Source organism: Ylistrum balloti, unplaced genomic scaffold (genome assembly GCF_031769215.1).
Source record: "Ylistrum balloti isolate Yb309-2 unplaced genomic scaffold, AGI_CSIRO_Ybal_v1 Utg370970, whole genome shotgun sequence".
NCBI classification, from domain to species: Eukaryota; Metazoa; Mollusca; class Bivalvia; order Pectinida; family Pectinidae; genus Ylistrum; species Ylistrum balloti.
This window is the reverse complement of record NW_026782544.1, coordinates 1-55,314: the sequence shown is the minus strand read 5'-3', so window position 1 is coordinate 55,314 and position 55,314 is coordinate 1. Positions and strand designations below refer to the sequence as shown.

General features: G+C 36.6%; 2 protein-coding genes across 2 annotated transcripts; one reads left to right on the top strand and one right to left on the bottom strand.

Moving 5' to 3' along the window:
• Window positions 1–3,626: 3,626 nt before the first annotated feature.
• On the bottom strand, window positions 3,627–28,202 carry LOC132559811 (uncharacterized). The gene is made up of 17 exons (XM_060224436.1): window positions 28,135–28,202; window positions 25,439–25,652; window positions 22,542–23,056; window positions 21,274–21,385; window positions 18,827–19,001; window positions 18,082–18,142; window positions 16,888–17,023; window positions 15,424–15,612; window positions 13,829–13,957; window positions 13,656–13,729; window positions 13,319–13,412; window positions 12,709–12,770; window positions 10,222–10,348; window positions 8,500–8,633; window positions 6,562–6,732; window positions 5,778–5,900; window positions 3,627–3,848 (listed from the first exon to the last, which is right to left on the bottom strand). The coding sequence occupies exons 2-17, from the start codon at window positions 25,611–25,613 to the stop codon at window positions 3,639–3,641; spliced, it is 2,487 nt and encodes an 828-aa protein (XP_060080419.1). The 5' UTR covers window positions 25,614–25,652; window positions 28,135–28,202; the 3' UTR covers window positions 3,627–3,638.
• Window positions 28,203–39,620: 11,418 nt separating this feature from the next.
• On the top strand, window positions 39,621–43,423 carry LOC132559809 (uncharacterized). The gene is made up of 3 exons (XM_060224435.1): window positions 39,621–39,678; window positions 41,224–41,281; window positions 41,603–43,423. The coding sequence occupies exons 2-3, from the start codon at window positions 41,242–41,244 to the stop codon at window positions 42,817–42,819; spliced, it is 1,257 nt and encodes a 418-aa protein (XP_060080418.1). The 5' UTR covers window positions 39,621–39,678; window positions 41,224–41,241; the 3' UTR covers window positions 42,820–43,423.
• The last annotated feature ends 11,891 nt before the right edge of the window (window positions 43,424–55,314 follow it).

Sequence of the window (55,314 nt, the reverse complement as noted above, 5' to 3'; positions counted from 1 at the left end):
TGTTTATGTCTTTCAATACCAGAAATCAACTGTTCAACTCAATTAGGATTCTTTATAGCATTTCCAAACACTATACTAAAGTAGTATTTCAACATCACAATGCTATCTTCATGTACCTTGGCAAAAAAGATTTATTGTCCTACAAGTTGAAAAAAATTCACCCAAGGACAATCATGAATGTTGGAGAATAATGTTTTTTCTAAAGATAAAATCGTAAAACCAAGTATTAACCAAATTCAAAAGATTATAAATGTATTGGTTCTCATTACCTATATATTTACCTATATCACTTTTTTAAACAAGAGGCCCAGATGGCCTGAATTGCTCACCTGGCTATTTAAGTCGATAATACAAAACATTACATTTCTTTAGAAGGAATACATTTCCCCTGATGAGCCTCGCCCCACAGATACAGCTTCAAATTCCCTAGGGGTGGGGACAGAGATCAGTTGTTAATCTCTTGTCTGTCCAGCAATGTTATTAAGTTATGGGATGGTAACTTCAATCACTTCTAATATGTAATCTGTCCTGAGGTGGGACCAGACTCCAGGACAAATTATCAGTTATGATTGTGTTTATCTCTTGATGCACAGCGATGCTGTATTTATTCACAATTGCTTCAAAGAACCAGAAATTCAAATGCATTGTTGATGGTGCAAAGGAATGATGTGAAAATGAACTAAATCTACTTGGGGGTTAGATTCTCCCGGTCGGGCCCCGATCTATCTGACCCCAGATTTACCTCCACCCAAGCATGCTTCAGACCAGATATGGACAATTTCCTGCAGTTTCTAAAGAAAAGTTACATTTTACAGAAATCAATAGATTTCTTTTATTGGACCCAGTCCCTCTAGCCCCATGGGGATGAGACCCACCATTTATACAAAACTGATTTCACTTCATCTAAGCATGCTTCAGAACAATTTTGGACAATATCCTGCAATTTCTAAAGAACAGGATAGATTTATAAAAAAAAAAAAAAAAAGACAGACAGATTTTCTCTATTGGGGCTTACCAATTACCAAAAATTTGTTCCCCATTCCCCAAAGATGCTTCAGACCAAATTTGATTAAAATCTGCTTAGTCGTCCTTGAAAAATTGCAATATATATCAAAAGTTGACAGACACCGGACACCAGACAGATGCCTGACACCGCAATATTCCTAAAAATTTGATAAAAGGTATTTCTAGAAGAATTTCACATGTCTCTGGTTGTGGTGCTTTGTTTTTTAGATTGCCTCTTCACAATGGAGTATCATTTTTTCTCTCTCTCTGTCTGCCATTTTCAACATAAGGTTGTTTTCATGCAGGTTAACAGCCATTGTAACACTTGTTTGTAAAATCAATACACTCTGTTAATAAGCAGTTGTTGATAGTTCTTTTTGTGTTTTTTTAACATTACCTGTCAACTTCTTGATATCTCTAAATCATGTGCTGCTGTGTAACTATAAAGTGAGGAAAAACATCATTTCACAACCATATACACACAAACATATATAAAATATAACAAGAGGCCCACAGGCCTTAAGAGTCAAATGACTTTAAATACCTATACATGTATATGAAAAAGGCCAAATAGGCCTAAAATAAATCACTCAACAACACTACAGCTTACATCGAAGACATTGGTTGGCTTATAAAGACGTTTTCTGCAAACTTGAAATCATATTCTTTATACATGTACTACACAAATGTCATTACTCCGGACATACTGCTCGTTGAAAAAAACATGCTACTGACCCTAATATCAAGACCCTTGGCCTTTTGGTTATTGAGAAGGAGTTGTTTACATATGCTACAGGCCCACTATCAGCACCATAGCACTTTAAGTAATTGAGAAGAAGTTATTTAAAGATTTTGACATATTTGACAACTTTGACCTCGAAAATAGGTCAAGGTCAATCATATAATAAAACTTGGTAGCTCTTCATCCAAGCATGCTACAAGCCCAATATCAGCACACTGGGCCTATAGTTTATTGAGAAAAGTAATTTGAACATTTTAACAGATTTAACCCCTGTGACCTTCAAAGCGGGTCATAGTCATTCATATCAACAAATTTGGTAGCCCTTTATCCCATCATGCTACGGGCACAATATCAGCACCCTGGGCCTTTTAGTTATTGAAAAGAAATTGTGTAAACATTTTACCATATTTGAATCCTGTGACTTTGAATGAAAGTAAGTCAAGATCATTCCTATTAACAAACTTGGTAGCCCTTCATTCTATCATGCTACAGGCACAATATCAGCATTCTTTGCCATTTGGTTATTGAGAAGAAGTTGTTCAAACATTTTAACATATTTTACCCTTGTGACATTGAAAGAAAGTCTTCTGACTACAAAACTGTCAGCAGAGAGAAGACTTAATCTTTTTTCTACTTTGAATGAAATCTTACTGAGAAGCAGTTTTCTATGATAAAGATAATAGTTTTGGCCAGGAGTAGGTAGCTGTGACAAGTGTTACCATTTTTTTTGACAGTGAAATTGGAGCTCAATCCAACTGGTGAAACTTGAAAAGAAATTTGAAGTAGGTGTTGCACAGGAAAACATGATTGAGCAATCACGTTACAAAATGACCTCTCTAGCTGCCGTATCAAAGTTTTGAAAATGTCAAAAAATAACACTTTGGACATCGCCCACGGTGCACAGCGCAAGAGGGATGACGATGGACGAAGCACAATGACTGTAGGTCATCATGACTTTTCGGGTCATAATATGAATAATATTCACCCCAGACAGAATGACATGGTATGTACACACAGCCAGATAATGTATTAAGTGAATAGTATTCACCCCAGACAGAATGACACGGTATGTACACACAGCCAGATAATGTATTAAGTGAATAGTATTCACCCCAGACAGAATGACACGGTATGTACACACAGCCAGATAATGTATTAAGTGAATAGTATTCACCCCAGACAGAATGACACGGTATGTACACACAGCCAGATAATGTATTAAGTGAATAGTATTCACCCCAGACAGAATGACACGGTATGTACACACAGCCAGATAATGTATTAAGTGAATAGTATTCACCCCAGACAGAATGACACGGTATGTACACACAGCCAGATAATGTATTAAGTGAATAGTATTCACCCCAGACAGAATGACACGGTATATACACACAGCCAGATAATGTATTAAGTGAATAGTATTCACCCCAGACAGAATGACACGGTATGTACACACAGCCAGATAATGTATTAAGTGAATAGTATTCACCCCAGACAGAATGACACGGTATGTACACATAATTATGTTTGAAGGCTACTGACTGGCTAACGTCTATACTGTGTTGGTCAAGAGATCTTAGATATCAACAAAGATATGTGCTCTCTTTTGAAAAAAGTTATTTTACATTCTTTGACGAATATTGTCACCTGTGCACTAAACTATAGCTGAAGCACAGTTTTGAAAAAAAAAACACTGCAAAGAAAAAAAAAATGAGTAAAAGATTTTGCATAAAAAATGAGCACTTGTTTTGTGTTTTTTGTATCTAGTAACACTGCTATCAGGGCATATGCAACATTTATTATCACAGTAAAATAAATAACTGTTTGACAGTTACAATTCAATAAAACAAAACATCAGTATGATCAAACTAAGGTTTAAAAATGCCTGGTGCTACTGTTGAGGTGTTGCGTCATTCTCTCCAACAGTAAAAATAGCTGATGTTTTGCCATTTGTTTCATCTTCCTCTGTGGGCAGCCCATTCATCGAGGCTGTGCCGGCCATCAGTTGACGTAGGACGAGACGTTTGTATACTCCATCTTTAGCGATAAGTTGGTCATGCATCCCACTCTCAGCTACAACGCCTTTGTCAATTACAATTACCTGAAAATATGGACAAACAATTATACGTAAATTATAGACAACATGAAATACTTGGATATAGGATATCTTAATGTCATATTTACAGTTCTGTCTAGGATTTTGTGTGAACAATTTGAAACATTAATATATTCATGATTCAGTTTTGAAATCTATGTTGGTGTCATCAGGAATTCATCGATAAATATTCTAGTGCAATATTAAGTAAGCTCTGTTTGGTTCTCATCAGTTTGCTTGTGCTTGTTCTGACTTGACTTACTTCCTCCTTCCATACAAAGGAGTATATTTACAAGTACAAGAATGGATACAGGGACAATGTCCTCAGAAGCCGGATGACTGTGATGGGCTGCCCTCTGCCCCCTGCCCCCCAATAGTTGCTGAAAATCATTCAGTGTAATTGACTTGTCTGCCCTACTAGCTGCTCAGAATGTTGAGGCATTAGCTGTCCTGATTCCATTCTACTTGAAGACAACGACAAAGAATCCTTATCAATAATTTAACCAGAAAATGATTTACAACTACCAGCTGTTTCGTGGTTATTCCTATTGATACACAGGCCTTTACGGAGCATTCCCATTTCGTTGGTATTATTGAGTGATGTTTAAAATCCAACAGCTTTTATGCAAAGGGGTGTATTTGTGACATTCTACTTGTACATAGTGTATCTCATCAGATCAACTTGGTGACAATGATATACTCATGACTAGAATTTTCATTTGTTAATGGTTAGACAATGCTCATAATACCATCCGTGTTGAAACATTATGAAATGTATTAACACAAAATATATATCATGTTTAGGACAATATTTCAATTTTTTACATACATTTAATTTCTTCATTTATTTGGGAAACACTTGCCTAAAAAGCTGGCCCTTCATATTATAACTAAATATTTTGGGGCACTTTATGAGACACTTTATTTGTAGGTAAGCCTTTAACTATCTAGAATATTTACTATTAGTTAACATACATGTATAGCTACACAGGAAACAAGTATTATACCGCACACAGCATTTTGATATTGGACATTTTCATCATTGTGAAGAGTCTGTGCCAAATGTTAATGGATGTTGTATGTAAAATAGGAGTTGTTTGTGTAGAGAAGTGCAGGTGAGGTCTATGGAAAGAACTGTAGTTGAGTTCTGCAGAGAGAACTCTAGTTGAGTTCTGCAGAGAGAACTCTAGTTGGTCTAAAAGAACTGTAGTTGAGTTCTTGAGAGAACTCAGAGAGAAAGAACTGTAGTTGAGTTCTAGAGAGAACTTGCTGTCTATGGAAAGAACTGTAGTTGAGTTCTGCAGAGAGAACTCTAGTTGCTGTCTATGGAAAGAACTGTAGTTGAGTTCTGCAGAGAGAACTCTAGTTGAAGTCTATGGAAAGAACTGTAGTTGAGTTCTGCAGAGAGAACTCTAGTTGCTGTCTATGGAAAGAACTGTAGTTGAGTTCTGCAGAGTCTCTTGAAAGAACTGTCTAGTTGCAGAGTCTAGTTGCTGTCTATGAAAGAACTGTAGTTGAGTTCTGCAGAGAGAACTCTAGTTGCTGTCTATGGAAAGAACTGTAGTTGAGTTCTGCAGAGAGAATTCTAGTTGAAGTCTCTTGAAAGAACTGTAGTTGAGTTCTGCAGAGAGAACTCTAGTTGCTGTCTATGGAAAGAACTGTAGTTGAGTTCTGCAGAGAGAACTCTAGTTGCTGTCTATGGAAAGAACTGTAGTTGAGTTCTGCAGAGAGAACTCTAGTTGAAGTCTCTGGAAAGAACTGTAGTTGGGATCTGCAGACAGAAATGTAGGTGAACGTTCTGAAGAGAAATGTAGGGGTTTTCAGCGGAGAGAGCTGTTGGTGAGGTTATTGGAAAGAGCTGTAGTGGAGATCGGTTAAGAGAATTGCTGGTAAGGTTTTTCCAAAGAACTGTAGGATAGGTCTGTGTTGATTTACCTGTGAAGCATTTCTAACTGTGGACAATCTATGTGCGATCACAATGACAGTACGACCCTTCATGGCTCTTTCTACTGCTTCTTGGACAAGATGCTCACTTTCGGCATCTAACGCACTGGTAGCCTGTTAGAAAACAAACGAAAACATTTACCCGAAGTCTGTGAAATACTCAATACATGTTTTTATTGCAAACTTGATAGTGTCATTCCCCTAGCTTGAATCTATTGTAAGAATTATTTGACACAGGAAGTAAACTTCAAAAGTTCGTTTCAAGATTTCAAAAAATAAAAGTTCACTGGACTGGGTCCCATCACATAATAGCAGTAAACCTATAAAATAATTTCCAGATTAATTGGAAATCATTTTTTGAAAATGAAGAATGCATATTTTCAAAAGCCACAGAAATGTTCCTTTCCAATATACCAGGACTATGTGAAAGCTGGTACCTTGCACAATATGCTAAGTGCAAAGTGCAAAAACTCCACCTAAATAGGGATTTTTCACTGGAATTCAAAGTAAGTATATTTGTACTCCCTGAAGTACTGAAGTCGAACACCAAATTAAAATGCTGTGGAAATCTGTCACTTTGTACAAGATTTTCATTCAACTGTAACCAACTCCACCTAAACCTCCATAGGTGGAAACGGCACACCCGATTTAGTAATTACCTTCAAATCTAACGGAAAAACTCATAGTAGGTACAAAAATCAAGCATTATGTTACATTTAAAAATCATATTGTACCAATTATACATATGAAATACACTAAATTAGAAAAAACAAACCTCGTCCAGTAGAAGAAGTACTGGGTCCATTATCAGGGCACGGGCGATGGCTATGCGTTGTTTCTGTCCCCCAGACAGACGAATGCCCCTCTCACCAACAAGTGTCTCGTAACCTTTCTCAAACTCACAGATAAACCCATGAGCATTTGCCTGCTTTGCTGCCTCTTCAATCTGTAATTAGTTTTTAGTTCTGTGAAAGCATTCAAGACATGGTTGATTGATCATTCTTCAGAATATTTGGGGCTACTTTCCAAATTATTTTGAAAGTTGAAAATACAAATTATTTAAGAAGATCTAATGCTGAAGTTTAATATCAATTCTTCAAAGTCTGTAATATCAGTAATTAAACTCTCCCATGCTACGGAAGCAAATTTATAACACTGCTAGCTGTGTCCAGTAATCACCGATATCTGAGACAATAACAAACCCAAACAACAGGATGCCAAAGTGGTACAGAATTTGAGATATTTTTGACATTCCATCATAATGACAAACTAGTATTTTACCAAGACTAGGATATGTTTCTAACAGTTCCATCATAATGACAAACTAGGATTTTTACCAAGACTAGGAAATGTTTCTGACAGTAATAATATTCAGTCTCAATGTATTTGTACATTGAACAAAACTGAATAAAAACAAGATGCCTAAGACATTTAACTACAAGCAAGGAGAAGCAGTATTTATTTTACTTTGAATGAAATCTTACTAAGAAGCTATTTTCGATGATGCAGATGGTAGTTTTGGTTAGGAGTAGGTAACTGTAACAAGTGTTACATATCTTTCAACAGTAAAGTTTTTCAGACAGCATTCAACCCTAAATCAGAGTCACTTTCCTTTCTGAAGGCACAGCCCTTTTGTCAAAACGGGTTAATCCTGCCTATATATTAGAAATGTGTCCTACCCAATGACATTTAAGGAGGAGTAACATTTGGGGCCCTGACCTTCTGTCTGCCTCAAAAACTTCAGAAATAATTGTGTTTTCACAATGATGTTTACAAAGATCTGTGGCCTGAATCTTTGTCACTCCATGTTACAAAATGGCTGCCACAGCTGGCTGCTATGTAAATGCGAGACAGCAAAAGCATTTTAGGCTCAGTGGCATCAGTGACACTAGAGAAGAAGTTTAAAAAGATGGTGACTATCACGGCCATGGTGGCCATCTTGGATCTTAGATTGACCTGAAAAATAACAACACTAGGTCAACTTGGAACTGGAGAATAAGTTTAAAATGTCAAAAGTTTAGGCACGCCAGACGACGACAGATGTAGCACTATGGCTAAAGGTCATCATGACCCTCCGGGTCAGATGACTTAAAAAGTGGCAGTTACATTAACCTTGAACTCGTCCAGAGTATTATAATCCTCTGTATCAGCATACAACACATAACATAGTTAACTTAACTAGAACTCCTGAAACCTTGCGTTAAACATCAAGTAAAGGTGTTACAGTTAACTTAACTAGAACTCCTGAAACCTTGCGTTAAACATCAAGTAAAGGTGTTACAGTTAACTTAACTAGAACTCCTGAAACCTTGAGTTAAACATCAAGTAAAGGTGTTACAGTTAACTTAACTAGAACTCCTGAAACCTTGCGTTAAACATCAAGTAAAGGTGTTACAGTTAACTTAACTAGAACTCCAAAACCTTGAGTTAAACTTCAAGTAAAGGTGTTACAGTTAACTTAAGTAGAACTCCTGAAACCTTGCATTAAACATCAAGTAAAGGTGTTACAGTTAACTTAACTAGAACTCCAAAACCTTGAGTTAAACATCAAGTAAAGGTGTTACAGTTAACTTAACTAGAACTCCTGAAACCTTGAGTTAAACTTCAAGTAAAGGTGTTACAGTTAACTTAACTAGAACTCCAAAACCTTGAGTTAAACATCAAGAAAAGGTTATATTTTTAACAGTAAATGAAGTCCCTAGCACTTACTGACCTCTTCGTCTGTTGCAGTCTTTCCATAGGCTATGTTTTCTTTAATGCTGCATGCAAACAATGTGGGTTCCTGACTAACCATTGAGATTTTCTGGCGAAACCAACGAGGTTCCAGTTCACGCAGGTTGTTGCCTCCTGGATAATAAATGTTTATTTAGGGTTATAACACTTCATCAAAGGTGAAACCATTTCCACTTACTAAATGCAATAAGCTTAGAGCCAGTACAAGAAAAATCTCACTCATTGTAAAGGGGTGGACTTATCACAGGACAATGATATAGCATATGTTGTCATTTCTGCTGACCTGGCAATAAATATATATACAGGTGGGCTTATTACCAGGCATGGGCTTATCACTGGATAAATGCTAAAAGACAACAAGAGACATAATAGCACATGTTGTTCAGTTTTTTTTCCAGTTTATCTTACTGTACAACAATTATCTTGCTGTACAACTATCTTGCAGTACAACTGTCTTGCTGTACAACTGTCTAGCTGTGTATCTTACTGTACAACTGTCTTGCTGTGTATCTTACTGTACAACTATCTTTCTGTACAACTGTCTTACTGTACAACTATCTTTCTGTACAACTATCTTGCTGTACAACTGTCTTACTGTGTATCTTACTGTACAACTATCTTTCTGTACAACTGTCTTGCTGTACAACTGTCTAGCTGTGTATCTTACTGTACAACTATCTAGCTGTGTATCTCACTGTACAACTGTCTTACTGTGCATCTTGCTGTACAACTGTCTTGCTGTACAACTATTTTGCTGTTCAACTGTCTTGCTGTGTAACTGTCTTACTTGTATCTTACTGTACAACTATCTTGCTGTTCAACTGTCTTACTGTACAACTGTCTTGCTGTACAACTGTCTTGCTGTGTATCTTACTGTACAACTGTCTTGCTGTGTATCGTACTGAACAACTATCTTGCTGTGTATCTTGCTGTACAACTGTCTTGCTGTGTATCTTACTGAACAACTATCTTGCTGTACAACTGTCTTGCTGTGCATCTTGCTGTACAACTGTCTTGCTGTGTATCTTACTGTACAACTATCTTTCTGTACAACTATCTTGCTGTACAACTGTCTTACTGTGTATCTTACTGTACAACTATCTTGCTGTACAACTGTCTTGCTGTGTATCTTACTGTACAACTGTCTTGCTGTGTATCTTACTGTACAACTATCTTTCTGTACAACTGTCTTGCTGTACAACTGTCTAGCTGTGTATCTTACTGTACAACTATCTTTCTGTACAACTGTCTTACTGCACAACTGTCTTGCTGTGTATCTTACTGTACAACTATTTTACTGTACAACTGTCTTGCTGTACAACTATCTTGCTGTATAACTGTCTTGTTGTGTATCTTACTGTACAACTATCTTGCTGTACAACTATCTAGCTGTGTATCTCACTGTACAACTGTCTTACTGTGTATCTTGCTGTACAACTATTTTGCTGTTCAACTGTCTTGCTGTGTAACTGTCTTACTGTGTAACTGTCTAATTATCAACTGATTTGACATAAGTATGTCAGTTACAAAATATTGATATAAAACCAACATTTAAAACTGTTATTGGAACACCCTGTACATGTACAACATCTTTGCAAACAGTAATAAAAATGTTAAAATTATTGTTAAGAAATTAACTTAAACTACATCTATTGGGAAATTAATCAAAAATTCAATTCTATATTTTAAGTCTTCAACAAACCTAAATATACCACTCCTGAATTGGGATCGTATAATCTTTCTATTAGATTGACGATGGTCGATTTTCCACCACCAGAGGGCCCCACGAGTGCCAGTACCTTACCAGGCTCCAAAGTGAAAGATATACCCTGCCAACAAGTAATATGATAGAATAAGCATTTGATGATCATTTGTAAAAAAACAAAAAGCAAAAAAAGAAGGTGTCAGTCTAAATCAAAACATGTATACATCTAACATTGTCGATTTACAGAGGTGTCTGTTGTATAGGGGTTGGTAGATCTGACTGGTTTACAGAGGTGTCTGTTTTATAGGGGTTGGTAGACCTGACTGGTTTACAGAGGTGTCTGTTGTATAGGGGTTGGTAGACCTGACTGGTTTACAGAGGTGTCTGTTTTATAGGGGTTGGTAGATCTGACTGGTTTACAGAGGTGTCTGTTGTATAGGGGTTGGTAGATCTGACCGGTTTACAGAGGTGTCTTTTTAATAGGGGTTGGTAGATATGACCGGTTAACAGAGGTGTCTGTTGTATAGGGGTTGGTAGATCTGACTGGTTTACAGAGGTGTCTGTTTTATAGGGGTTGGTAGATCTGACTGGTTTACAGAGGTGTCTGTTGTATAGGGGTTGGTAGATCTGACCTGTTTACAGAGGTGTCTGTTGTATATGGGTTGGTAGATCTGACTGGTTTACAGAGGTGTCTGTTGTATAGGGGTTGGTAGATCTGACTGGTTAACAGAGGTTTCTGTTTTATAGGGGTTGGTAGATCTGACTGGTTTACAGAGGGTTCTGTTGTATAGGGGTTGGTAGATCTGACCTGTTTACAGAGTTGTCTTTTTTATAGGTGTTGGTAGATCTGACCCGTTTACAGAGGTATCTGTTGTATAGGGGTTGGTAGATCTGACTGGTTTACAGAGGTGTCTGTTGTATAGAGGTTGGTAGACCTGACTGGTTTACAGAGGGTTCTGTTGTATAGGGGTTGGTAGATCTGACCTGTTTACAGAGGTGTCTGTTGTACAGGGGTTGGTAGATCTGACCTGTTTACAGAGGTGTCCGGTGTATAGAGGTTGGTAGATCTGACCTGTTTACAGAGGTGTCTGTTGTATAGGGGTTGGTAGATCTGACTGGTTTACAGAGGTGTCTGTTGTATAGAGGTTGGTAGACCTGACTGGTTTACAGAGGTGTCTGTTGTATAGGGGTTGGTAGATCTGACCTGTTTACAGAGGTGTCTGTTGTATAGGGGTTGGTAGATCTGACTGGTTTACAGAGGTGTCTGTTGTGTAGGGGTTGGTAGACCTGACCGGTTTACAGAGGTGTCTGTTGTATAGGGGTTGGTAGATCTGACTGGTTTACAGAGGTGTCTGTTGTATAGGGGTTGGTAGATCTGACTGGTTTACAGAGGTGTCTGTTGTATAGAGGTTGGTAGACCTGACTGGTTTACAGAGGTGTCTGTTGTATAGGGGTTGGTAGATCTGACTGGTTTACAGAGGTGTCTGTTGTATAGGGGTTGGTAGATCTGACTGGTTTACAGAGGTGTCTGTTGTATAGGGGTTGGTAGATCTGACCTGTTTACAGAGGTGTCTGTTGTATAGGGGTTGGTAGATCTGACTGGTTTACAGAAATGTCAGCTGATCTAGATAAGAGGGGATATGGATTAGAGAGGATCTTAACTAGAACTGTTGTCTGGGGTCAACTCATTACTCCCCCCCCCTCACCCTCCTGGTATATTCTTGAGTTCCAAAAGGGACGTAAGTTTCTAAAAAAGGGGAGATAACTCATTTCGAAAGCTGCATGTGTCAGGATTATAGCCAAGGACTATTGTTGAAATCACTTAAGTTGTTTAGGAGGAGTAGTTGGTACAATGTTGTGTGTACGTAAAATGGATAGACTAATCTGATTCCAGTATACCTATTCTGGTTGTAGGGTTGGGGTGGTGGGTAATAAAACATTGTATCTACTGAAGGGAGGCAGTATATTGAATATAAAATGGTAATGCTATCCAGACTCAGAGGGATTTATGCACAGTCAAAGGCCTATAGTTTCATTCTAATGAAACTTTAAACAATAAATGCATCACGTAGAAATACATGTTCATTTAGCAGGTAAATGAACTGAAACAAGATATCTCGTCCATCATCGACAGATTAATGATCATTCTTTATGTGATGATTCTTATAAAGGTACAATGCACAACTAGGTGCCTAGGGAACCCTACATATGAAATTTGAGAAAGCTCCATCACGCAGTTGTGTAGAAATAGTGCCAAAGTCCATAATGGCTGCCTGTTCTTTTCAGAACGATGCATAACAGATACACTGGACAGACAGACGGTTGGATGTTCAGACCACACAGAGTGATGCAAATATACCTCCCCCCATCCAAAACTTCAGGGGGGTATGATAAGACACCATTTGATTTGGATAAGACAGGGCCTTGATAAGACAGGTTCTACAAAGGACATTTACTTACATATGTACAAAAGTAGATACCAACCTTAAGAACTTCTGTTTCTGGTCGTGATGGATATGTAAACTTGACATTGTCAAACTCCACTTCTGTAATTTGAAAGAAAAACATATACAACAGTCACTGATTTTCAATGTTCACTATGAAGATGAGTGATAAGGAAAATGAACAAGGCACCAGATGCTTGATGGACCATACAGCATCCAGACCTAGTCAGTATTGGCCTTTGACCTTTAACTTTGACTGCTAAAAATAATTCTACATCTTGGTAGGTGAAGCAATAGGGTGAATATGAACTAAATATGATTAAGAGATATGTTGAACGTATAGACACGCAGAATGTCTTTATGTATCCCCTCCTTTAGTTACACATAACCAAATCTTTTCCATCACAAAGAAAGAGCCTTTTCCACAAATACATTTGCAAAATATTTCCATCCCTTGATAGCTTTTGAAACACATCAGCCTCACAAGATTCAGAATTGCTAATGACAAATTCTGATATCATATCTGAAGGTTTCAAACCTCTTCTGGCCTATATTAGTAAATGAGAATTTGGGTTCAACACAACCAGATATTGGGTAATAAAAACACATTTTTTTTTTAGTTCCAGGTGATAGAAGTGACCTCAACTTACTGCCATCTATAAATCCAAGAACAACGCCGTTTTCATTGGAGACTTTAGTCTGTCTGTCTAGTAACTCAAATACTCGGATAGATGCTCCAACAGCCTGCAGGACAAAAATGTTGCATAAATATCTAACTTGTCACTTTGTCTCTGTTGGGAAAGTTCTTAATGACGGCTTAGTATGAGGTATAGGACATTCAACTGAAAGGCAATATATCAAAGGTGTAGGTGAACAAAGGTGGAATAGTTGAGTGAAAGGTCATTAGGACTGCTTGTGCTTATCTGTAAGTACAAAGATCATAATTTCTTTGAAGGAATTGTAAGAAATGTTAAAGTAAAAGTTTACCTGCATGAATTCTCCGTAGAGAGCTGTTGTAAAAGTAAAAGCCAAAGCCACCTGCAGTGTGTACAGTAAAAATGCTGAAAAGAAAAAAAAACAGAAATATTTCATGAAGATAAAGCCTGTTTTGAAGTGACAGGAATAACCAAACTATGATTGAGTTATCTGCCCCTACTTACAGGTGAGGACACCAGGAGTCAGTCCAGTCGGTTTCCCATGTTCATTATCATACACCAACTTTCCTCCGTACCACAGAACAACAGTTATAGCACCGTAAGCGACAGTACCAATCAGGCCTGTGAAACCACCTATAGCAAGAGATAACACAATTATCAATCATCATACATAATCTAAACAGAAAGCAGCAAAACACTGGAAATTCTCAGGGAATTCCGAGGGGAAATCCAGGGAGCTAGAAAGTGTTCCCATGTGGAACAGAATATATAGGTTTAGCAGAAAATATCTGAACTATATGTGTTTGAGATGGATATATCTCAGTCTGGGCAGATATTAACTGTAACAAAATTTCATTTAAGGCTGAGAATTGAAAGTTACTGGAGACAAGAACGAGATACCAGTCATCTCAAATCTATACAGCTGATTCTGTTTCTTGTACGTTAGGCATTGAAATCACAAAAAACTTATTCAACTATTTCTCATTTTTTCCATCATAGTTCATTATTTCTCTTTTCTCTGATCATCAGAAATACATTTGTATATCACACCATTTCAATCCTGAGATCACATTACATCAATACGGGACCTGGTGAGACTAGAAAACCTAACACAGGGCAGCATGAGATATAGGATGACTACATCCAGAGCTTCACGAAGTAAACTGTAGGAGGAATGGTCCGGAGAATATCTTGTACACAGTCAGATGGACAGACAATCTGATTTCAGTATATCCTGTCCCTGTTACAGAGATATACTACAGATGGACGGACAATCTGTTTTCATTATATCCTGTCCCTGTTACAGAGATATACTACAGATGGACGGACAATCTGTTTTCATTATATCCTGTCCCTGTTACAGAGATATACTACAGATGGACGGACAATCTGTTTTCATTATATCCTGTCCCTGTTACAGAGATATACTACAGATGGACGGACAATCTGTTTTCATTATATCCTGCCCCTGTTACAGAGACATATTTTGAAGGACCCCAACAGAAATAAGCGTATATTATTACCCCTTTTGGGCTATCCTTGGATAGATTTGTTTAACATATATCAGCTGTCTTTATTGTGATTTTATGTTCCGGTGTTGCATGTTTTATTTATGTCAATTTTTCACCTTATGTACTATGTAACATGTATTTTATTTATCATGCTTTGTATACATTTGTGCAAATCTTTCCTGAATAAATTTATTATTATCATTATTATTACAGATGGATGGACAATCTGATTTCAGTATATCCTGCCCCTGTTACGGAAATATACTACAGCTGGTGTTGTCACAATGAAAAGCGGTGTGAAGCAGTGTTTGATCATTGTAGCTTACATACCTCCTCAACTTAACAATAGATATCAAACAAGGCTGTTTGCCTTGTTCTGTGATTTTAGATCAAGCTCTACTAATCTTTCCAAATACAGTTACATTTGGTATTTCAATTTGCTATTATGAGGTTGGTTATTACCAAATATGTATTACCAAACATTTGGTCCAAAGTGAGAGAAAAATACTCAGTTACCACACGGTGATATGTACAAGTTATTCTACCATTAAAGACTTTACATTTATATGAATATATTAATAACCTAACCTGTGATAAACGCCAGTTTTTTTCCAATGTTGTAACTCCCATCTATCTCAACTCCATACAAGTGTCCAGCCTTTCCTTCGGCTGAAAATGTTCGTACAGTGCGTATACTGGATAAACTCTCCTCTGCCATGGTTCCAGCATCAGCTAACTTGTCTTGGAACTTCTTCCGAAGGTTTTTCAATAGCTTTCCTGTTACACATGGAATATCATTCTCATAAACTCTTTCCTATTAAACACAGAACACCACTATAATAAACTATGTATTCCAGAGGTTTTTCAATGACTTTCCTGTTACACACAGTACAATATATATTAACTTCCTGTTACACACAGTACAATATGTATTAACTTCCTGTTACACACAGTACAATATATATTAACTTCCTGTTACACACAGTACAATATATATTAACTTCCTGTTACACACAGTACAATATGTATTAACTTCCTGTTACACACAGTACAATATATATTAACTTCCTGTTTCACACAGTACAATATATATTAACTTCCTGTTACACACAGTACAATATAAATTAACTTCCTGTTACACACAGTACAATATATATTAACTTCCTGTTACATACAGTACAATATAAATTAACTTCCTGTTTCACACAGTACAATATATATTAACTTCCAGTTTCACACAGTACAATATATATTAACTTCCTGTTACACACAGTACAATATATATTAACTTCTTGTTACACACAGTACAATATATATAAACTTCCTGTTTCACAAAGTTCAATATATATTAACTTCCTGTTACTCACAGTACAATATATATTAACTTCTTGTTACACACAGTACAATATATATAAACTTCCTGTTTCACAAAGTACAATATATATTAACTTCCTGTTACACACAGTACAATATATATTAACTTCCTGTTTCACACAGTACAATATATATTAACTTCCTGTTTCACACAGTACAATATATATTAATTTCCTGTTAAACACAGTACAATATATATTAACTTCCTGTTACTCACAGTACAAAATATATAAACTTCCTGTTTCACACAGTACAATATATATTAACTTCCTGTTTCACACACTACAATATATATTAACTTCCTGTTTCACACAGTACAATATATATTAATTTCCTGTTACACACAGTACAATATATATTAACTTCCTGTTACTCACAGTATAATATATATTAACTTCCTGTTTCACACAGTACAATATATATTAACTTCCTGTTTCACACAGTACAATACATATTAATTTCCTGTTACACACAGTACAATGTCAACTAAGTGAAAAACCTTATAAACATTCTATCATATCACTCTACATAGCTAACTGTCCAATAGTCATGACAGGTACAACTGATGCGAGCACACCTGTTAACGAGGGGGTTTTACTTACCATACTGGACAGCTCCCAGTGACACGATAGGTACAACTGATGTGAGCACACCTGTTAACGAGGGGGTTTTACTTACCATACTGGACAGCTCCCAGTGACACGATAGGTACAACTGATAAGAGCACACCTGTTAACGAGGGATTCAGGTAGAACATGAAACCAAGGGAACCAATCAGCTGAAGTATGTTCCTCACCAACATTGACACATTCACCTGTGGATAAACAGATCAGTGTTTATTTAGTGATCATGTTGGAGAAACTGAAAATTGAAAGCGTAAACATGATTATGATTATCTCTTTCCAAGACTTGTCTGTCCTTAGTAATTTGGATTTGATGTTATTTGCACTGCAATGCTACTTTTGTTGATCTTCTAGCATTCTCTCGACATATTCTCTACATATTTCTCACATAATCCCCAAATATCTCCAACATATTTCTCACATAATCCCCTAATATCTCCAACATTTTTCCCACATATCCCCGACCTATTCCCTACATATTTCCCACATATTTCCCACATTCCCAAATATACCCCACATATTTCCCACATTCCCACATACCCCCACATTCCCACATACCCCCCACATATTTCCCACATTCCCATATACCCCCCACATATTTCCCACATTCCCATATACCCCCCACATATTTCCCACATTCCCACATACCCCCCACATATTTCCCACATTCCCACATACCCCCGGATATACCCCATATCTATAACACAGTAAGAGTTTTAAGAGTTGTGCAAACATTTTTTCATAACATTAATTCATGTATACATTCCAGAAAAAAATCCACCATGATATTTGAAAGAGGTTATTGAGGTTGTCCCCTAAGTGTGTTGATGAGATGTGATGTTGATAGGGCAACCTTAGCAATATCTGTAGATTGAAATTCTATTGAAGATGAACACAGATGACACTTTTGTCAAGGCAAATTCTGGCAATAGGTGGAGTCACAAAGACAATAAAATGGACTGAGGTGACCTCTGCTAAAGTAATCTCTTGACTTTTCGAACCACCTGAAACTACTGGTCCCTTTACAGATGTAAATAGATAAAATCATTAAATCACTGGATTCTCTGGATCCCATAGCAACAATAGTCCTTTTATAGAGGTAGAGAGTTGAAGTCTATTGACTTATTGATCTCCTGACACCAGTGGTCCCTTTATAGAGGTAAACATGTGAGGTCTCTAGACTGACTGGATTTCCAGTCAGTCTATATACCTCACATAGATGTGGTCTTGTTTGATTGTATATACTCACTGTGATAGCATTTTGTAGCACTGATGTGTCTGATGCTAACCGATTACAGAGTTCACCAGTCCTGAAGATCAAAAAATAGAATTGATGATTGAAATCCTGAAAAATCAGAGACATACCAGTCTTTTGGACAGGTTAAATTAAATAATCACTTTTAACTGCTGTCTTAGTACAAGTTTGACTGAACAGCCTACTACTTTTATCTACAACCTTTGTACGGGTTTGACTGAATAGCCTACTACTTTTATCTACAACCTTTGTACGGGTTTGACTGAATAGCCTACTACTTTTATCTACAACCTTTGTACGGGTTTGACTGAACAGCCTACTATTTTTATCTACAACCTTTGTACGGGTTTGACTGAATAGCCTACTACTTTTATCTACAACCTTTGTACGGGTTTGACTGAATAGCCTACTACTTTTATCTACAACCTTTGTACGGGTTTGACTGAACAGCCTACTACTTTTATCTACAACATTTAAAATGAAATATGTGACTTCTTAACAATGGATTAACATGGATTGCAGTAGTTTCCTGCCCTGTAATGACACATTTAAACACTTTGACATGATTTTGTGCAATGTCGACCCTGAACTCGAACTCTAACTTATCTTCAAGAGCATCATTTGTATAATTTCAAAGGAAAACAAGAACATCTCAGTCAATTTCATTGAAGAGTTACCGATTCAGGGGTCACTGAATTGCATCAAACATATAGCTTTTAAATACCAGTTATCAATGTACCTGTTTACATCAAAGAAAGCCACTTCTTGTTGAATGATGGAGTTAAAGAGACGTTTACGTAACCGAGCAACCAGCCTCATTCCTGCTAGTGTAAACAGCCAGGCACGTATCATTGCAAAGAAGTTCCCCACCAGGTAAATTCCCAGCATGATAAGTACAGTTCTCGTTAACTCACCTGAAATATGATCTCATTTTTCATCATTTTATCAATGACCAGTTGATAATGATATATAGAATAATACAAATATTAACTAGAAATTGTTGTTAACAATTTGGCGGGCTTTTCACTGCTTTGGCGACAAGTTGACCGAAAGTTGACATTTATCCTGATAACAAAATATGAGAAAGATTCCTTGTTTGTTAGTCTCTACAACATATCCAAAGATGAACTTTGAATCTTGAAACATTAAGGAGATATAACTTCATAATAACGAAGAAATACACTTTTTAAAGGTTCAAACTTATTTGAACCCTGTGACCTTGAATGTCGGTCAAGGTTATTCATATTTGCAAGCCTTATAATGTAACATCTGATGATCAATATATCCCCAATATCAGTTCTGTAGACCTTGTGAAACTTGACAAGAAGATTGTTGAACATTGGTACCCTATTTTGTATATTTGAACTTTGACCACTTTGGGAAACCGGCAGTTGACATTTTGAGGGAAGTTTCTCTTATATCACTCGACAGGAAATGTCCACAGAATATTTATGTTTAAAGTTGAAGACTTTGGGCAGCTTAACAAAGGAGAAATTACCATTTAACGATTTTTACATAATTGAACCCTGTGACCTTGGAAGTGGGTCAAGGTCATTTATATTAACAAACTTGATAGATAATTGATCAGACATCTTACACATGAAATATCAAGACTCAAGGCTTTGCAGAACTAGAGAAGAAGTTTGTCAAAGTTTGTTATTTAAAATAACACTTTTGAACTTTGACCCCTACCGAAGACCGGAAGTTGACCTTTGATCCCAGTTTTTTTCTTGTGAAAAGTGTTTTCTTATTAATTTACATAATATGATTAAAACTGAGGTCACTATAGCTGAAACAGTTCTTGAGTTACAGCATTTTAGGTAAAATCGGATATGACGTCATGGCAGCCATTTTGTTTTTCTGATGAATTTGAATATGTCACTAAATGGTAGAAGACATCTGGGGAAATCTTTTCAGTAACAATTTGATAAAATATAGCCCATCAATATTGTTCTAGAACGAGTTTTTCCTATTTGTCGGCATTTTTAAAAGATCAAAGGAAATTTTCAAAATGGCGTACAGATGAAATGGTAAACGTTTCAGAAGAACTGAAAACACTAAATTCATCGGAAGGACGTTCTGCATCGATCTGAAGAAGAAAATTTCAAGAAAGTTCAAAATTGAAAAAAAAATTAAAAATTTGTTAAATTTTGAAAACTTTACCCAACAGCGAGCTTTTTTAATCAACATATTCTCTGATAACATGTCATGACAAAAATTTAGATAAGGAAATTCTCTACAAATAATATAATTGCACCAACTCTGTACAATCAATGGTTTTTGAGATATTGACGTTTTAAAGTTTTTAACTTATGATGTCATGGCGGCCATATTGGATTTTTTACCTACTTACAAAATCGGCAGCGACAAGTTCATATACGTATCTACAAATAGGTGAATAGAATGTATATCTAGCTTTTAAAATTTGAAAGATTACGAACCCACAAAATTGGAAGAAGCATAATAAGAATAATAATAAGAAGAATAAGAAACAGAACAAAAACAATACACAAGTTAGTGAAAAGCCCTACTGTTTTCTTAATACAGGCCAATACAGAATTTATATAACAAAATAAGTAACAAACAAGTCTTTTTCTGAGTAAAGGATAATACATATATGAACTAATTAGTAATACACACGTCCTGTAAACATTTGTTAGTGGTAATCTTATCTTTACACTTTCACACTGTAAGTAAAGTAACTGTACTTAAACATGAATGCACTAACTTAAGTTTTGTTAAGCTGCTCTACACATAGTAATTGTTTGGGATGCACATATTTATCATTGCTTTACAGTTAGTGTTTGCTCAATTTTATTGTGTCAAGTATGTTTAACTTAAAACCTCACAGAAGCTAAACAGTTAAGAACTTACAGGTGTTGTAACTATAAAAGGAACTGTCTACCATTAAGCAACTTTAAGAAGGGAGGTAATCAGACTAGGATTTGCAATCTGAAATTTAATCATGCCTTTTTTTGCCAATTTATTGTACCTTAAATATCTATCCATTTGGAATTTTCTTAAAATCTGAGACACCTGTTTATAATCATGTCAACCTGATATTGTTATCACCCGTTCCCCCCCACCCCACCCCCCTGCCCCATATGCATTGGATCCAACTTGTGGCTAGGGAACGCAAAGACAATGACATAGATACAACTAGACATCAATGGATCTTATACTTACTGATACTATGCTGTGCAGCATCAACCACCTTTCCGAAGAATAGTGGTGCAACCATCTGTGAAGCACTGGAAAACAAAAGACCAAAGGAGGCAAGTCCAAGCAGGCCTAATTCCTGGGGACAAAATATTAATCTCAGTTTAAGTACTTGCCACAGACTTCATTGCCAGGTTTTTAAAAAAAACCTGAAAAATGCATCTACAATTAATTAAACAGTTTCCATTGTATAATTTAAAACTTTTTTTGTTTTGATGCAATAATGGACTTGATGGTGTTCTCGTTGACAAAAAAAACCTGTTGTGTTCATCTTGCAAATCTTAAAACAAGAGAGAATCACTGTGTCGCCAAGTACACAACCACTTTATGCTATGTCACCAGCTTCTTCAGTCAACAGAAAACTTTGGATTAATTGTAATTGCACGCCTGGAATATTTCGAGTAAAGTTCAACATGACAGGTCTGATTGTTTATCTCTGCATTTTATATAAACAATAACAATAAGAATGTTGATCTCAACAAAGATCCAAATTTCGAGCTGACAATTATTGTCCAAAGTGATGAAACCAAAGGCACCTGGAGGATTTTGGCAAGAAATTCAATAGAGCAGCCATATAACTGTTGAGATGATGAGTTTGTTTATAAAAATTATTTCTCAAATAATTAAGAACTACTTTTTATAAAAAAAATCGGTCTTGACTTTTGAACAAATGACCTGGAAAATCTACAGATACAATTACTATAGAATACAGTAACTTTTGAAATTTGAGAAAAATGATTCCTTTACTTTTGAAAAGTGTATCAATACATTTGTCAGTTTGAAATTCTGCCTCATCCAAGAGTTATAATGAAGGGTTTCAAAGCCATATAACATTTGTATGAACGGCAACTTTTGAAAGACATCATAATTCTGCAAATCAACAAAAATTGAACAAAGTAAGAGAAGGATTATGCTTAAAGACCTTAGCTGTAGATCAAAAGTTTTTTGGTAAAATTCAAAACATCTATATTTTGCAACCTATGAATCTAATTACTTGGGCTGTGATTCACCTATAGCATTAACTGACCAAAGGGAAAGATTCTGTTAACCCACACAAAATTGAAAGTGATGATAGACTTAAATGTGTAAACTAACTTTAATCAGGGATCAGCAATAATGATTTAAATGAAAGACGGTGAATAATTGTCATTTGCAGTATAATCTCGAAAAAACCTTCATCTCAGGCTCATCCTGGAAAAATTCTCAAGCATTGTTCTGAACTTTGTCTTACTTACAGGTTTAGCAAGAGCTGCCAGTCTCGCAAAGGTTACTTTTCTCTTTAATGGTTCCCCATCTTTCCCAATCTCCTCTCCATCATCATTGAAGCGATGGAGAATCCTGATGGTCTTTAATCTCCTCATCATAACGAAGCTTGAAAGTGCAAGTAATGCTTCAATCAGACAGAAGACAAACGCACAGATGACTAAAGCATTGTATGTAGCATGCATCACTTTGTAGTCTGCTGTGTCGTTGAACAAGTATATAACTAAAGCTCCTTTAGTAGTGGAATATGCCAGTAGTAGGAAGGTGATTAAGATGAGACAGGTATGGAGACGAGTCTTTTTTGCCTTCAACTGTCTGTGGGTAGTGTGATTGATTTCTATCAGCTGGTACGAAGACATTTCTAACAATGGAAGCACAATGCCGCAAAGGATCACCAACTTGACCACTGAGAGAACAGCCAAGTCAAATACAGACGTTGTCATGGTGAAGTGAGTTATACTATCTATAAAGTACTTTGAGTCTCCACCTGTCAAACAAGAACAAAAGGGTCAAAGATCTGGAAAATATTAAGATTATGAAATTAAATTTCAATTTTTTAATCAAATCATATTTGATTGCTATCAACAATCACAACCAGTCAAGTGGCCTAGTGTTTTCCTGCATCACCTGCTGCTGGGGGTCACTTTTCATGCATTGTAATCACAATATTTCAATTCATAAATAAAAATATTGATGATTTAGTTAAGTGTTTTAATATCATAAAATTTTATTTGTAAACAAACTTCTAAACAGCACAACTTGCAGAACATTTGACTATCACATGATTTATCTCGGCTAATTAATGCAGCAAAATTAACATACGTATGCCTTCACTTAGAATAAGTTGTTTCAAACCGAAAAGTCAAAAAAGAAATATTGTGCAATATTTGGGTTATGTTTGCTTGTACACAATTTATTAACACTAACAGATATTGTTTGCTAGTCAATGGTACTTTAAGCATAACTTACTCATGTATTTATATGTAATGCAGTACACAAGGAATTTAAAAACATTAATTACATTAATTATTTCAGATGAACAAGGGACTAATATCAACTTGGAAGGTTTCAACTACCATGATAGTTATTTTGCAACATCAACCATTTTTTTTCTTAAAGGGTTTTGGCTATAATGTTTCATAATGCCATATTTCAGCCTACTCATTGCATGTCGTCCGTAATAGTCTGTCTATCACAGCACACAGACGGCCACCAAAACTCTCTCACAGCAGACAGACGACCGCCAAAACTCGCCCTGTTAGCTTAGTCTGTTGAATATGCATATTTTAAATGCCAAATGAGGTTATGTGATAACTGATGTCAGAGTGCTACTTTGGTAACAGCAATACTCTATTTACCTAAAATAAGGCGATATTTTTCATGTTTCATGCCTTAATATACATATACAAATGTTCAAAATTCACATTTTAAAGAGAGGACTACTTTTGTATCATACAGTGTATTGTTTACATAATGATATATAACAGTCAAAGTTTTTTTTTAATCCTTCTGTCTACATCATATGTACAGTGCTACCAGCCAATCTGTACATCAACTCCAGTCATGCTTCAATGTTCAAGTAAGTTCTTATAATACAACCAGTAGAAGGTTGGAGTGTGACATTTCGATGACTACACAGTCACCTTCATCAGAAAAATGACCAGTGTGATGCTTACTAGCACTGACGTACGTAGTGTATGAGATCTACATGGTCACCTACACCAGACAAATGACCAGTGTGATGCGTACTAGCACTGACGTACGTAGTGTACGAGATGGTAAGGAATCGACCATTTTGGTTGCACAATGATCCATTTGACACGAGGTAGAACATATTGCAGTTAAGCAATTGAACAAGGGCAGATCATCGTGATTTGACCTGGTTTGTGCATAATTTATCTCTCCACAACTGAACCAATTTTACAATATCAACATGAAACGTGATATAAGGATGTATTATGATAATTATATTAACAATTCATCTGTCGATGTTGGAAACTTCTTGAAGTATTTTAGGCAAGAGTGTCTGACACATCACGATTACCCATGGCATGTGTGTAAAACGTACACACACATGCCAAGATGGTGTTCCTGCTAGAGTCATATTGTCACACCTTGGTTGTTTTCATTTCGCATTCTTTATTTAGTAATTTGAGATATATAATTGAAGATGCTGTCCTCAAGTGTGATACATAATGTACAGTGCTGCTGGCGATCGAGGAAAATTTAACTCCTTTCCATTCCATCAATTTTACAAATATCAATATGAAACTTAAAAATAGGCGTATTGTGATTATATCTGTGATGTCACTAATTATATTTATTATTTTAAAATCTATTCTTAAAGAGTCTTTATGACTCTCACAGTCACTGATCATCACTTGTTGCCAACCGTTAGATTGACAGCTAAGAATCGATATCATTGCTCCCATAATTCTGTGCATTCCGCCATATTGTTTGGCCACGGAGAATCCTCTGAAAACCGAAGCAATGTTAATTCGTGAATGACGTAAACCTTAACCTGAATATTTTCATGAACACAGAGTCTGTCAATTTGTTAACTTTTTAGTATAATACTTGATTGTCTCAAAGTGAAAGTATACATGTATGACAATGTTTAGAAAGATGTCGGCATTGTTTTTAGCATACGACTGTCGCTGGGGGTCACTGGTAAATCATTGGATTATGTTTTGCCAATCAGAAAGCTGGTAGTTACAGCTAGTTCAAAAGCCTCGCGACAATAGACTGAAACCATGACCTCATTATGCTGAGCCTAATTATAATACCCTGAGGCCCTGTGGAGTATTCAAAGAATTAATATAGACTTATTGCTAGATAAATCTGACATAAAGCATAGAAATATTCTCACCTGTTAACCAAAGGACAACAGCAACAACAGCATCCACAATGAGTAAGACACCAAAAATATTGACATATCTTAATTTTGGTAGGGTATAGTTGTGTGTTCCTAGCTCCAGCATCGGAACATCATTGTCCCCCTGTTCCATGTCTGATGTGTTCACAGTGCCATTCAATTTAGCCATGTCTTTATTCCAGGGAAAAAATTTCAAAACATCAAAGTCCTGAAATAAAGAGGATACCTGTTAATTTGAGTATAAAAATGAACAGAACAACTAAAGAATTGTCTGATTACAAGTGACCATGACGTCAAGTTTTTTTTTTATTATTTTTTGGAAGGTTACAACTGCTTAGAATGGGATGGCTGTGTTTAGGTCAAAGATTGATAAGCTTATATTATCCCTTGATTCTAACTGTTTTATATTTGTCTGTTCAGTTAAAATCAATATACATGGTATTCTATTTATTAGTTATATACCAATATACATAGATCTATCTATATTTTATATATGTTTGTATACCAGTATGTGTAGATCTATCTATATTTTATATACGTTTGTATACCAGTATGTGTAGATCTATCTATATTTTATATACGTTTGTATACCAGTATGTGTAGATCTATCTATATTTTATATACGTTTGTATACCAGTATGTGTTGATCTATCTATATTTTATTTACGTTTGTATACCAGTATGTGTAGATCTATCTATATTTTATATACGTTTGTATACCAGTATGTGTTGATCTATCTATATTTTATTTACGTTTGTATACCAGTATGTGTAGATCTATCTATATCTTATGTTGTATTATAATCTGGTACATGTATGAGGTTAGACAATGTATATGGCAGGGTTTTTCATAAGAGCCGGTCGCTGGCTAATTTGACCGGCTACTTTGATCATTTGGCCGCCTACACCAATCCAGTTCCATAATAATGTTCTATACACGACTACACGTACACGGCAGGCCAGCTTCCTACTTTCACTACACAGCCTACTACTTTCACTACACAGCCTCCTACTTTCACTACACAGCCTCCTACTTTCACTACACAGCCTACTACTTTCACTACACAGCCTCCTACTTTCACTACACAGCCTCCTACTTTCACTACACAGCCTACTACTTTCACTACACAGCCTACTACTTTCACTACACAGCCTACTACTTTCACTACACAGCCTCTTACTTTCACTACACAGCCTACTACTTTCACTACACAGCCTCCTACTTTCACTACACAGCCTACTACTTTCACTACACAGCCTCCTACTTTCACTACACAGCCTACTACTTTCACTACACAGCCTCCTACTTTCACTACACAGCCCACTACTAACAAAATTATGGAAAACCCTGCATGGAACACACCAATAATAGTTGTGATGACAGCCAGTATGGTAACTGCACCATGTCACACTTACCCTTCTGGACTGCCAAATCTTTATTACGTCTTTGGTTTTAAATCCTCCTGTTGTTCATAAATTGTCCTAATGTCATTGAGATTCTACTGATATATCAATTGTTGTTTTTTGTTGTTATATACAGTTGTGTTACAAATGATATTAATGCACCACAGTAATAATAAAATCTTTCTGCATACATAGAGCATTCATTGTCCGCAAATATTGGACTCTGTGTTACCCCTAAACTGTACATATGTGTAGACACATAGTACATCGTGTTACCCCAAACTGTACATACATGTAGACACATTGTACATTGTGTTACCCCAAAATGTACATACATGTAGACACATTGTACATTGTGTTACCCCAAAACTGTGCATACATGTAGACACATTGTACATTGTGTTACCCCAAACTGTACATACATGTAGACACATTGTACATTGTGTTACCCCAAAACTGTACATACATGTAGAAACAGTGTATATTGTGTTACCCCAAAACTGTGCATACATATAGACACATTGTACATTGTGTTACCCCAAAACTGTACATACATGTAGACACATTGTACATTGTGTTACCCCAAACTGTGCATACATGTAGACACATTGTACATTGTGTTACCCCAAACTGTACATACATGTAGACACATTGTACATTGTGTTACCCCAAAACTGTGCATACATGTAGACACATTGTACATTGCGTTACCCCAAACTGTACATACATGTAGACACATTGTACATTGTGTTACCCCAAACTGTACATACATGTAGACACATTGTACATCATGTTACCCAAACTATACATGTAGACACATTGTACATCATGTTACCCCAAACTGTACATACATATCAGTTGTTCTGTTCACACACTGGCAGTAAATTTTGATCGATCATAATTCACTGATAATTACATAGACATTAATTATTTGTCACCATAGATCTATAATGAACGAGCATATTTAAATCTTGGGGTATATCGCGACCGGGTCAAATTTAGAACGTTCTATATATTGACCTCATCGACACTAGGCTTACTGTACATTGCACTGAAGTCAAAAGTACATATACAAATGTAACGTTTTCCTATTATGAGGTTTGCCGATTTCTGAAAATACACGAATTAAAGCCACATAAAATGTATAAAAACATAAAGTTGGCTTACAAAATGCCGATGTTTACATGCATGTAACGGCTGTATACCGTCAGCTCCACGGGTTCGGTGTCGGCAGTGTGTTCTGTTAAAAATAAAACGGATACGTTTTTCTTGAGTAAATATCGTACCTTAAGCAAGTCTTCTGATTAAATATGCGAACACCAAAGTGCACGTCTGTCATCGCAACGACAAAGTACGCTTGTGGTATGTAATCGCTAAATAAAAAACCGTTCCATGACACTCCATGATACACGATGGGAGGTAACTCCTACTTCTAATTAGGTAATACTAATGTCCCACCAGACCTAACTTTGCTTCGTCGGGAGAGCCGTTAGCCACCGATGTCGTACAGTCATGGAGAGCCCCGAAAAGGCATGTTGGTCGATCAGTACCAGAACTCATCACAAAGTGTTAAGAATAACATCGAATTCAAAAATACAGAAAGATGTTGAAATCAGTTTGAAAAGAGAATACCAGGAGGTTTTTTATAAAGTGTGTTTTTTTTAAATCAGTGTATCAACACTATGATGTACCTTCCCAAAGTAAATGAGAAACTGTATTTGGCTACAATACATGGAAAAAGATACATTCACATCCCTTCAGAACAACTAATAAAACAAAATTTCAGTGGAGACTTAACTATGACATCTTAACGACAAACTCTTATAGTATTGAGATTGGTTTTGGAAATACATTAACTTTCACTTTAATAAATGCATCACACAAAGGGAGACAATAACTCATTTTATGGGATTGCAGTTGTGAGGTAACTGAATAAACAGACTATAGTTTTTTTTCTAAAAAAATTAGTTGAACAAACAGGTTTTAACAACATCATTGATAAACAAAGTACAATGGTGCCAAACTACTATCTATTTTTCTTATTGAACCATTTCAACACACACATATATATATATATATATCTCCACATCAGACATCATTTGATATGAATTGTATTATTATATTTTGTTCGAAACTGGATACATACCGACTTTCTTCCACTGTCCGATAACTCTATTTGTATTAGCTGAAAACAAGTACCTGTCATGATCACCTATTTCTCGAGGTTATATCAAACATGCCTATATAGACCAATCTGAATTACATTACCTTGACATTCATACTAAGGTCTCTAGATCATACATTATATCGACAGGATGCAAGTTACAGCAATTGATAAAGAGTTAAATGAACGAATTAAATACAGAACCTTTTGTAATCACACACTCCTTTTTACTCAGACAATAACGGAAATTCATGCATAAATACCATGAAATGAAGACACGGTTAACGTGGACTCACAAGAACTCCGAACAGTGTACAAAACCTCAGTATACCGTACCGCACATGGCACCACCGCATTTATAGAAGCGATTTCTGTAAGGAACTCTCATTCTCTCAATACATTTAAATCAATTATCAGTAAGACAGAAATAATACATGACAAATGCTTTTAGGTATGAGATTCACGTAATTCAAACATACTTCATTTCCGTTTGAGAAATCATGCAATATCTCTTGATCACGCATTTTCAGAGCAAAAGGTAATGCAACTGAATGTAGATGACGAAATCTGCCCAAACCACAACACACACACACACACACACACAGAGAGAGAGAGAGAGAGAGAGAGAGAGAGAGAGAGAGAGAGAGAGAGAGAGAGAGAGAGAGAGAGAGAGAGAGAGAGAGAGAGAGAGACACACACACACACACACACACAGACACAAGAGTAGCCATTAGTTGTGGCACTATTGTGTATTAACCATCTGTGGTGACACTATTGTATAGTTACCAACAGTGGTGACACTATTGTGTAGTTACCATCTGTGGTGACACTTTTGTATAGTTACCAGCAGTGGTGACACTATTGTGTAGTTACCAGCAGTGGTGACACTATTGTATAGTTACCTTCAGTGGTAACACTATTGTATAGTTACCATCAGTGGTGACACTATTGTATAGTTACCATCACTGGTGACACTATTGTGTAGTTACCAGCAGTGGTGACACTATTGTATAGTTACCATCAGTGGTGACACTATTGTATAGTTATCATCACTGGTGACACTATTTTGTAGTGACCATCAGTGGTGACACTATTGTATAGTAACCATCAGTGGTGAAACACGCTAATCCAAGAAAATGAAAAAGAGAAATCAATTGTATCCCTTTAAGGAGATTGTCCACATTTTAAACAGACGAAATGAAAATGAAAAGACAACTCTTATTTAGGCTAAATTTATAGACTTTGTCGTAACACTTTTTGAAAGTGCCATTAAAAGTAGCTAGCAAATAAGAAATACTACGTCAATGCCATTTGTAACTTACACTGTATACGAAGGGCAACAAACATGTTTATTGTGTATATTTCTCTATATACGATAAACTAAGACTTCTACAGCTGTTTAAACATTAATGTACTTTAAATAAGAAATGTAAACAAACAATCATGATAATCATAATACGATTAAAATTATCTCGGCTATTTTCGGCAAAATCGATTGATTCCGTAACAGATCGGTATAAAATATGCTGATGGTGCATTTTCAACGACGTATACTACAATAAATTGTATACGGTAGGTGAATCATGACAGAGGGTAATTATTTCTTAGTCAGAATCGAGTGCATTAAAGATTTAGAATAATCTTGTTCTTTTAACTAGTGGCCATTTTTTTATAACTCAATAGTTTTATCGCCTATTTTTATAGTGTCAATATGTACCCTTGTGTAGGATTCCTTAACAAAAGTGATAATGTCTCTCCTGTTATAATGTTATGTTTGTGGTACATTTATGGTATCCGTATGTAGCTGATTAACGCTGGTCTCCGGTACAATTACTATATATGATATTACGACAGCCAAACATTATTAAACAAACTACAAGATGAGTAGCTCCTCGCCAGCTATATCCACATAGGTCATACTCCGCTAGCTGGTGACTTTATAGCAGGTTTCGGTCACTCATACTGGATCTTAAATAGCGTGTGCGTTCATCAAAAGTTGATGTTCGCTACGTTACATGCATTCCTGATATTTTGCCCAATGCACAAAATTCTATGTTCAATAATTTAGCTGCAAACCATATCTTTATTTTGATCAAAATATGGTTAAAGGTAGCCGAGAGCCATAAACCGTATATAATGTTTACTGAATAGCGTTTCTTTTTAACAAACAGGTTCACAATAGCCTCAGAAATAAAACATGATATCATGAATACGCGTCACTGATTTCACCGGTGCTACACTGGGTGCAGGAAAACGTATAACCGACACCCGTTTGTAGATGTATTAACACAGCTCTTCCAAGAAGACCGTGTTCAAAGAAATCGACTTCTACCCAGAAAGGACACGTTACAGACACTGGAAATACCAACAGTAAACACAAACTGTGATATTCAACATGGCAGCACCCAAGTATAAAATGTATACCCTACTAAAGAAAACCAGGGACAACACAACCCAGCCATCCAGGAATGATAATGGCGTTTAATTATATTACAATTTATTTTCTGTTTGTGCAGATCAACACAGACCGGTTCAAAGGTGTTCCGTAGTTGTTTAGACGCGTATTGAAATGTCATTTATGAAGACACTATTGCAAAATCTACGTTAAAATCCTTGGTGATGTTTTCGCATATAAGCAATAAAAGAAACAGATTACCTGAATGTTTACTCTGCAAGTCCAACGTTTCGAAACGTTATACGATTCCGTTTTAATGAAAAGGGATTGTCGGGTCACACTAGCAAAAAAAAAAAAAAATTCAGCGAAGAGAAGCAATTCTAAACCTTTAAAAGATTGAAAAAAAAATATTGCGGTTAAAATAAATTAACGAGGGAAACAACAGCTTAATCTAACATTTTGTTGATGTTTTATGCTTAAATCTTGACATAAATAAATGCATTTTCAGGTCACTGGCCAGAAGGATAAGTGAGCGCTGCATCTGTATTCCGTCCGTTCATCCGTCCGACGTGTTTCGTCAGTTATCAGTACAGCGTCAACTTATCCAATTAAACAACTGCTCAATAACCAATAAGCGAAAAGTCAAGATATTTGGCTGGTACAGGACAATATTTGCAAAAATATGAACTTGACCCTTATTCAAGATTTCAGGAGCCAAATTTGTTAAAAGATAAAAAAACAAGAACAAAAACAACTAATATGTCTAAAAACTTGATATTTGACTAGTAAGGTGTTTGTATTAATCCTGACAAATATTGCGATAAGAACTGACCTTGACCGAAATTCAAGGTCACATGGGTCTCATTTGTTTAAACAACCTCTTCAGATTATCCAAAAGTCAGAGAGCACGATACACTACTGATAGGTTTCTAACATGGATCATGAAAAGCTTAGAAATAACTGTAATCTATACCAAGATCACTGAGGTCAACTTTGTTCAAGAAACAAGATATCAAGTTAGACAAAGATTGCGAAAAGAAATTACCTTGACCTGTATGCAAGGTCCCATTCTCGAAAGTCTGGGGTTACAATCACTTTCAGTTACCAAAGACGATATCGTTTGTCTGTATTGATATAAAATCTTTCTTTCACTTTTTGTAAACATGCCTCCACGATTTTATGTTTCAAACGGTCCATAGGATGAGGTAGAAAGGTTTACCCATATATGTAGATCAGCAATCACAATCGGTGATTTATCCGTTTATTTTGAAGAAAATACAATATGCGTGTTTCTGAGATTGGAGTAAAAGAACTTGTCTTCACCATTGTGGGATTTCCCTCTGTAAATTTCCACGTAATTATGTATTCTGGCGAGGTAAGGTAGTTTGATGTTTATAAGGTATGTTGAGGCACATCCTTTGAAGTAAATAAAATCTCTCTATCGCCAAAATGTCATGTTGACGTCACGCGTCAGGTGACCTCGTTCCGCCTGCAAAATATGCATATTCATCAGACTAAGCTAAAAGGGCTTGAAACGTTACACAACAAGGAACTAATATTATCTGTTTATAAGTCCGTACATGTAGATCAGCGAGCACAATTTGAAATTTATCTACTTATTTCATGAGAAAGCAAGTGTTACAATAGAACTGTGAGAGGATCCTCGGAACGATCACTCAGATACGTCGACAATATTTACAAGTGTGTTTCTTTTGACTCTCTGAGGTTGGAGTAAAAGAACCTGGCTTCACCCTTTTAACATTCACCTCGATAAAATTCCAGGTAAGTAGTAATGTATTCCAGTGCGGTAAGGTATTCTAGTGTTTGTAGAGTGTGTTGGGGTAGAACTTAAATACTACATACGTTGCGGTTAGGTTGTGAGGCAGCCCAGAGAGTGAGGTTGGAGATTTACTTTGTGTTGGGTGGTAGCTGAATATTTCGAACAACGCTCTTTTTATACTACATACGGCCCATACGATGAGATATAAGGGTTTGGTTTGTTTGGGACAGGAGGTTACTTTCACTTACCCAAGACGATATCGTTCGTCAGTATTGATAATAAAGCTTTCTTTCACGTTTTGTAAACATGTCTCCATTTGCGATTGTTGCTGAAAAGAAGTCGAAAAATCTTTTAGACATTTACATGAGAGGTCGATATTTACTGCAAACACATATACATTATAATGTATGTCATACACTTGCATTCTACCTGTGATATGGCGTCAGGAAAACTTTGCAACACATGCGACATCACACCTTACTTGTAAACGAACCTTCTACACATGTACATTTCTTTTCCTGATGACTTCCTGAACTTTGTAGAACTTCGGTTTGTTTTGTAAGTGGGACGAAATTAAAAAAAAAAAAATTATAAGTTTCGATATCCACACAAGATTTTCTTCAAAGATACCACTCAGCTTATTATGTTAATCTTGTTGCCTTGTTTTTCTGACATCAGGGTTTTTGCTGAAAGCAACCGGCGACAAGGTTACAACAATCATTGTGTTCATATATATTAGTTTAACGACAGACCTCTTAAGTCACGGTTAAGATCTCTCCGGGTTAAACATCTTAAATTTCATACATGCAGACTTCTAATATTTGTCATGTTTTGAACATCCAGTGCAGCTGATGTGTATATTATTTTAAAAGTACAGACAGCTTGCGTTGTTAGTAATATCAGAGATAGATGTTTTCATTAAGCGGAGTTCGGAATTTTTGTTTTGATTTAATATCCGTACTGAGTAGGGCAATGCCTTTAGTGCTCATTTCACATTACCCAACACACGTTCGAAATATGATCTTAAACTACGAGACAGTTTAACTGCAGAACTTTAAAAACAACCTTGTGCAATCAACTGTGCAATCTGTACTTGTATCGTAAGTGTTAGCAACGTTATGCAACAAGGACCTAATATTTCCTGTTTATAAGTCCATATATGTAGATCAGCAATCACAATCGGGGATACATCTGTTTATTTTGAAGAAAATACAATATGCGTGTTTCTGAGGTTGGAGTAAAAGAACCTGGCTTTACCATTGTGGGATTTCCCTCTGTAAATTTCCACGTAAGTAATAATGTATTCGGGCAAGGTAAGGTAGTGTTATGTTTATGTATGTAGAGGCACAACCTTTGAAGTAAATAAAACATCTCTATCGCCAAAATGTCATGTTGACGTCATACGTCACGTGACCTCGTTCCGCCTGCAAAATATGCATATTCATCAGAATTAGCTAATAGGGTTTAAAACGTTACACAACAAGGAACTAATATTATCTGTTTATAAGTCCGTACATGTAGATCAGCGAGCACAATTAGAAATTTATCTACTTATTTCATGAGAAAGCAAGTGTTACAATAGAACTGTGAGAGGATCCTCGGAACGATCACTCAGATACGTCGACAATATTTACAAGTGTGTTTCTTTTGACTCTCTGCGGTTGGAGTAAAAGAACCTGGCTTCATCATTTAAAGGTAAGTAATAATGTATTCGAGCGAGGTAAGGTAGTGTGTGTTGGAAGTAGGACTCTTCATTTAAAAGCAAAAGACGTTGCAGATGGCTTGTGAGGCAGTCCAGAGGGTGAGGTGGGAGCTGTACTTTACGTGAGGTGGGTGGGGTATAGGTGGAACGACACTCTTTCTATAATACATATAGTTCACAAGATGAGGTAGAAAGGTTTAATATGTCTGGGGTTGGTAAGGAATAAGTAGAACGGTACTTTATACTATATACTAACTCTCTGATTATACATCAAGAACATCTTTTGAAGTAAATAAAATCTCCCTATCTCCAAAATAACATGTTGACGTCACTCGTCACCTGACCTCGTCCCGCCTGCAAAATATGCATATTCATCAGACAAAGCTAAAGGGGTTTAAAACGTTACACAACAAGGAACTAATATTATCTATTTTAAGTCCGTACATGTAGATCAGCGAGAACTGTGTTTCTTTTGACTGTCTGAAGTGTGGTTAGAAGACTTTGCTTAACCTTTTTAACATTCACCTCAGTAAATTTCCAGGTAAGTAGTAATGTGTTCGAGTGAGGTAAGGTATTTTGGTGTTTGTTGGTTGTGTTGGGGTATAACTCTCCACGACATACGTTGCAGATAGTTGGAGATTTACTTTGTGTAGGGTGGGTGTGGAATATTTTCATACTACATGCGGCCCATACGGTAAGATAAAAGGGTTTGGTTTGTCCGGGGTGGGTGGGTAATAGGTGGAAGGAACAGCACTACATATTACATATTGTCTCTCTATTACACAACAGGCATATCTTTCGATGTAAAAGGAATATCTCTATCGTCAAAGTAACACTCTGACGTCACGTATCACGAGACCTCATTCCGCCCATAATTTATGCATGTTCACCCGACTAAACTAAAGGGTCGAGACAGGCTGTATGCCGTGAGAAACCGCACATTTTGTGTAATGTTGCATCATTTTGGACTTAAATATGGAATGATGGAAAGCAGAGGACATAACCATTTAAGGAGGCGTGCTCAACATGTATTTGTTGAAGAGGGGCCGACGACATTGTTAGTACTTATCTAGTCTAAACCCCTTCAATGTTTTCTTTCTTTCCCTCTCTCTCATATTCAGCACCGCCTCTCTTAACTCATCATTCATGTGATATTTAAGGTCAACGATTTTTTACTATAGATTATATAGTGGCATTTCATAAAAAAAAAATTAATATATCGTTTTGTGGCTAAAAATTCCAAAATGTGTGCTTCTGATCAGTAAATTTATTATTCATTCGTTACAAACATATATACATGTATATATATTTTAATTTTCAGGTGAAAATTCGTAGTGTCAATTTTTACTTGAAACTTACACATGAATCTCCTTCATAGTTTTACCAAACTTTTAACAAAACGATTATTTTGACAACTTCAATGTGAAATAAAAGCAACATTACAAAGAATCTCCAAATGTATGCCTCTAGCTGTCAGGTATAGTAACTTTTCAGCACATTGATATATCTTTGACAAACTTTTATTACAAAATTAGTTGTGCATTTTTTAGGTGAAAACAGCACATCATTCCAGTTCACGGAAATTTTCTTTGTCCCATCGCTGTGAATATCAAACAGTCACTGGAGTTTACATTAACGTCTGGGTTTTTTTCTTCTTCATATATATATATATATATATGCGTATTACTCTATACATTCCTTTCATATATATGTCATGCAATTTCAAAGGCATGTGCACAGTTTACGACTGACATTTGTAACCATTGGTGTGAATATATACTGACCGTTCACTTACAGGAAATAAAACAGTAATGAAGACTTTTGCAGGCATTATTGAAGAAGTGTACAATGTATATACTATGTTGACGTTGATACTTACAATCATTTTCACGAGAAGTATACGATGTAGCTATGATTATAACAAATGCATTCATTCTTGATTTCGTTTTATCTGGGTTTGGAATGTTTTCATATACTTTCGTGAATTTTAAAGAGGTAGGACGAGACGTCCATATCATATAAGTACGGACATGATTACGTACAAGTCACGGCAAATGTTTTGTTGTGTGTTTGCTTTGTTTGTTTTTCAATTGTTTCTCAGTCAATATCCATACTTCTATAACTAATCTGTATAACCAGTTCCGTGTCAATAACTAACGGACGAAGTGATCCTTAGGTAATTGCCGTAATGACAATTGCTGTACTGTGCAAAGTTATGCAGAACATCTTCTCATTCGAAATTTAATTCATACCCCACTTTAATAATAAAGTACATACACATTTGTACGCAAACCTACATGAATATGCAGGGGGATACTGAGGAACTCTAGTAAAATCTTCTAAATTCATTATATACCATGGCTATTTATATCGGAAAGTGAACGCACAGTAATTATTTTCTCACAATATTGCCATCATCTGCTCACAGCTCATATTTCAGATGTTTGTCTACATTAAATATGCCAGTCCTCTATTTTTCCAACAATAAATAATAAGAGTTGCTTCCCTTATATCAGATTTCAAGCGTTTCGGTGACATCGACTGACTCCACATTTTGCAGACGACATAAGAATGGAAGGAAGATTTCAGTTCAAAAAAGGTTTTGTGGTCATTCAGCTAAGATGGAAACTGACGTAACTTCTGTTCAATATTTATAACGATAACTTTAGAAAATCAGGTACATTTTAATCAGTGTTCTCCATTACGCTTGAATGACTCTCGGTGTTCATTGACGTATTAGGAATACACTGTACATTGCACACACGGTTGTCAAGCCGTCTCTTTAAATCTTGTTATGCTTGAGCTTTACCCAAATTAGATGAATATATAGTAATCACTTTGTACGTCCGTCTGTCCGTGTATCAATGATAGTATTTTATCCGACATATCCCATGAACCACTGGACAGGTTTAATTCATATTTAAACAATAGCATCACCCCAACAAGGTCAACACAGGGTTGTCTATTTCATATCAATTAAGAGTACATACCGTATTTATTCTAATAGATGCCTCCAACCAACCCATTTTCTCAGTAATTTTCCACAACTCGGGTCACAAAACTTACCTTTTATAAATGCCAAATATCCATGTATGTACATATGAATTTCTGAACAAGATAACAGTTAAATGCAAAATAGAACATAATCCAAAAAATCAAGAACACATGTCAGTTTACATTCCATTAACATCCGGGACTGCTGTATGAGCTACCGTCTTCACTTTCACTTTCACCATTATCACTTTCTGTTAGTTCTATTGGTGGAAGACGAGACACGTGCACATCACCCTTCAAATTTTACAAAACATCATCTGCAGTTTGGACATCCTTTTTGCTAAATCCTTTTAATTCCTCATCACCAGGATCTTGTTGGAAAATGTCATCCTCGCTACCGTCCAGCGAATTTGTAATGCCACATTTTTTTAAAGATCTTCTGGTAGTGGTCGGACTAATGCTGTCCCATGCTGCCTTGACCCATGGCAACATCACAACCTTAGATTTTCATGAGTACGAAATTTAAAAAACTATCAACCCGATCGTCAATCAATGCAACTGCATGTTGGGCAACGTGGGTAGATCGCCTAAATGAAATGTTATGTCTTTTTTCAAACTTTGTAAACCATCCATAGGAGGTTTTGAATGACTAGCTCCCGGTTGCCTTATGTATGCGTAGGGCCTCAAACCGCAAAGCTTTTCCGGTCACGCGGATACCGGCTTCTCGTCTGTCAGTCAGCCATTTCATTAAGTTTTTATCAATATCCTCATATGGAACATGCCTTCCACCTCCTTTACAACGTTTAGATGTTTTTTAGAGTTTTTCATTTATCTTTGTTTTACACCAGTCCCCCACTCGTTTTCTGTCAACACGAAACACTTTCGCTGCAGCATGTTTCCCCTTCTCTTCTGCGTAACCGATTACCCATAGCTTGAAGGGAGTATCATAATTCTGTTTTTTTACCCGACATACTGGTTATCAGGTATGTGATGATATGTTAGGAATCAGATTGGCTAATGCTGCATTTTTATTTGGGGTCAAGTACGTTTCTTGATAGAAACTGACACGATCGACCTCGCAAATGACAACAATGTTCAAGCTAATCCAATTATTAACACGTACGCTAAAACAATGTTCGAGTTACTGCAATGTCAAACACGTACACCAAATAATCTGTTAGTTTGTTAAACAATGTTTCAAATTGGTAGCCATGAAACGTGACGACCTACTCAGTCTGAAACTTTGTGTTCTATTAAACGCCCCCTCCTTGAAAAATTTCACGCCCCCGGGGCGTCTATTAGAATAAATATGGTATGTACTGTGATATGGATGTTGGTTTCATTGGACCAACATCAGTGACAGCTATAGGCTCAGTTTGGAATGGTTTTAAAAACACCTTAGTTTGATAAATTCATGTAAGCCTACTGATCGGGAAAACAGTGTATCTTTCGTTCTTCAGTCTGTAAGTACAATATTTTTCATATGTTCAGACCTATGGTATTGCAGTAGATTGATGGATCTTGAACATTGCTAGTAACCAGAGTTACATAATACATTGATGTTTGGCAGATTTTCATAGAAAATGAAAGGCATTTCTGATGCCCTTTCAGGTATTTAGCTACTTCCAGCAAGCAGAGCACTTCACTCCATATAGAATTTCACTTATAATTTTTTCTTTATGTTTTCAATAGGCATAAGATGACAGTGTGGTGCGGCAATTGATTTCTCTTGCTGAACACAAAGCAGAGACAGACAAGTGTCTAGTTGAAAATTCGAAAAAAACATTTGGGACATGTAAGTACATGTATATAGGTGAAAAATTCATTGATTTATGAGATACCAGGTATGTCTGCCTCCAAGTGAAATATCAAGGGAAGTAACTCGTATAAAGATATGAACAAAATTTACAGTGGTTAATAATGATAATATCTTGAATTTCTCTTGTATTTGAATATGTTTTGTTTTTAATTCTATCAATCCCAAACACTAATTACGGCCTGTTCTAAGAACTAGAACAATTATAAAAATATACATCGTATCCTAAGGAACTGGGCAATTACAAACAATAATGTCCTGTCCTGAGGACTAGGCCTGAGGACTAGGACAATAACAAAGACTTATGTCCTGCCCTGTGTACTAGGACAATTACAAAGACTTACGTCCTGTCCTGCGGACTAGGACAATTACAAAGACAATTATGTCCTGCCCTGTGTACTAGGACAATTATAAAGACTTATGTCCTGTCCTGTGGACTAGGACAATTACAGAGATTTAATTATAAAGACTGTCCTGTGGACTAGGACAATTAGCAATTACAAAGACTTATGTCCTGTCCTGTGGACTAGAACAAATTACAAAGACTTATGTCCTGTCCTGTGGACTAGGACAATTACAAAGACTTATGTCCTGTCCTGTGGACTAGGACAATTACAAAGACTTATGTCCTGTCCTGTGGACTAGGACAATTACAAAGACTTATGTCCTGTCCTGTGTACTAGGACAATTACAAAGACTTATGTCCTGTCCTGCGGACTAGGACAATTACAAAGACTTATGTCCTGTCCTGTGGACTAGGACAATTACAAAGACTTATGTCCTGTCCTGTGGACTAGGACAATTACAAAGACTTATGTCCTGTCCTGTGGACAATTACAAAGACTTATGTCCTGTCCTGTGGACTAGGACAATTACAAAGACTTACAAAGACTGTCCTGTCCTGTGTACTAGGGCAAATTACAAAGACTGTCCTGTATTTACGACTAGGGCAATTACAATTACAAAGACTTATGTCCTGTCCTGTGTACTAGGGCAATTACAAAGACTAGGACAAATTACAAAGACTTATGTCCTGTCTTGTGGACTAGGACAATTACAAAGACTTATGTCCTGTCCTGTTACAAAGGCTTATGTCCTGCCCTGTGGACTAGGACAATTACAAAGACTTATGTCCTGTATTTACGACTAGGGCAATCAAAGACTGTCCTGTGTGGACTAGGACAATTACAAAGACTTATGTCCTGTCCTGTGTACTAGGGCAATTACAAAGACTTATGTCCTGCCCTGTGGACTAGGGCAATTAGCAATTACAAAGACTTACGTCCTGTCCTGTGGAAGGAAATTACAAAGACTTACAAGAATTACAAAGACTTACGTCCTGTCCTGAAGAAACAAGAGAAAAGAAGGGAAAGATTTTAAAGAACAAATTAAAATCAAACAGTGGTGTACACCAATATACCTGTAGGGTCTTTCATTATTTTATGAGAGTGTAATTTTTTGTTACTTAAACCTCTACAAATATATATAACAAATTTATATAAAAAATCTTTTGTTTCCTTTCAGATTCCTCTGATCTTCACCATGGCAACACCCATAGGTCAAACCGCTTTCCGTCCTAAAGGTCAGAAAACATGTTTTCAACATAAAGAGAAACCGCTGGAACTTTATTGCGAGAAATGTGATCAACTTATCTGCCTTACATGTTTGTCAACAACTCACAAAGGTCATGGTGTTTGTGAACTCAGTTTAATTACTCCTCAAAAGAAACAAAATATTAAAAGCTTTATTGACAAAACAGAACAAAATGACCTGAAACAAGTCAGGGAATATATATCTTCTGTGGATACACTCCTTAAAAACAACACCAGCAATTTTGAGGAATTTTCACTCAAGTTAAAATCTCAAACAGATAAAATTAAACAAGACCTTGATTTGCTTACAGCACAGACACTCTCAGTTTACAAACAGATGGAAGAGGACAATGCCAGGCTGATTCTAAAGTACAAAAAAGACCTGGAGACATACAACAAGCAGCTAAAACAACAACTACAGGAATGTAAGGTGGCCCTCCAGCAAGGTTCTCACCTGGAAATCTACGACACAGAGTGTGAAATACATCCGTCAATACATCTCCCAGTGAATCCTGTCCTGGGTACGGCCAGCTTCACACCTAACACAACTCCACAACATCATCTACAACTGGCCTTAGGGACAGTTACCACCTCAGGTCAAACATCAGCTGACCAGGATCGGTCAGTCTTAGCATCAGGTGACCAGGAACAATCCTCTAAACAACAACAAACAGGAGTAAAAGGGAAGAAAGCAGTGATAATTAAAACACTACTGTCAGAGACCAAAGTGGTGAAGGAGTGGAAGTCTCCATGTGACATTGTGTCTATATGTCCCACCACTGATGGTCAGGTGTGGACCAGGGATTACAGTGATACATTAACTCTCCTTAACAGGGAAGGTAAAGTAGTACAGAAGGTCAAACACACGGCTGACATCAGAGACATCAGTCTATCACCCACAACACACACACTGTGGGTCTGTGACTGGGACAACAACATCATGGAGCTGGTATCAGGACGACTTACAAACAAATTCAGAACCAAGGAGGAACCCCAGTGTATATGTGTTACAGCCAGTAACCATATCATTGTGGGGATGAAGAAACACATCTGTAAATTTACTACACAAGGTCAAATGGTACTCACTACAATGGCTGTAGGGACTGGGAAACCATTAGTGTATACACCATGGAGGATGTCAGAGTGTCCAGTAACTCACAATGTCACAGTGATTGATATCAACGATGTGAGTGACGGTGGTGATGGAAACAGACGTGTTGTTGTCATGGATAGTGACTTCCAGGAAGTGTTTGTATATAGAGGTGACATCCCCAGTACATATAAACAAACACCACAAACAGGACGTGTAAGATTTAACCCCTGGGGTGTGGTGTATGACAGTGTGGGGAACCTCATCATAGGGGACTGGTACAACTGTAGGGTCCTACTCCTCAGTGGAGGTGGTGAGTTCCTCAGGATCATATACACAGACAGAGAGAGGACAAGGGCTGTAGGTATAGACAGGGACGATGTTCTGTGGGTAGTGTTTGGGGGTAACAATGTAAAACTACTACAGTACAGTGTGTGACAGTACTACTACAGTACAGTGTGTGACAGTACTACTACAGTACAGTGTGTGACAGTACTACTACAGTACAGTGTGTGACAGTACTACTACAGTACAGTGTGTTACAGTACTACTACAGTACAGTGTGTGACAGTATACTACAGTACAGTGTGTGACAGCAGTACAGTGTGTGACAGTACTACTACAGTACAGTGTGTTACAGTACTACTACAGTACAGTGTGTGACAGTACTACTACAGTACAGTGTGTGACAGTACTACTACAGTACAGTGTGTGACAGTACTACTACAGTACAGTGTGTGACAGTACTACTACAGTACAGTGTGTGACAGTACTACTACAGTACAGTGTGTAACAGATATATGTTACTCTGGTTAGTAACCATGGTAACTAACATTGTAATTAACATTTACATATCACAACAACAATACCATTTAAATGAATGATGTTCATTAGCAAAATTCAAAATATATAAGTGTCAAAATTCACTGTTTTGGACAAAAACTTTTTAGCAATTCACTAATAATTTATCCTGTTAATGATCTTGATTAGACAGAACTTAGAACATCACAATGTCTATCTTCAGGTCCTCAGTAGAATACCACTCGGGTGAAACCTTCTTCACTTTGTAAACAATATGTGTGTGTAAAAATCAATATGACATTTGCTTTAATGTGTAAAATCATTTCTGATTCCTCCTGGGGAAAAAAGTGGTAAAAAACAACATTTCTGTTCAATATTTTTAGTCAATACCTTTGGATAATCTCCGTTTTAAAAGTAACTGTTTATATTAAATTATGCCGTAACCCTATCTCTGTGTATTGTATGTTTGCCATTTAATCAGCAATAAAATACATGAAATTACATTGATATTTTATTTTGTCTGTTTTAATATATTTTCTGTTGTATATGTGTCAGAAAACTCCGGAATGTGATTTAACATGATGTCAGAATACTCCGGGCTCCTATTTAACAAAGTGTCGGAATACTTAGGTGTCAGACTATATAGGATGCTTGAATACTCACGGTTGAGATTTAGTATGATGTCAGAATACTCAGAGAGTAGATTTAAAAGGATATTAGAACATTCAGGACTCAGATTTAACGGGATATCAGAATACTCGGGACAGTGATTTAACAGAGACTGACGCACATTTGACCGTGGAAAGGCTGAGCTCATCTGTTGGTCTGGTGTACATGCCCCATATTTTCAATTTGTGTCACAGATACGCATTCCATGGATGTTTTTTTAGATAAAGAATGCACAAAATTAGACAAGATATCGCCAATGATTGTTGATCGTGTTTATTACGATCACGTTGTGTCAAATGTATTTTGGGATCCTATATGAAACAATAAAGATTTATATATTTTAAAAACATGAGTTAGATGTAAAATACCAGGTTGTTTGAAAATAATTAAGCATTGCTTTCTTATAACACGTATCAAGAATTTACCCCTGTAAAATTGTTATGTTGTAAAAAGAAAACGACAGATAAAACTTGACAAAATATCGCCGATGATCATTGATCGTATCAAAAAAGCAAACAAAAACAAACAAACATACGAACTGTATCTCGGTTACAAACATCTTACACAGTTTCATCAGCAGCAAAATGTGTCATTTGGACTAAATCCATAAAATATCTGGAGAGTTTTCTGTCGTGATGACGTGCAAGTTTTGTCGCTTGAAAGTAAAACACACACCAAGTTTGTCTGTCCGTCTGTCTGGTTTCACCACGGACTTAGACTTATCACTTAAGGATACTAATTTGCGATTTACGTGCAGGGCGGTGATTGGCTCCTTTTGTTTCGTCTGGTCGTAGTTCATTTAAAATCATTAATTACTGTGCCCCGATGAGTTTCTACTCTCGCTTTCCCTCCCTGTATGTATCTGTCCGCCTGTGTGTCTTTGTGTGTTTCTTCTCTCTGTCCTGCCGTATGTCTTTCATTGTGTATGTCACTCAGTCCAACTCTTTCTCTGGTAGCCGTCTGTCTGTCCGGACATAAGTAAGTCTGTGTATGTTGCTGTCGGTCCGAATGTTAGAATGTCTTTATGTATATCTGCCTGTTCGTCCATCCGTCTGTATGTTTGTTTCTATCCGGACATCGGTATCTCCATCTGTATGTGTTTATATTTCTGTTGTCTGTCTCTGTATCTGGCTGTCCATTCCCGTATTTTATGTGTCTATATGTCGGTCAGTCTGCCCGTCTTTGTCTTTTCGATTGTATGTGCCTCATGTCTCTTTTTAAATATTTTAAATACTTTTTTGCCACTTTTTAAAATAAATATACTAACATTATTTAGTAGTAATGAACATTACACAAGACACGCTTCATTTAACCTGTTACAATAGTCTTTTATCATATTAAATGTATGTTGTTATTCCCGATAAAGTCTTAGAGTGATACGCTTGAAAAGACAAAGGGATTCGTCCCCTATTTCCCCGAGACATAAACTGCAAATTCTTTCTGATTTTCGTGGAATTCCTGACCATCTTCCAGTTTCCGCTAATTGATGGAATTTGGATGTGCGAACTTTACACAAAACATTTCTGTTCCTAGATTAGGTTTCAAAAGATATTTCTTAATTACAAAATGAACTTTAAAAACTTAATACACTTGACAACGACCACAATTTTCAATATCGTCAATCGCTTTTGTATTAACTGACCATAAATTTGCTGCTGTAATCCGTTTGATTGAAGCAGGTCGTTTTTATTCGTCACAGTTAAATTATGATAGGACCACGTGGAAATATAATTTAATCCGGTATCGTTAAGTAAATTATTAACAATTCTAATCCATTTAAAAAGTACTCCCGTCTTTCCCTGTAGATGAAATATGAACGTTACAGACATGTAGATATCTTACTACTATTTCGTGTGATCAGTTTTCCCCCCAAAAATATATCTTACTTTTATTTGCACATCTTCAGGAAAACGCCCAGTCTCGCAATAAACCTCGAAGTCAGGAGTACTTTTTATCGCGTTTCAGACTTTTGATTTTTTTCCTATCTTTTAATATGACAAGTTTCATGTCCCAAAAGATTTTTGGTGCTTGATCTGATAACCGTTTCTGTAAGTAAATCTCTACTGACGGAGAGAACGTTAATGACAATATGAGTGGAGAAGATATTTTATTTATAGATCAAGTTATCAAATTATTTGATTGTAGTCATCAGATTAAAATTTTTACAAAATCAAATATTATGGTACGTTTTCGGTCACAAACAGAGAATATGTGTCATTAAACTATTTTCCTTACCACAGAAAAAGCTGTAACAGTTTAGAATTTTATGTATTTTGTTTTGTTTGGTCAGTAAGGTCAAAAGAGTTACCTCCCTTGGTTTATAACTTCTACATGTGCAAATGTATATACTATGTATTTGTTACTTTTAATGTGAGATATAATCCATCACATGCAAATCAAACACTTTTACATAAGATGGCTATCAACATCTCTTTAAAATTTTTAATACATTTTCAATCAAGTCACTGAATATGTCAAATGTACAACTCCCTAAAACAAATTTTAATTGTGGCAGTGGTATTGGACATTGGACCCAGAGCAAAAAAATTTAAAACAGATTGCTTTATTTACTTCAGATATGGTAACTGATGACACCAACGTTCCTTGTCTCACATAATAATAGTATACGATATGGCTACGTACGACACGAGTGTAGGCGTACATACTACAATACAGCAATGTGTAACAGTACTACTGCGGTATAGCAGAGTTACAGTACTACTACAGTACAGTGTGTGACAGTACTACTACAGTACAGTGTGTGACATTACTACTACAGTACAGTGTGTGACAGTACTACTACAGTACAGTGTGTGACAGTACTACTACAGTACAGTGTGTAACAGTACTACTACAGTACAGTGTGTGACAGTACTACTACAGTACAGTGTGTGACAGTACTACTACAGTACAGTGTGTGACATTACCACTACAGTACAGTGTGTTACAGTACTACTACAGTACAGTGTGTTACAGTACTACTACAGTACAGTGTGTAACAGTACTACTACAGTACAGTGTGTGACAGTACTACTACAGTACAGTGTGTAACAGTACTACAACAGTATAGTGTGTAACAGTACTACAACAGTACTACAACAGTACAGTGTGTGACAGTACTACAACAGTATAGTGTGTAACAGTACTACTACAGTACAGTGTGTGACAGTACTACTACAGTACAGTGTGTGACAGTACTACTACAGTACAGTGTGTGACAGTACTACTACAGTACAGTGTGTAACAGTACTACTACACTACAGTGTGTTACAGTACTACTACAGTACAGCAGTGTGTGACAGAACTAGACAGATATATGCCATTCTGGTGAGTTACCATGGTAACTAACATTATAATTAATATTTTCATGTCACAAAAACAACACCATTTAAATGAATGATGTTCATTAGCAAAATCGAAATGTATAAGTGTCAAAATTCACTGATTTGAACAAACACTTTTTAACAGTTCACTAACATGTTGTAGAAGTTTGCTATTCCAGACATTTGTCTGCTGACACTATTTAGATAATTATCCTGATTAGACAGAACTTAGAACATCACAATGTCTATCTTCAGGTCCTCAGTAGAACACCACTCAGGTGAAACCTTCTTCACTTTGTAAGCAAAGTGTGTGTAAAAAATAATATGACATTCACTTTAGTGTATTAAAACATTGTCTACTTTTTGTTTCTGATCTATTCCAATTAAAATCAGTATAAAGTTATGTTGTGTATCTAGAGGTGACCAATGTCTTATACTGTATATGTATACTGTATCTCTGTCTCTGTAGTGTGTATCTAGAGGTGACCAATGTCTTATACTGTACATGTATACTGTATCTCTGTCTCTGTAGTGTGTATCTAGAGGTGACCAATGTCTTATACTGTACATGTATACTGTATCTCTGTCTCTGTAGTGTGTATCTAGAGGTGACCAATGTCTTATACTGTACATGTATACTGTATCTCTATCTCTGTAGTGTGTATCTAGAGGTGACCAATGTCTTATACTGTACATGTATACTGTATCTCTATCTGTGTAGTTTGTGTATTGTATATTTGTCGTTTATTCAGCAATAAAATACAATGAAATTAAGTGGGGATTTTTTGTTCCTCTATCAAATATTTTTAAAAAGCTGTGTCAGAATTCCGAATGTGATTTAACAGGTAGTCAGAATATGCAGGGGCCAGACCACACAAGACATCGGAATACGCAGTGGTCGGATTCAACGGAATGTCTAAACGTTTTAATGATAATTAAATCCGAGCGGATTGGACAGAATATCAGCATTCTTAAGGGTCTGACTATACGGGATGCTTGAATATACTCAAGGTTGAGATTTAGCAGGTTGTCATAATACGAAGGGTTCAGATTTAACAGGAGATCAGCATACTCAGGGCAATGATGTAACAGGTATTGACGCAAATTTGACGAGAGGCAAAGATCATCTGTCGGTCCGGTGTACATGTCTCATATTTGTAGTTTTTGTCACAAATACACATTCCGTGGATTCTTTTAAAAGCACGGATACACAAAATTAGACAAAATCTCTCCAATGATCCTTAAACGTTTTTATGGCGTTGTGTAAAATGTATTTTGGGATCCAACATAAAACCATTAAGATTTAAACATTTTGAAAAGATGCGTGTTACATGTAAGATACCAAGTTATTTTAGAATAGTTTGGCATTACTTATTCATAACTTGTATCATATTGAGATTTTCAGAGTATTAAGAATTGTTTTACCGTGAAATTTATCCAATTTCACTTCTCTCTGTCTGTCCGTGTGTCTGTCTTTCAGTATGTGTTTCTCTCAGTCCAACTCTTTTTCTGATTAATTCCTTTTGTGTTTCTCTATATCTCTTTGTCCGTCCGCCCATATATCTGTCTGTCGATAGTCGGTCTGTCTGTCCGGACATAAGTACGTCCGTGTGTATGTTGCTGTCTGGCCGAATGATAGCATTCGTTATGTATATATGTCCGTCCGTCCTTCCGTCCATCTGTCTGTCTTTCTATCCGGACGATGATATCTCCATATGTAAGTGTATATATGTCTGTTTGTCTGTATCAATATCCGTATGACCTTTCACGTGTTTATGTGTCTATATGTCGGTCCGCCCGCCCATCTCTGTCTTTTCGATTGCATGTGTTTCGTATCTCTTTTAATCATGGTTTTAAACATTACACAAGGTTATCATACCCTTCATTAATGTATCTATGATATTTTTTTTAACATAAATGTATGTCATTATTTAATACACACCCTTTGAGTGATACACTTGAAAATACAGTGGAATTCTTCCACTATTTCTCCAAAACATAAACTGCAAATTCTATATTTTTGTGGAATTCCTGACCATCAACCAGGTTCGACTGATCGATGTAATTTGGACATGCAAATTTTACATATAACATTTATGTTTTTAGGATTCCTAATAGGACCATATGGAGATTAAAATTTAATCCAGTATCATTAAACAATTGTTTAATAAAACTAATCCATTTAAATGTGACCTCTATCTTTTCCTGTAACTCAAACATGAACTTTACATACATAATTTACTATTATTTTGTGTGATCAGTTTTTGCCAAAAAACACCAGTCATACTTTTATATGCACATCTATTGGAAACCGTCCAGTCTCGCCATCAACTTTGAAATTAGGAGTACTTTTTCTCAAATTTCAACTTTTTTTTCACAGTTAATCATCTTCCACTATTTAATATTACGATTTTCAAATCCCCCCAGATTGTTTGTGCTTGATCTGATGACCACTTTACAGCACTGTAGTTAAATAGAATTCCTAAGTATCAACAACTCCAGGCTATTTACCAGAAAATGTAAATCTACCTAGGTTTGTACTTCTTTCTGCAAATATGACCATAACAATGTACATGAATATCACCAAAACATGAACGTCTGTGAACACAGGGGCAGTTAACAATTTACAAGAAATAGTAAATGACATTTAAATCACTTGTCTTTTCACCGCTTCATTCTCTAAAATATAATGTTACTGAATGTGTTTTCCATGTGATGTGACAGAGGACTCGGATAAGTATTAAACTGGTGCCTGAATTTCATGAACTTTCAGTTGTATCCTAGACAATGGCAGGATTTTTCAGGGGTGGAAGATATGTGTGAAAAAATGAATTGACTGAAAAAAGCAAGTGTTAGATAAGAATAGCTTAAATCGTCGATGCCAATTCATATAATTGTTCCTAGATACATGTAGCGGGCACAGTTTGGTCAAAAAGAAATGCATGTATTATTTTGAACTGCCTGTTTCATGCTTTCACTGAAGTTGTTATACATCATTTTATAGGACACTACATACACTACACGTTTCGTGCCAAAATGAGACCATTCGGCACCTTCCGTGTAAGAGACGATTTATATCTGTTTGCAGAAAAAGGGGCCATTGACAGGTATGACGATATTACCGAGAGAGAGAGAGAGAGAGTGAGAGAGAGAGAGAGAGAGAGAGAGAGAGAGAGAGAGAGAGAGAGAGAGAGAGAGGGGGGAGGAGAGAGACAGAGAGAGATAGATAGAGAGAGATAAAGAGAGAGAGAGAGAGAGAAAGAGAGACAGAGGGGGAGGGGAGAGAGAGAGAGAGGGGGGAGGGGAGGGAGAGTAAGAGAGAGAGAGAGTAAGAGAGAGAGAGAGAGACATACAGAGAGAGAGAGAAAGATAGAGACAGAGAGAGTAAGAGAGAGAGAGAGACACACACACACACAGAGGGAGAGAGACAGAAAAGAACCCCCAACTAAACAGTTCTGATCTCATCTTAGATGTCTTAACAAAGTTTGTAAATAAGTTATTGCAATGGTCTCTGTTTGTCAACAATTATTGTGATTTCTTAATCAACTGATAGCTCATGAACGTTTTTCACAAAAATAAATCAAACATATAAAAGTTTACAGATTATTTTATTTCTGTGTTAAAATTGTCATCATTTATATATATATATATATTCCGTTCTTATTACTTATATGTGTTACTAAGTCGTCAAAATATGTGGGTTATAAACAAGACAGGAGAATGCTGGTTAAAAACACTCTACAGTAATAAACAGAATCTTACCTTTCCTTGAAAGACAGAAACGTGTCAAACCCAAGGTTATAATTATTTATGTCCCATCATCATCACTCTTTATTCCTCAATCATGAGAGTATACAAATTAAGAAAAGAATAAGAAAATTATGCAATACAAAAGTGGTTAATACATATTTCGTTTTACGCTCTTTTGATCATTGTTCTTTGGGGAAGGGTATATTCACCCTTACATTGAAACTGAAAACGTTACATCAGGTCTGCGGCATTGAAATATATCTGTGCCGATTTCCATAGGAAGTAAGCCCTGTCTTGTGCAAATTCACAGCACACAGTTTTGTCATCAAAATCAGGACTGTCTAAGGTTCCTTTAAACAGAGTAATAACGAGTTCTTCCTCTGTCATTTGAGACATTAGCACATATGGATGAACACCATAGTAGTTTATTACTTTGTCCATAAAGGTGTCTCTTAAGGGGAATGTCACATTGCAGTCCGTAACGAAATGCCGAATGACGTCATGGAAGGGTTTCCCGCACTTGCTGCATATTTTATCTTGTTCTGTTGGTGGGCAGGTTATCATTTTGCAAATATATAATATTATTTCCTTGTCTGTGTTTTCTGCCTTTAACATATCATAAGGCTTACTATATGTCAAATGTACGTGTTTAAAACGATTAAAATCTCGATCGCAGTTCATTCTTGCTTTTAGTAGTGTGTTTTCGCGTATTTCTATCGCTGCGTTTACAATGTATTTCCACTTGCGTCGTGGTGGGAAATTCCCATCCACTGCGTATTGGTTTATATATGATGTTAACTTATATTTTTGGAGAATGTCAATTATATCTGGCACGAATCCACCCTGTTTCTTGGACCTTTCGTTGCGTTCTAAAAATTTTAAAAGTCTACGAATGAAAATTTGCTTGGTTATACTATTTGGCGGGTTACTGATGAGACAGCGTAGAAAGTTAAGTTTCCTCTTTTCAATTTCACTATTAATTCTATTAATGCCTAGAATAGTTTCACACATATCCGACCTAGAAGATTTTCTGACATTAAGAATCAGTTTGGCAGCGTAATTGTTCTTTGTCTTTCACTGTTAGGTTATTCCACATTTCCGATCCATATAAGACAGCTGGTAGTATTACTTTCTTATAAATGCTTACGGATGTTAGTGGTTTATTGTGTGCACAGTCTGATCCCATGCGAGTAACTGCATGCAACATGTTCCGACCTTTTTTGCAGTCTTTTTCCACAGCATTTGAACATTTCCGGTCAGCTGATACATCAATTCCTAGGTGAACCTGTGAATTCACAATTTTGATGGTATCGCCGTTCAATGTCCACGGGATGTTTGTTATACACGACTTAAAGGAAATAACAGAGCATTTCGAGGAACTGAATGTAAAATTCCATCTTTTAGCGTATTCGCCAGCTATGTTCAATAGACACTGAAGAGCTCTTGGACTAGTACTTATAAGTGCGATAGCATCAGCAAGGGGTGGGTTAGCACACTTAATCGATAAGATTTTAGCGCCAGCTTCCGATGTTTCCAGTTGACTAAGTAAGTCATTTATGTGTATTAAATACCAAAATGTTGATATAACACCCCCCCCCCCCCCCCCTTGTCGCACTGACCTATTCACGCTGAACCACCTTGATTGAACATTGTTATGGACGACAGCACTAAGAATTCCTTGATAAGAGTTACACAGCATCTTGAAAAGATTTCCCGTTACACCAAGCTCATACAACTTATGAAATATACCTTTATGCTGCACGGTATCAAATGCTTTGTATGTGTCTAAAAAGGCAACATAGACATTACTATTCTGTTCCAGGTTTTCATTTATACATTCTCGAAGGTTAAATGATGCCGTCATGCAGCTTTTTCCTTTTTGGAACCCTTGTTGCTGTTTGTTAGGGAATTCGATATTCTCCGTTTCCATCCAGCGGATAATGCGATCACGATAACCTTTTCCATCAGTTTGTATAGTACAGGAAGTAACGAAATTGGGCGGTAGTTATTCGGGTCGTTCTTTTTGTGTCCACCTTTAAATATCGGAACTATAAGTCCCATTTTCCATGTTTTCGGTATTATCCCAGATAAACGAATGCAATTGAACAGTTCACACATTTTGTCTAACAGCCGTTTCCCGCCATATCTAATATGTTCATTTGTAATGTTATCTATACCGGGTGATTTGTTGAGCTTTAACTGTCGTACACACATGTTGATCTCGTCAAACGTAAACGGGGAGTCTAATTCGTCGACGTATATATACCGAAGTTGGAAGTCCATTTTTCTTTTTAAATCATCCCCGTACAGTTTTTCAAAGAAGTCTGCAAAAATGTTTGCAATTCCAATAGGGTCCCTACAGATAGTATCACCAAGTGTTAGTGCCGTACATATGTCTGGAGAAGGGTTCTTGCGTTTCCGTATTGTCCTCCAGAATAATCTGATATCTAATTCAGCTGTATTGTCGAGATCATTGTTGACATTGTCTATGTATGTTTTATGTGCTTTTTGATGCATGTTCCGGAACATGTTTTTAGCCTCTTTGTAGTCTTTATATGTTTTATTTTGCATTCCGCGCGGCCTGTTTTCATTTATCCATAACTGCCTTTTATAAAGAGCAGCGTTATGTGCGCTTTCAATATCCGATGTCCAGTACGGTTTTAAATACTGTTTGAACTGACGCTTTGGAATTGTTTCGTCTGACGACAGTAACATACACAATGATATGTGTTCACATAACGCGTCTATACCAAGCTGTGTGGACAAATCGAAATCCTGAACTTTATTAAGTTTTTCCGTAAGAGCTAACTGGTACGAGATTATGTGTTCTACACTTGCTTTATTCCATGATGTATGATTTTTTGTGGGTATTTTCTATTACCCCGGAGTATGAATTACTGAAATCTAGCGAACAGACAATTGGTAAGTGGTCCGATGCTATTTCAATATCGCCGTCGTCTAAAATTCGGTGATATGTAATATTCGCAATCGTTGGTTGGTCTGTGAATATATAATCTAGCGTCGAATGACAGGATCTGAACGTGTAGTCCTGGCCAGTTCTTGAAGAATGGTTGTTAAGAACACACAGGTTGAGATCATGAACAAGAGTTTTCACCGCGCCTGCCTTTTGTCTTGCAATAGAATACGTCGGATTGTCCAAAATTCTTGCATTGAAATCTCCCGCTATGATAAGTTTTCCTCGTTGATCATAGAACGTTAGTAGATCATGTAATACTTGTAAAGTTTCGCGATATGCATTTATGTCGCTATCACTTTGCATGTACACACCAAATATATATACGGGACTATCTGGAGTTATACCTGTGATTTCAACTGCAACTATGCGTTCGTTTGGTACATCGTCTAGTTTCCGAATGCCATATTGCAGAGACTTTTTAATTAAAAATGCGACTCCTGTCCCACCGTTGAAGTTGTCGCAACAGTTTGCAAATATTGCATAGTGATTTCCATCGATACAGTCTAAATACTCGTGTGACTTGTAGCACAATTTATGTTCTGTAATAGCCAGAACGTCACACTCTGTTTCCCGTAGCAGTTTTGCAACGCATTTGCTTGAGGAGAAAATTCCTCTGACGTTCCAGGTCATTACAGTAAATACCATTACAATTGCGAGAAATACTATCTTTTTCATACCGAATGCCTAGGAGTACTGGAGACTGTTCAGGTTTTGTACACTAGTAAAAGTTGTCGCGTGCATCGTTATAGTTCCAAGAATGTTCATTTTCTCTGCTGTATCTGTTGTAGTATTCGTCGTTATCATCGCCCCAAGAGTCTTTCACGCGCGCATTGTCTTGTAACGCCCTCGATCGTGATCTGTTCTCGTTTTGCTGCTGGGACTCAAGTTTTTCCTGCCATTCCTTGTTGCTAAACCAAGGCCTACAAACCACACTATCTGGCCAGAATCCAGGACTGTCCAGTATGTCGGCGTTACTGGGTTCTGACCGATTTACAGAGGTGTCTGTTTTATAAGGGTTGGTATATCTGACTGGTTTACAGGTGTCTGTTGTATAGGGGTTGATAGATCTGACTGGTTTACAGAGGTGTCTGTTGTATAGGGTTGGTAGATCTGACTGGTTTACAGAGGTGTCTGTTTTATAGGGGTTGGTAGACCTGACCGGTTAACAGAGGTGTCTGTTTTCTGGGGGTTGGTAGATCTGACCTGTTTACAGACGTGTCACTTTTATAGGGGTTGGTAGATCTGACCTGTTTACAGAGGTGTCTGTTGTATAGGGGTTGGTAGATCTGACTGGTTTACAGAGGTGTCTGTTTTATAGGTGTTGGTAGATCTGACCTGTTTACAGAGGTATCTTTTTAATAAGGGTTGATAGATCTGACCGGTTAACAGAGGTATCTGTTGTATAGGGGTTGG

Coding starts and splice junctions, on each gene's coding strand:
- LOC132559811 (XM_060224436.1), bottom strand. CDS start 25,613: ATGGCTAAATTGAATGGCACTGTGAACACATCAGACATGGAACAGGGG. Junction 21,386..22,541: donor TGGCAGCTCTTGCTAAACCT/GTAAGTAAGACA, acceptor TTTTGTCCCCAG/GAATTAGGCCTGCTTGGACT. Junction 13,958..15,423: donor AAAACTGGCGTTTATCACAG/GTTAGGTTATTA, acceptor CTCTTGCTATAG/GTGGTTTCACAGGCCTGATT.
- LOC132559809 (XM_060224435.1), top strand. CDS start 41,242: ATGGCAACACCCATAGGTCAAACCGCTTTCCGTCCTAAAG. Junction 41,282..41,602: donor AACCGCTTTCCGTCCTAAAG/GTCAGAAAACAT, acceptor ATTTGCTTACAG/CACAGACACTCTCAGTTTAC.